A 72089-nucleotide genomic window follows, 5' to 3' on the forward strand; every position below is an offset into this window, starting at 1 on the left:
CCAAGCATGTACACTATGTTTTCTAAACACTAGTCATGCCATACACCAAGTATGCATACTATGTTTGTCTATGATCTTTACTTTGTAAAATAGATCAATTGAACATCACTCCAATGATCTTCTTTTCACAGTCCCAAATCCTTACTGCAAATGCAAGAATTCCAAATTCATGCCATTTACTGAAATCTGTTAGATTCTAAACTTATATGCATTGATCCTCTTAATGATTATGCACAAAGTCAGAAAGACTTGACAACAATCATTACAGAGCATTCCAAAGGAGATCAGCTCCTTGGAAACATCCTTCTTTCATTAAGTTTCCTAATCTTACACAGATTGAATAATTTCTAACTTTGAAACATTTCCATATTCCATTTTGACGATCACTTCTGAACAAGAGTTGCCTCCTTACAGATTATGTCAATATGGTCCTTCCAGAATTAACATTATACTTCCAACTGTCCTTGAGCAACCAATCTTTGGTAAACCTTAGATTGTCCTTGATAATTGCTTAATCATTTTAGTCATATCCAATTCTAGACCTTTTCCCTTCATAATGCCCCAGGCATTTGGAAAATTTTAGAAGGGATGAATATAGCACATGTAATCGATCCTATATCCGAAGCATATGGGACACGATTCATGATGTCTCACATAAAGACTAAACCAGTCTTTTGCTATAATATTTCCATTTCAATTTGCCAAGTTCTCAAAATTCAGATTATGAAAAGGGATGCCGTAATCATAATCGAATTTTAGAATGCAAATAATGGACCCATATATAGAATTTCCTTATGTTGAGCCATTCCAACATGAAATTCATATATATATCCTTGATTAAATACGATTAAAATCTCAATCTAAGCTTTTAGAATTGAAATAAAGTATAATTTCCTCTCCCTTAATTATAGCAAAACAACTTTTTCAACCCCTGCAACCTCACGAATTGAAACTTTTGTTTTCTATAATTAACATTGCTAACTTGCAACCTTTGTCATAATTATCATGCTCCCACTAACATGATGATTATTAGCATAACACTTATGCTCCCACTAGCTTTGACATGTACTCAGAAATCAGCTGACTTTCTTACCAAAGTTCAGATTTCTGATACTAGATTGTTTTGATAAAACTTTATCAAAATCATACACCTCTCTTAGATAGCTCACATGTGTGTCTAAATAATTTTAGAACTATGAAAAAGGATGCCGTAATCATAGTCTCAATTGTTTAGACCTTTACCACTTCTCACAAGTCCATGTTAGTGTGCCGGTAAACCACACACGCTCCAATAACGACTTTGAGAATGCAAATATCACAATTCCTATCTAGCTAAAATCTACTTACTGAAAGTGTTTCCTCACCATCATTTTCATGAATCGGAGAGAAACCTTATGACCCTTAGATTTTATGGTGTATGTGTTCTTATCCATGTGAATCGTCAAAACCATAGTCACAAGACAAGGATAATGACAAATCCAAACTCATATGGACTGAACTTATGCAATCTTAACTTCTTGCCACCTGGCAGTACATGGCCTGCCATTACTTCCAAGTTGTTATGCAACCAATTGAGAACTTTCAGAACTCCTATGCAAAGCCAACTTTAACTGGAATGGGCACAGAATATGTCAACACGATAGGTTATAAACCTCCAGTCGTGTGCTAGTGAAGGACTTTAGGTTTTATTCTTGATTAAGTCTTGAAACTTTCAAGAGCTTTAAGACTCCCACTGTCCTCTTGACATATAAGACTCCCTTGGTCAAATATTCAAGAGATTTTGCGGATTTTTTATCAAGACTAACACTTTACACAATTGGCCTAAGTTGGTCTCTGTTTTATCCAAAACATCACAACTTACCAATTTCAAATGTACAAGAGTAGATAACCTTTTACTCTTACATTTGACTAGTGTTAACAAACCCTCTTTAAGATATGTCACTCAAGTTACAATCTTGGAGTATGACTCTAAGAATTGTTTTGGAACGAAGTATGACTCATCTTTTTGATTTAACCATTTCAACGATTCATGACTCCTCTTCTTAGTCATAAGAATGCACTAAGATGACTTTAGAGGACCAATTGTGATATGGTATCTTAATCATTAAGATGATCATAAACATGATACTAAAGTACTCTCCCATCTTTTCAGATTTGAGAAACTTTTATCTTTCTGCCATACTTTGATTCTTCTTATTCGTTCTGTCTCACATTGAAACTTCTCCAATGCTACAGACTTATACTTAAACTTATAAGTATAACCATATTTACTGAACTTAAGTAAATCATGACGAATAGTCTTCTTGATCTTTTGTGGTGGACTTGACCAGTGCACAAGAATGTGTACTCGATCCCTTAGTCCTTTCCTTATTCACATAAGGAATTAGTCTTAATTTTCCAAGCTGAAAGTTCTCATTCATCATACTATACAACTTGCATGATTCCAAGTTTCGGTCCAATTGAACCTTGGGTGATGAGAATCTTTCCTTATTTGGTAATATTAGACACTACCACAACCGAAAGAATCAAATCCATTTTTCCAATATTGCTATCAATGGAATCTTATAAGCAACAACTTTTCACAAATGTCATTGTAAGGATACTTAAAATAAATAAAATCAAAACCTTTTTCTTTTATTTTAAAACTTTGCGGAAAAACTTATCCTTACAATCCATATGAAAACCTTGTTGTTATCTATTCCTAAGCAATATAACTATCATAACTCTTAAGTAATAGCCCAAAATTCTGATCACCGAACCATGCGATTGAAATCCATCTTCGCGATCAGAATCAGCATGTACTTAATAGAGTTAGACAATGGACTTTACCTGAAGTAGAGCCAAACTTATTGACTTTAACATCCTTAGGTAAATTTGGCAGCTTCGTAACCAATGCCCCTTCCTTTGGCAATAGTTACCTATGGACCCTTGATAATGGGACTATCTCAGACTTCGCCTCTCTCTTTACCATTGGGTCAATCGAGTTGACTATGGCCGATCCCTTTCCATTGGGAAGAGAGAGCTTTACTGGATATCCAATGTCATCATTGTCAATGTCCATAGCGTTTTAGGAAGTTGATTTTAGCAAATAGATAAGATCATTAAGGGTCTTGTCTTAGTCTGTTTCATAGGATTCCCAAAATAACTCACTATGTGACTTAGAAAGTATTTGAGCCACCAACTTTCTCAAGACTTTAACACCCAACTCTCCCGGCTTGTCAATATGTGACTACATCTCCAAGATGTGATCACACCTAGACCTTGCCTTGCCAATAGGGCTTGAGTGACCTTAAACTTTTTAGGAACTTGTGGGTTAGGGAGAATAATTGGAGGAGGTGAAAGAAGTATGATATCCATGGGACATCATCTTCATTTAGGAAAGCTTGTTTCAAGAGATTTGGGAAGATCATAAATGTCTAGACCAGACATCTTTTTGGGAGATATTCAAAATAGTTGATTTAAAGTCCTTAATATGACACCCAGTATGAAATATTAAGGCTAGGACCCAACAAACTATTTTATAACTTAGAAGAGGGATGCCGTAATCCAAGCTATAAAATATTTGAAGGTAGGTGAATGACGATTCACCAATTTCCACCATGAAAAACGAAATAATTTATTAGGTTTTAATTGGATTTGAAAGTCCTAGATCTTTGAGATTCATTGAACTGTTCAAAGGCATGTTTCAATCTCGAGTGTGCCCTTCAGGTTTTGTGACTGGGATGTCGAGGATCACAAAACAAGGTGTGAATAACCATGTAAATATACTTGATACCCTTAATATTTACCCCTTAATCAGTGTGTCGGTTAACCACACACGCTCCACCGATACTATGATAAATATTAAGTTACCCTTTGCCTACCTTGTTAAGTCCAGGTTAGTGTGTCGGTTAACCACACACGCTCCACTAACGACTTAAGCAAAGTGCAAAGTGTAATTTCATGGGTTAGCACCAAATTCACATTTTCCTAAGTAACTAAGATTGGGTATTAATAAGAGTTTAGTTACTTAGTATTTATCATTAATACTTTTAATGAAAGGAGAATTATAGTCCTTGTCCTACCCGTTCGGCTAACGGCCCTCCACCAGTCAAGGAAGCGGTGGGTGAGAGTGGACACCCATTAAACTGTCATTTTATAGGCAGTAACCTTATACCCCCCCTTATAGACCGGCTTCGTGAATGAGGCCTACTAACGGTAAGACTGACTTTACTCTTATATATATATATATATATATATATATATATATATATATATATATATATATATATAAATATTATTAACTTATAATATTATAAAGTATAAGGGTTAAATTTTAACTTTTTAAAATTCTAAGGGCTAACTTGGAATTAAAGTATTCATAAGTGAAAACTTTTCAAATTCCAAAACGTGAGGGCAAGTTTTGAAACTATTCAAAACTAATTAATTCCATAACTTATGAGTTTAAAGTAGTTTTAATTAAAAAAAAAAAAAAACTCTTCAAGTTCCATAACTTGAGGACAAGTTATGGAAGACTTTAAACTAATTAATAAAAAAAAATAACTTTTTTTAATTGTAACTTATGGAACTAATTAAGGTTACACTTTTTTTTAATTTAATGAAGAGACTCTTGAACCTCCATAACTTGAGGACAAGTTATGGAGTCATAAAACCATTTAATTAGAACCAGACTCTTCATTTTGTAACCTTGCCAACTTTTATGAGTTTTATGATTCTTAAATGTGACTTTTCATATAACTTGAGGACAAGTTACAAAATCACACTTTGGAATCAACTCTTAGATTAAAATGGATTGAAAACAACTATTTCACACAACTTTTCTATTAATCTAAGAACCTCATAAGAACAAGATAATTCAAATCATCAATCTTCAAGAAATTAGCATAAACATACAAACTAATACAAATCTTGAAATTATGACAATTATCTTAGAAATTGGATTAGCATGAACATTACCACATCAAAAACAAGTTTATAAGTCCAAAAACATCTTAGGGTAATGTTCCTAGTCCAATTCCAGCCAAAACAATCGAATATATGCATCCAACTCGATTTTTCAGCTACTTTTGCAAGTATAACAAGAAAACAAGCCTAGGCTCTGATACCACTGTTGGGTTATGAGCATTCTAACACTCCTAAGTGTACATGCAACCCTAAATACCTTGGATCTATGTTTTCTCTATTATACATACAATTATGAACATCCAAGGTATTATCCTAATCTAGCATACAAAATAATAAATATAACAAGATAGAATACATACCTCTTTGATGTAGAATGTCTTCATGAAGCTTGAGTGCCTAGTGCCCCAAGTGTGACACCTCAAATGGTTCACACAACACCAAATACACTTGGAATAACTTGAGAGAAACTTGAACACTCCTTGAAATCGTCTAGCCCTCACACTCACACATTAGTGCACGATTTCTTGAGCCATGGGATTCTTTTATATGGTGGCTATTAGGGTTACACCATGTAACTCATAACTTTACCTATTCCTTATGCTCCATGGATTTTAACCTCCATGGAGTATCCATGGGTCACCCCATGGACTTAGTCCAACATAAGGAATCTTGGATCACAAGCCCACATATATAAGAATGAATGATTTACACAATCAACCCATATATTTAATTAGTCTCCTTTTGATCACTTAATTAATTCCAAATTAATTCTTGATCAATACTAATTAAATAACCTTATTAATATATTAGAACTTATAATATATTAACCAACCTTAAGTGTTATTTCTCTCATTATAGTCTATCCAAATGCATGATGCCATGCAACCCAAATGGACCATGCCGGGTCGGGTCAAGTCTTACCAATTATAGTTATGGACTTAGGCATCAATCCAACATCTATCCCTTATCTTACTGATCTTATATGTTTTATGCTTATCTGTCTATACCTGTGTTTAGGTACGTTTTTAGTGAACTCCTTGCCTGCATTGGTTTTATTTGACTCGGGGGTGAGTCAGTTATTTGTATCACAGACATTTAGTAGGGAGTTCAGTGTGCCCGTAGGCGAGCTAGAGTGTCCGTTGCGAGTCTCTATCGCCAACGAACACGGGGTTTCTGCTTCTTCAGTCTACCGAGGATGTGAGTTGAAGATCTTCGGGGTATCCTTCCCGATAGACTTGATTCTGATTCCCATGGGGGATGTGTGCGTGATTGTGGGGATTGACTGGCTCAGTCGATTCGGTTCCATGATTAATTGCGAGGGTCAGCGGGTAGTAGTTCGAACCCCAAGTGGGGGAGAACTGATTGTATATGGCGAGGGCACCAGAGTGGGATCAGGGTTTTGTTCAGTTGCCAGGGCTCGACAGTATATTCGGCACGGGTGTGCGAGTTATCTAGCGTATGTGGTGGATACGCGGGTCAGGGATCAGACTCCAGTTTCAGAGGTTCCGGTGGTTAGAGAGTTTGCTGACGTGTTCCCGGAGGATTTACCAGGGATACCTCCGGAGAGGCAGGTCGAGTTCCGGATCGACCTGGTGCCGGGTGCAGTCCCTATCGCCAAGGCGTCGTACCGATTGGCGCCACCCGAGATGCAGGAGCTGTCATCACAGCTGCAGGAACTGTTGGGCAAGCAGTTCATTCGACCGAGCAGTTCTCCATGGGGAGCACCAATCCTTTTCGTCAGGAAGAAGGATAGTTCACACCGGATGTGCATTGATTACCGGGAGTTGAACAAGCTGACGGTGAAAAACCGTTATCCACTCCCGAGGATAGATGATCTATTTGACCAGTTACAGGGTGCATCTTGGTTTTCCAAGATAGACTTGAGATCTGGGTATCATCAGGTCAGGGTCAGAGAGGAGGACGTGGAGAAGACCACGTTTCGGACTCGTTATGGAAATTACGAGTTCGTGGTGATGCCATTTGGGCTCACCAACGCGCCAGCAGTGTTTATGGACCTGATGAATCGGGTCTGCAGACCGATGCTCGATCGCTCGGTCATAGTATTCATCGACGATATCTTGGTTTATTCCAAGACCCGAGAGCAGCACGAGGAGCACCTCAGGGAGTTACTGGGAGTTTTGAGACGGGAAAGGTTGTATGCCAAGTTCTCGAAGTGTGAGTTTTGGTTACGAGAGGTCCAGTTCCTCGGACATCTCGTTAACCAGGAGGGGATTGTGGTCGACCTGGCCAAAATCGAGGCAGTCATGCAGTGGGAGGTTCCGAAATCTCCCTCAGACATCAAGAGATTTTTGGGATTGACAGGGTACTACCGGAGATTCATACATGATTTCTCCAAGATTGCAATATCCCTCACTCGTCTGACGAGGAAGGGGGTGGATTTCTGGTGGGGCCCTGAGCAGCAAAGGGCGTTTGAGATCCTCAGACAGTGGTTATGCGAGGCTCCAGTCTTGACCCTCCCCGAGGGAGTGGAGGATTTTGTGGTTTACTGTGACGCATCCATCACAGGTATGGGAGCAGTCCTCATGTAGAGAGGACGAGTGATAGCCTACGCATCGTGCCAGCTGAAGTCGCATGAGACGAGATACCCTACTCATGATTTGGAGTTGTGAGCGGTGGTATTCGCTCTCAAAATTTGGAGACATTACCTCTATGGGGTCCGATGTACCATATACACGGATCACAAGAGCCTGAGACACATCATGGATCAGCCGAACCTGAACATGAGACGACGCATGTGGCTGGATGTAGTCAAGGACTACGACTGTGAGATCCTTTACCACCCCGGTAAAGCGAATGTGGTGGTGGACGCTCTGAGCAGCAAGTCAGCTGGGTCTTCCACCCCAGCGATATGTATGAGGATAACGGTGGATTCTCCACTCGTTATTTTGATTAGAGATGCTCAGGTTGAGGGCATGCGGCCAGAGAATTGGAAACTGGAGAGGATTAGTGGCGAGAACGCCCGGTTTGTGCAGGATAGTCGGGGATTATTGACCCGATGCGGTCGGGTCTGGGTTCCGTTGTGTGGTGGGGTCAGACAAACACTTATGGAGGAGGCTCACAAGTCTAACTTCTCTATTCACCTGAGGGGCCACCAAGATGTATCGGAACTTGACTTTGAGTTACTGGTGGCCGTGCATAAAGCGAGAAATCGCTTAGTACGTCGAGAGGTGCTTGAATTGTAGGATGGTCAAGGCCAAGCATCAGAGGCCGCATGACAAGCTGCAGCCCCTGGAGATTCCCATGTGGAAATGGGAACAGATCACGATGGACTTTATTACCAAGCTACCGAGGACGACGAAGGGGTTTGATGCTATATGGGTCATCGTGGATCGATTGACCAAGAGTGCCCATTTCTTGGCCATACGGGAGAGTTCATCGGCCGAGAAGTTGGCCGACGTGTATGTCCGCGAGATCGTTGCTCGCCACGTGGTTCCGGTCTCCATTGTTTTCGACCGAGATGTTAGATTTACCACTCGTTTATTACAGAAGTTCCATGAGGAACTGGGCACGCGGCTGCATTTTAGCACAACATATCATCCGCAGACCGACGGTCAGAGCGGGCGGACCATTCATACCCTCGAGGACATGTTGAGGGCGTGTGTCATTGACTTCGGTGGGAGCTGGGATTCCCACCTACCCTTTGCGGAGTTCGCCTACAACAACAACAACCATTCCAGCATTGTCGCCCCGCCTTTTTGTTGGATTAGTGTCTAAGCCCGTAACTATATTTGGTAAGTATTTGACCCGGTTGTGCATGGTCCTTTTGGGTTGCCTTCACCATAGCAACTTGACAGGGTAATTTATGGATAGAGAGAAGATATTATAATTTATTAATATATTATGAGAATAATATATTAAATGAATAATCATATTATTTAATTAATATTATTCATAAATTAATTGAGAATTAATTAGGTGACTAAAAGAGATTAATTGAATAAAGGGGCTTAAACTGTCAAATGTGTGATAGTTGCATTTTGGGCTGGGAAGCCTTTATGGTTAAGGGGTGGACGAAATTGTGGGTAGGAACCCATCTAGATTTCGTCCAAGGCCTTACTCCAGAAGGTTCCATGGGCTGCTTGGTGATTAAGTTGTCCATTAGGGTTTTGACTGAAACCCTAACTGCTCACAGTATAAATAGGACCCTTGGGATATGATTTTCGGCCACTTGTTCTCCTGGAAACCCTAGAGCCGAAAATCATAAGTCCTTACCCTCTCTTATTTTGCCCTTTTGCCAATTGGTGTTTGTAAGCCATTAGAGGAGTAACATTTGTGACTCTAAGCTCCAAGACAACAAGAATCAAGCAAGCTACAAGAGGTAATCATCTAGATCTGAGTTTCTTATGTCATATTCGAATTGTATACACTAGATCTAGGGTTTGCAAGACTTGGATAAATTGCATGTAGAATAGAGAAACCTAGATCCAAGCATTAGGGTTTTTGCATGTGTACATAGGAAAGTTCTTATGGCTCAAACCCATCAGTGGTATCAGAGCCTTGATTGGTTTCTATTGTATTTATGCCTTGTTTATTTGTTCAAGCTTTAAAAATCGATTTTTCTGCCCCCTGACTGACAGACGCGACGAGTCCCATTATGGACTCGACGAGTAGGATGAACTCGACGAGTCCATAAGGGGACTCGACGAGTCGGAGCATCTGTCAAAGAGATTTTCGGGATTTCTTGCTGTTTTGCTTAAGGATACTTACGTAAATCGTTTTGGTTTAATAAAATCCGAATTTTATCACCTGTTTGACAATATCCTTAACAACACAAAAGATAATTACCAATTATTTAAATAACAAATTCCTTATTTGATAATGTTTGGTTATTTGAATTTATTTGGTGAATTATCTTATGAATAATCTTGATTAGGTCAAATTTAGATAATCATTAAATTAATTGTTTAATTTAAAATTATTTGCTATTTGATCCTTTATGTTTTGAAAAGTTCAAAACTTTTCCTCAAGTTTTGAAATTTAAATTTTGTGATTAAAAGTTTAATTTGAACTATTTAAATTTCAAACCTTAGAATTTTACAAGTTTTAAAATTCAACTTTATACTTTATAATATTATAAGATTAATATATATATATATATATATATATATATATATATATATATATATATATATATATATATATATATATATATATATATGTATGTATAACTTAAATGCTAGTCTTACCGTTAGTAGGCCTCATTCACGAAGCCGATCTATAAGGGGGGTATAAGGTTATGGCCTATAAAATGGCTGTTTAATAGGTGTCCACTCTCACCCACCGCTTCCTTGATTGGTGGAGGGTCGTTAGCCGAACGGGTAGGATAGGGCAAACTTTCCTCATTTAAAAGTATAATGAATCTATATAAAGTAACTAAATGTTTTTACAAAATTCCCAATCTTAGTTACTTTAGGCAAAAGTGAATTTGATGCAATTCCATGAAGTTACACTTTGTACCCTTGCTAAGACGTTAATGGAGCGTGCGTGGTTAACCGACACATTAATTGGGTTCTAAGCAAAGGTGGCAAAGGGTGACTCATTGTTTGTCAAAGTTCGATGGAGCGTGTGTGGTTAACCGACACATCGAATAGGTGACTGTAACAATGAGGGCACCATGTACATTTGCATGGTTATTCACACCCGCTTTGTGATCCTCGGCATCCCAGTCACAAACTAGAAGGGCATATCGAATTTTAAACATGCCATTGAAAAGTTCAATGAATCTCAAAGGATCTAGGAGTTTTTCAATACATTTAAAACTTAATCTCTTTTTCGTTTTTCATAGTGGAGAATTAGTGAATCGACATTCACTTACCTTCAAATTATTTGCTTGTTAGATTACGACATCCCTTTTCTAATTTGTGAATAATGTTGTTGGTTCCTAGCCCTAATTTCTCATTTGAGTGTTTAATTGGGGAATTCGTTTCTAATCAAACTTTGTTCTTTTTCCTTTTCAGATGTCGAACGTCAACAACAACGCTTCTGGTTCAAACTCCTCTGGCTCATTCTCACTCATGAACTTGTGTGGGAGAGTGATCTTTGATGGGTCCAATTTCAATGATTGGATCCGCAACATTCGCATGGTCACTCGCTACGAGGACAAAGAGTATGTTCTCGATGAGAAGCTGAAGGAGATTGACATCAACACTACCTCTGCTAAAGAGATCGCGGCCTTTGAGGCCCACGAGTTTAATGCCACGAAAGTCCATTGCATCATGCTGGCGACTATGACTGCAAAACTCCAGAAGTCCTATGAGGACATGTACCCCTACGAGATGCACCAAGATCTGCTGGACCGGTACCACCAGAGCGCTAGGCAAGAAAGGTACGAGATCATCACTTCGATGATCACTACCAAAATGGGTAATGGAGAGTCCCTTACCGCTCATTTGCAAAAGATGCATAGATATGTCGATCGCCTGCTAAAGTTAAATGTGAACTTTGATGAAGAGCTGGCAATTGATATTATCCTTCACTCCTTGCCTCCCTGCTATAGCCAGTTCTGTATGACCTATCACATGAATAAGGAGGAGGTCTCCTTAAGCAATCTTCAGGGCTTGTTGAGGACTGCTGAGAGCAACCTCAAGGATAAATCTGTTGCATCAACTCCAACTCCCGCTGCTGCTCCTGTCTTGGCAATAGGACAAGGGAAGGGTAAGAAGAGGAAGGCTCCCTCAAAGAGCCACCACAAGGGAAAGTCCCAAGATGGTACCTCTTCTAGTGGAACCAAAGTTGGTTCTGCTAAACCCAACTTTAACCCTAAGGAGGCAGAGTGCCACTACTGCCACAAGATAGGGCATTGGAAGAGAAGTTGCCCATAATATCTGCAGGCCATCATGGATGGGAAGATCAAGCCATCTTTCGCAGGTATTTACACAATTAAATCTAATGGTTTATCACATGCTACTTCTTGGGTTCTTGATACTGGATGTGGTTTTCACATATGTTCTGATTTGCAGAGACTAAGAAGAAATAGGGATGTGGAGCATGGAAGGATGAATCTGATAATGGGAAATAGAAGATCGTCGCCTGTCACCAAGATTGGAGTATATTCCTTAGCGCTTAGTAATGGATTAGATTTAGATTTAAACAATTGTTGCTATTCGCTAGATATGGCAAGAAACATCATTTCATTTCATGGTTTATATAGACAAGGTTTTAGATATTCATTTGATAATGAAAAGGGTTCTATTTATGCTAATCTTAATAATGTTTTATATTTTGAAGCATTGCCTTGTAAAGGAATATATGAGACTGTGCTGGTTGTAGATAACATAGGAAATGATGTGTTGTGTGTGAATTCTTCCAATAGTATGGATAAAGCATGCTTGTGGCATTGTCGTCTTGGACATGTCAACAAGAAACGCATAGCCCAACTCCAAAAGGATGAAGTGTTGGAGTCATTCGACCTTAGGGACAATGACATGTGCGAGTCTTGTTTACTTGGAAAGATGACCAAGTCACCCTTCACTGGCACTTGTGCGAGGGGTGAGGGTTTATTGGATCTAATACATACAGATGTATGTGGACCCTTTAGATCCACCACAAGGGATGCGAACCGCTTCTATGTGACTTTCACAGACGATTATAACAGATATGGGTATATCTACTTAATCAAGCCCAAGTCAGAAACCTTTGAAAAGTTTAAAGAGTTCAAGCAAGAAGTGGAGAATCTGTTGGGCAGGAAAATCAAGATGCTTCAATCTGATCGAGGTGGAGAGTACCTAAGTCTTGAATTCCACGACTACCTCAAGGAATGCGGAATAGTTTCGCAATTGACGCCACCTAGGACACCGCAGTTGAATGGTGTAGCTGAAAGGCGTAATTGAACCTTGCTAGACATGGTTCGTTCCATGATGAGTCGTGCTTCACTACCTATCTCATTCTGGGGGTATGCCTTAGAGACTGCCGCCCATATCCTTAACTTAGTCCTTACGAAGAAGGTTGCTAAAACACCTCACGAAATGTGGACAGGGAAGGCTCCCTCGTTGGCACATGTCAAGGTTTGGGGTTGCAAGGCTTTCGTAAGACGAGAGACTCACGACAAGCTCGAACCTCGCAGTGAGCGATGTATTTTCATCGGCTACCCACATAAGTCCTTTGGATATCTCTTCTACAGACCGAGTGACAATGTTGTCTTCGTTGCGAGGATAGGGGTTTTCCGAGAGCGAGAACTCATAAGCCAAGGAGACAGTGGGAGGCAAATCGATCTTGAAGAGCTTCAAGAGTCGAGCGATGAAGGAACCTCTAACACTGGCGCTCAACCTGAGGAGGAAACTCCGGTTGAACCGATTGACGAGTCCTTACCTCTTAGACGTTCCGAAAGGGTTAGTGTTCCACCCCAGTTTTATGCTTTTCATATTACTACAGAAGGGGATACGTTCATTAGTGATAGTACACTAGTGAATCTGGACGAACCTAACAGCAATAAGGAAGCCATGGCAGGCCCGAAGTCTGCAAAATGGAAAAAGGCTATGGACAGCGAGATTCAGTCCATGTATGACAACCAAGTTTGGAATTTGGTTGAGAATGTACCAGGTCGTAAGACGGTCGGGTGCAAGTGGATCTTCAAGAAGAAGACTGACGTGGATGGAAATGTGCACACTTATAAGGCGCGGTTGGTTGCGAAGGGTTTCACTCAAACTCTTGGAGTTGACTACGATGAAACCATCTCACCAGTTGCGAAGATAAAGTCTATCAGGGTGATGCTGGCCATTGCTGCATTTCATGACTATGAAATATGGCAAATGGATGTCAAAACCGCTTTCCTTAATGGGAAGTTGGCTGAGGATGTTTACATGGCTCAGCCAGAGGGTTTTGTCAATGCGAAGCATCCCAATAGAGTGTGTAAGCTTGAGAAGTCCATTTATGAACTTAAGCAAGCGTCTCCCAGATGGAATCTTTGTTTTGATGAGAAGGTCAAAGAGTTAGGTTTTCTGCGAAGCGAGGATGAATCATGTGTATATGTCAAAGCCAGTGGGAGTATAGTAAGCTTCCTCGTATTATATGTCGACGACATACTACTCATAGGAAACGACATCCCGACACTGCAGGAGGTTAAGTCCTGGCTCGGGAAGTGCTTCGCTATGAAGGACCTCGGAGAGGCTTCCTATATTTTGGGAATAAGGATAGTGAGAAACAAAAGTAAGAGACTAATAGGACTTAGTCAGAATACTTACTTGGACAAGGTACTAAAACGTTTTAGTATGGAGAATTCAAAGAAAGGGGAGTTACCAATCCAAAGTAATGCCAAGTTGAGTAAGACTCAAAGTCTGACTACTGAAGTCGAGATAGCAGAGATGAGCCAAGTACCTTACGCTTCCGCAGTTGGCTCGATCATGTATGCTATGACTTGTACTCGCCCTGATGTGGCCTTCGCTTTGAGCATGGTCAGCAGATATCAAGGGAACCCTGGCAAAGCACATTGGACCGAAGTCAAGAATATTCTTAAGTACCTTAGGAGGACCAAGGAATGGTTTCTAGTCCTCGGTGGGAGTGACGACTTAAAGGTGCGAGGGTATAGTGACGCCAGTTTTCAGACCGACAGGGACAACTACCGTTCGCAGTCGGGATGGGTCTTTACCCTTAATGGAGGAGCACTGACTTGGAAAAGTTCCAAACAGGAGACCGTAGCCGATTCAACGTGCGAATCAGAGTATATAGCGGCGAGCGAAGCGTCAAAGGAGGCAATATGGTTGAAGAACTTCATTGGAGACCTTGGAGTTGTGCCAGCCATAAAGGAGCCCATGAAAATTTTCTGTGATAATGAAGGAGTGGTTGCCTTAACCAAGGAACCCAGGGATCATGGCAGATCTCGACATATCGACAGAAAATATCACTTTATTCGACATTGGGTGGAAGGACTCCTCGTAGTGAAGAGGGTATCGTCAGAGGATAACCCAGCAGATCCGCTTACGAAGGGACTGAGAAGGGTTAAGCACTTGCAGCACGCTAGGAGCATCGGGCTGAAGGACGACATTAGTTTAGATTAGATAGGTTAGATTAGATAGTTTAGGAACGTGTAATAGATAAATGTAATTGACATTTGATGATTAAATAAAAGGGTATTATTTATTAGTAAAGTTACTGTCTTATGTTAATTGTTTACCTATTGTTTCATTTTGCATGTTTTGACTTCCTGAATAATTGAATTATTTGATAATAATCGAATTATTCGAACGGTCCACAGTCGTTCATATGTTGGAAGTAGATATGAATGAAGACTGTCATGAATTGGTGTATAGATTGTCTAAATTGTATTAGACATAGCAAAAGTTTGCTACAACGTTCATGAGTGCTTATGAACTTGATTTGAGCATTGGAATAAACCCACGCTTGCTGGAATCGCTTCATGGAATTCATCACGAGTGATCGCAAGACGGTAATATCATATGGTCTTAAAACCTAGATATATGGTTTATTGTTTGCTAGTTGGTTGTGCATTGATAATGCGTAAATGTATCAGTAACTTGATGTTATAAAATGCATTGTTGTGTATGATTTGATTAGTGGATAGTAAATGCATATAAGTCGAAGTTTATCTGTTCCTTTTATCCTAAGAGGGTAAAAGCGATATCAGGGCCCCTAGATGATTTGATTTGACTTATGTGCCGGGCTCAGTCAGGACTCAATTGATGTGTTCAATTAAGTTCTATGTCAAATGAATCTGAGATCGAGAAACTAACCGCTGAACAATAAGTATGACTATGTTCCATGTAATTATCTGCACGATATCTAGAATAGAGGATTATACGATCCCTTATCTAAAGGACATGTTACTGATAAGATCAGAGTTCGACAGCGTCTTTGAGAGCTACGATTGCTAATCGGATAGTGCTTGCATTTGTAGTTACTAGACTTATCCAAGCGGGAGACTGTTGGATTAGGGTCTAAGCCCGTAACTATATTTGGTAAGTATTTGAACCGGTTGTGCATGGTCCTTTTGGGTTGCCTTCACCATAGCAACTTGACAGGGTAATTTATGGAGAGAGAGAAGATATTATGATTTATTAATATATTATGAGAATAATATATTAAAGGAATAATCATATTAATTAATTAATATTAGTCATAAATTAATTAAGAATTAATTTGGTGACTAAAAGAGATTAATTGAATAAAGGGGCTTAAACTGTCAAATGTGTGATAGTTGCATTTTGGGCTGGGAAGCCTTTATGGTTAAGGGGTGGACGAAATTATGGGTAGGAACCCATCTAGATTTCATCCAAGGCCTTACTCCAGAAGGTTCCATGGGCTGCTTGGTGATTAAGTTGTCCATTAGGGTTTTGACTGAAACCCTAACTGCTCACAATATAAATAGGACCCTTGGGATATGATTTTCGGCCACTTGTTCTCCTGGAAATCCTAGAGCCGAAAATCATAAGTCCTTACCCTCTCTTATTTTTCCCTTTTGCCAATTGGTGTTTGTAAGCCATTAGAGGAGTGACACTTGTGACTCTAAGCTCCAAGACAACAAGAATCAAGCAAGCTACAAGAGGTAATCATCTAGATCTGAGTTTCTTATGTCATATTCGAATTGTATACACTAGATCTAGGGTTTGCAAGACTTGGATAAATTGCATGTACAATAGAGAAACCTAGATCCAAGCATTAGGGTTTGCATGTGCACACAGGAAAGTTCTTATGGCTCAAACCCATCACTTTTGAGCTGTTGTACGGGCGGAGATGTCGCACCCCGGTCTGTTGGGGTGAGGTTGGTCACAGAGTGATGGGACAGACAGAGGTAGTCTTGCAAACTACCGAGAAGATTCAGCAGATTAGACAGCGACTGCAGACCGCTCAGAGTCGGCAGAAGAGTTACGCCGACAGACGTTGATCTGAGTTGGAGTTCCAGGTAGGTGACATGGTGTTACTGAAGGTTTTACCCTGGAAGCGTGTGATTCACTTCAGGAAGAAGGGAAAGTCGGGTCCCCGATACATTGGACCATTTCGGGTTATCGCCAGGGTTGGCAAGGTTGCATACAAACTGGATCTTACGGAGAAGTTCCGTCAGATACACAACACTTTTCACGTTTCGCAATTGCGAAAATGCATTATGGATCAGGAAGCAGTAGTATCGTTGGATTATATTCAGGTCGATGAGCGCCTGAATTATGTGGAGAGGCTCGTGGCCATTCTGGAGAGGAAGATGAAGGTTCTACGGAACAAGGATATACCTTTGGTAAAGGTACAGTGGGAGCATCGGAGAGGATCCGAGTGGACTTGGGAGCCCGAGTCCGAGATGCGTGAGCATTACCCGGATCTATTTACCGCAGCAGACTTCGAGGACGAAGTCTAGGTCAAGTAGGGGAGAATTGTAACATCCCGATATTTTGCAGGTATTTCCAAACCCTCTTCTATCATTACTTTGTAAATTGTGGTCCTTGGGGTTGGAAGTGTAGAGCCAAGCTAAGTATAAGGGCCAAGGTTGCAACCTTGGGTCAAGAAGGAGTACGTTGAGCGTACGTAAGAGTACGCTAAGCGTACTAAGGTCTGCCTTAGTACGTTGGGCGTACACTTGTGTACGATGGGCGTACTTATATCAGGATGAAACCCTAATATTTAGGGGTTGGGGGCTATATAAGCAACATTATGAGCACATTACCCTCCCTTACCTCAGCCTCCACTGCTTAGAGTCGTTTTCCCTAAACCCTAGCTATTTCCTTAAGTGTGTGAGCTTATTGAGTGTTTCTTGAGTGTTTTAAGAAGAAGGTGTTGCATCAATGAGTTGGAAAAGAAGATCAAGCTTGTAGATCTGAAGTTGGTTGTGCCCTAGAAGCTCCAAAAGGTAAAAAAAAAGCTTCAAACTTTATGCATATATGTTTAGATCTTGCCATTTTGCTTTAAAGAACCATTTCTTGTCCCAAAAAGTCCCAATATGGTGCATGATGTGATTTGGACGAAATGAACTGTCCTTCTAGACTCTTGAAAGGGTTGTGAGTGGTAAAAATGAGGTCCCAATGGCTTAAGATGTCCCATGCATGGAGTAGGAAGGTCTTAATGGATTAAGACCAAGTATTAAGAGCTTTCTGGACGTCCAAAGTGATAAAGTTCGTGACTTTATGGGTCCTAGGCACATTTGGTCACTGGATCTGAATTTTGGGCTTAAGTGCTTAAGCCATTAAGCACTTATTATGATTTTGGCAAACCACTACGTACGCCCAATGTAAATCCAGTACGCCCAGCGTACTGGGTCAACCACCCCGATGGTGGTCAACATCAGAACGAGTATGCCCAGCGTACCAGAGGAGTACGCCCCGCGTACGTCCTCTGTTGGGCTTTTGACATTTGGGCTTCGGGTTTTGGGCTGTTTATGGACTAGTTGGATTTGGGCCTTTGCTGAACTTTATGAATATGATGTTTTGGGCCAAGTTTTGATAATGGATCTTGGAATTAGGCCCAATTAGGGAGTTGGCCCCAATTTGGTAAATTGGGCAAATTATGGGCTTTGCATAAGGACTTTCAAGGTTATGGACTTGGCATTGGCCCTTGGCCCAATAAAGAGAATGGACATGATGGATTGTGTGGACCCTTAGTCAAGACTGTTATGTTGTGTATTAACTTGATATTTATTATGTGATAGTTCGGGATTTCCGGTGAGACATCGATCAGAGGTTTTCGGTACTTCAGCAGTACTTGCGAGGTGAGTTACCTCACTATACTAAGGGGTCTAAGGCACCAAGGCCGGCCCATTGGATATGATATCCTAGTAGTTGGTAGTATGTTGAGTATGAGTTAGTGTTGCATGCTAGTTCCTATGCCAGTTAGGTAGATCTATAGGATTACCTGTATTATTATGTGATTACTTGTATGCGCATTAGTTGTGTTATATGTTGACATATTATGTGGGGTGGGTTGAGGTGATGCTACTCCGTGCGGTCATCAACAAACCCAGGAGCATTCCAGATACGAGCTGAGGGCCAGGTGGGGCATGCCAGACTCGTACTGTAGGCTCGGAAGCATTCCAGATACGAGCTGAGGGTCAGGTGGGGCATACCAGACTCGTATTATGGGCTCGGTGGCAATCCAGATGTGAGTTGTGGGCCCGGAAGGCAATCCAGACTCACACTGTGGGCACGGGGGTAATCCAGTCTATTAAGCTGTGGACCCAGTACATGCTGTTATTTGTATATGTGTTATGTGCAGTGTATCGGTATTTTGGGGAACTCACTAAGCCTCAGGCTTAGAGTTTCAGTTTATTGTTTCAGGTACATCAGGTGATCGCGGGAAGGCAAAGGCGTGATCGTACAGCTCCTCATATTTATGTTTATATTTCTGGGATACTCTGATATTATACATTTTGAAAACAAGTTTTGTAATGATTAATGGTTTTGAAATGTTTTTAAAAGTTTAAATTTGGCTTTATTTTTATGGGTTTTACAACAATGGCTGTTTTCGAGCATCAAACCAACACCCAAAAGTCTTTCATTTTGCTGCCCATTTTTGAGAATCGTAGTAGCCCATATGTTGTTACTTTCAAGAACTTAAAACCCCAAAGAAAGCTACCTTTCATCTCTCAAAAAGCTTGTGTTTCAACCACCTTTTGGCAACATACTTTAGATCCAAGTAAAAACTAGGCAATTTCATGATGGAACAACTCCAAGATCTCCAATAAAATTCTTTAACTAATAGCCTCCTTTGCTACCTCACTTGCTGCGATGTACTCTGATTCACAAGTAGAATCAGCCACCGTTTGTTGCTAGGAACTTTTCCAAGTTACTGCTCCACCATTTAACAAGAAAACCCAACCCGACTGAGATTAACTATTATCTTAATCTGTTTGAAAACTGGCGTCACTATACCTACTCACCTTAAGTTCATCTTTTCCGCCAAAAACTAAGATCATATCATTTTTTCGGAAATACTTAAGAATGTTCTTCACTGCCGTCCAATGAGCTAAACCGGTATTTCCTTGATATCTGCTAACTATGCTCAAAGCATAAACCACATCAAGTCGAGTACATGTCATAACATACATGATCGATCCTATAGCCGAAGCATATGGAATCTGACTCATAGTATTTATCTCCTTATCACTACTGGGGCATTGAGTCTTGCTTAACTTAACAGTATGATGCATGGGTAAGTCTCCCTTCTTGGAATTTTCCATATTGAATTTTTTTGTATTTTATCCAAGTATGTACTCTGGCTTAGTCCTAGCAACCATTCATGCATGTTCCTGTAGATTCTTATACCAAGAATATATGTAGCTTCTCCTAGATCCTTCATAGCAAAACATTTCCCAAGCCAAGACTTGAATTCCTGCAAGTTTGAAATACCGTTTCCTATCAAGAGTATGTCATCCACATAAAAAACTAGAAAAGTTACTATACTCCCACTAGCTTTGATATACACGCAAGATTCATCTTCACTTCTAGAAAACCCAAACTCTGACTTTTTCATGGAAGCAAAGATTCCAGCTACGAGATGCTTGTTTCAGTCCATATATGGACTTTTTCAAGCTTGCACACCTTATTAGGGAATTTGGCATGTATAAAACCCTCTGGTTGAGCCATGTAAACATCCTAATCCAGTTTCTCGTTAAGAAAAGCAGTTTTGACATCCATTTTCCATACTTCATAGTCATAGTGAGTAGTTATGGCAAGAATTACCCTAATTGACTTAATCTTAGCAACTGGTGAAAATGTATCATCATAGTCAATCGATTGGTTTTGATTAAAGCCTTTTGCAACCAACCTAGCTTTGTAAGTCTGTACATTACCATCGACGTCAGTCTTCTTCTTGAAGATCCATTTACAGCCTGCTGTCTTTTAGGTGCTTGATCAAACAAGGTTCATACTTGGTTATCATACATGGATTGGATCTCGCTATCCATTGCCTCTTTCCACTTAGCAACCTCAGGGCCTGCCATCGTTTCCTTGTAGTTAGAAGGCTCATCCAAATTTACCAGTGTTTCATCACTAATAAATGTATGAAACCATAGAACGAAGGTGGCACGCTAACCCTACTAGACCGACGAAGGGGCAATGAATTCTTAATGGTCTCAACAGTTTCATTCTCAAGTTGACAGCTAGCATTTTCAAAATTTGCTTCATCGGATGACTCTTGAATCTCTTCAAGATCAATCGTGCTCCCACTGCCCTCTTTGGAAATAAGTTCTCTCTCGCGAAAGACTCCTCTTCAAGCTACAAGCACCATCTTGTCACTGGTTCTGTAAAACAAGTATCCAAATGATTTTGTGGATAACCGATGAAAAAACACTTCTCAGCTATGGGTTCAATTTCGTCTAAGGTTTCTCGCCTAATGAGAACCTCACAACCCCAGACCTTGATATGCGCGAGTAAGGGATGTTTTCATGTCCACATTTCATGAGGTGTCTTGGCAACTTTCTAATGGGTTTTACATGTAATAATGTGGAAAAATCCTTATACTCTTAAGGTTACATGCAACCTAATAGATCCATGTCATAACACTATTGAAGCAACATACTATTAAACAACAAAACTTATAAACCCTAGATGAAATCAAAATTCGCATTAAATGGAGGGTTACATACCTTTTTTAGATCCCAATCAAGTTAATCAAAGTCTTCTTGTCTCCTTGGAAAATCTAGCTCCAATAGAGTGCGAGCCTCTAATGGTTCACACCCAAAACACAAGAAACCTTAGGATTGAAGGAGAGATGGGAGAGAGGAGGAGAATTTCGTTCTCCCCCTTAAGTTATCTGTAACATTCTAGTTTGGAATTTAAATAAATAAGATAAAATAAAATAAATAAATAAATGAACCCCGGGATGAGAAGTATATTTCATATTATTTTATTGAAGCCCTAAATCCATAATAGTTATTTAGTGTGAGCCGTGGGAGTAAAATGTTATAAATTCGGGAATTTATGGACTAAATGGTATCATTTGGACTTGTGTTGAATATATTTTTGGGAAGCAGGGGCTAAAGGGTAAAATCCGGATTCAGTTTGTAATGTTTAGTGAAGGAGGGGCCGATTGTGTAAAAGGGAAGAAAATTTATTATGGAGCCAGGTTTAAGGTCATCAATTCCCGCTTCCCCCTCGTGGCATCTTCAAAACCCTAAATCTAATCACATCCGCCAGTCGCCATGTATGACTCTCCATCCGCCATCGCCATTCATTCACGTTTCTCCGATCAGTCATGCCTCCGAGCGATCACCATTATCAACCGACACCCTTGCCGTCACTTTGGGTCGTCGTTCAGCCCCTTCGTTGCTCCGTTGCCGACGACAGCAAGGACCCGAGCGGACGTTCATCAGGCTGCTGTTGTCGCTCGCAGTCTCAGCCTCTTCTCCGTTCGTTGGTGCTACGTTCTAGCCACGTTCATCGTCGTTTCCGCTCCGATTGGATACTCCTCCTGCTGCGTTCCTCGACTGCCATCTGCCACCGCTGTATATGTTACTTTCTTGAGTAAGGTGCGTTTCCAGTTTATAGTGGAAAGGAAGGACGTGTTCATTCGTTGTATGTGTGTAGATGACTGGAACGCTAGCGGACCACCATGGCAGCCAACCATGGTGGCTGCCGCCACTTCTACTTCTTTCTGCAGCCTTCTGCCATATCTTGCCGCCACAGTCACCGTGGGAGGTAGCTGTGGGTGTGTGTATGGGTGTATATTCAAGTGTATCTGCTGCTTTCGGTATCCATGAGGTTGTATGTGTGATTGTGTGGCCGGAACACCCACCACCACCACCGTGAGGTGGTGGCTGCCACCGTTTTGCCGCCACTGGCCACCAGCTCCGGTGGCTGTGTGTTTATGGGTGTGTGTGGATCGGTGCTTGGGGTACTTTTGTCTTTATATTTGGCCTAGAAACATAACCACAACCACCATGAGGTGGTGGCTGCCGCCGTGAGCCGCCGTCGACCACCACCGCCCGAGGTGGCAGTGGGTGGTGCTCGACATATTGAAACCCTAATCGGCCCAATAGCTTGATCATTGACTTCGTTAGCTTGTGATTGGGTTGAAAGCCCTAATCAGGGTTTATAAAACCCTAATTTTGGAAATGTTGGTTTGGGATTTGTCGGGACCCACGTTTGGACCGTTGGATTGGGAATTTTGATTTACGCCTGATCACATTGTATGATTGGTATAGTGGAGTGATGGACTTAATGTATTGAGTCCTTAATGGGTTAAGTCCTTAATGGGTTAAGTAAGAACACTTAACCCTAATCGTCATTTTATGTGGAAACCCTAATTATGATTGGGCTTCAAGTTGGGCCTTTCTTTTTGGCTTAGGTGTTTGGATTCATGTTGGGACATCTGAGAACAAGTATATGGACTATTATATTTGGATGGGCATTAGGGTGAGGCCCATGTAAGGGGTTTGGGCCCAATTTGGAAAATAGGGCTATAATTGGGCCTTGGTTGATTATTTGACTTTTGGGCCTTTAGAGTATGAGTTTGAGCCTTGGTATTAGACCAAGATAGGTTAGGGGTAAAATGGACTTTTTACCCCAAGTATGGACTTATGGTTATGCATTGGAACCCGATTGTTAATTGGGTTTATTTTGATGTTGATAGTTCAGGAATCTGTCAGCCAGCAGCCAGCAGCCAGGGATCGTCTGCAGTGCGAGGTGAGTTTTCTCCTGGTTGGAACGGGTCGAAGGCACCAATGCTGGCCCGTGTAGTTTGTATGTTCTTCATAGGAACACGGAGTGTGGGTGGGGCCCGTATCTCATTATTACCTGAGTATAGATATCAGTCAGATTGTTGGATTGATATACTTGTTGTCTATGTGATACCTGTATGTGTTGTTAGGAATGTGAGTGTGGGCGAGGCCCGTACCTCATCATTAGCCGAGTGTGGTCGGGGCCCGTATCTCATAGAGTGTGGGCGAGGCTCATATCTCATCATTATCAAAGTGTGGGCGGGCCCCGTATCTCATAGCATTATTTGAGTATGTATATAGGACTGATTAATAGATTTGGCTATACTTGTTGTCTGTGTGATACTTGTATGTATGTTTAGTAGCTGAGTGTGGGTGGGGCCCGTATCTCATAGTTAGCTGAGTGTGGGCGGGACCCGTATCTCGTAGTTATCCGAGTGTGGGCGGGACCGTATCTCGTAGTTAGCTGAGTGTGGGTGGGGCCCGTATCTCATAGTCAGTGGAGTGTGGGCGGGGCCCGTATCTCCTAGTTAGCGGAGTGTGGGCGGGGATCGTATCTCCTAGTTAGCAGAGTGTGGGCGGGGCCTGTATCTCCTTGAGTGTGGGCGGGGCCCGTATCTCTTAGTAGCATGATTATGTGTATGGTATGTGGCAGTTTGGGGAGACTCACTAAGCTTCGTGCTTACAGTTTTTAGTTTTGGTTTCAGGTACTTCCGGTAGCAAGGGGAAGAGCTCGGGATGACTGCAGTGCACACACCATTTGTTTAGCCTGGGAAGTTTTACTCTGATATATTGACATGTGTTTTCGATATGATGTTTTTGAGATACTATGACTCATGTTTTGATGAAATGGTTTTGATAACTATGGTTTTATTTATTAATTAAAAATGAAAATTTTGGACCGTATTTTTGGGATGTTACATTATCTGAGAGTCATGAAAATTAGGTGCCCAAGGGACTTATTTATAGTCCAAGGTAACTTAGGGACAAAGCAAGATATGAAGAATTAAATAATAGATTTAATCACAATCCCAATCCTTTCCTTATATACATTCAAGAGGCTTTTGGAAACCCAAAGAAAGGCTCCAAAACCATCCATACTAGGGACCATTATAGAATTGCATCTTTTGTTCAACTATTGAAGAATTAGAATTCACTCATTGCACCTTTAATTAATTCCAATTAATCTGGAATTAATTCCAAATTAATTCTGATTAATAATTAATCAACTATCACTTATTTCTAATTAATTTATTATTCATATAATAAATTAACAAATCATTAATTAACAATTTCTAATTAATATATTAATCACATAATATATTAACAAAACATTTATATCTCTCTTTTGATCAATCCAAGCCATTTCCTAGTTATGAGGGCAACCCAAAAAGGATTTTACTTTTATTCATCAACATTATACCAATTTAGTTAGGACCTTAGACACTTAATCCAACAGTCTCCCACTTAGATAAGCCGCTAACTACAATTTCAAGTACAACTCCGAATAACCAGTAAAGAGTGTTTTCCAAAGACACTGCCAAACTCTAAGTAAACGTTGGTCCTAAGATAAGTGATCAACTATTTCTTCATTCTATAGGATATCATATGGATACGAGACATGGATTAGAATCAATCTCATTGTCTAAGATTCTGTTTCTTGATTTCCAGATTTATGACGACTGAATTCAAACTACTAGAACACATCAATTTAGTCTGGGCTCGGCCAAGCTATTCACATGTCAGCAACAAATCATCGAGGGGACCAAAGATATCACTTTTCATGTTAAGGAAAAAGGAACGAATAAACTTCGACTATATGATCTTCAATTTCACTCACCAAATCATGCATGAAATTACACTTTATAACACCCAGTTACGAGATGCGTTGGTGTAAACCAATGCACAACATATTTGTAACCGCCCAAATTTCCAATAAAATTTTTCATTTTTAAGTAACGAAATCATTTCCATAATATATAAAATCCCAATCACAATTGTTTTCAAAATCCATAACATCAAACATTTTATTCATAATATAATAGTGTCCCCAAATAAAACGCTGGAGAGTGCATGTCGCGCCATTACGCCGGGCTCTTGCCTTTAGATCCTGAAGTACCTTAAACAATCAACAAACTGCAAGCTAATGCTTAGTGAGTTCCCTAGAGCATACCCCACACAGTCCACATAATCACATAACCATATTAGCTATATCAGCTACATAAACCACATAAGCCATGCATATAAACATATAAGGATGTCGTGGAAACCCTCCAAGGTCTTACTCCAAGATGTCGTGGGCTCCCCCAGGGTCTTATACCTACATGTCATGGGCTCCCCCATGGTCTTTACCTAGAATGCCATGGGCTTCCCCCATGGTCGGATATCCGACTGCCACGGGCTCCCCCCGGGGTCTTTACATATCTAGTCAATAAAGTAGTAGCACATTCACATATACATGCACATCAGACATATCAGTAGTGAATCCACGATAAACACTACAACTAACTGAATAGGCCGACCTTGGTGCCTTAGAACCATTGGTATGGTGAGGAGACTCACCTCAAATGCAAACTGTAGCTGAATAGGTCCAAGCTCCGTGTATCAGCTCTGTCAATTCCTTAATCATAAACAACTCCTTAGTATACAACTCAACCCTTCAAACCCTTAAAAGTCAACCCCGTTCAAAGTCAAATTTAACGCTCCGAGTTGACCTAACTCGTCGAGTTACCCATCAACTCGTCGAGTCCACCCCAAAGTCAACATCGTGATATTGCGATCCAACTCGTCGATTTCTCTTATAACTCGTCGAGTTCCTCTGTTTTCCAATAGAATTGGGGTAACCCCGACCCAACTCGCCGAGTTTCCCTGTGAACTCGTCGAGTTCTTCAGTCTGTCAACCCTCTTAATGCATTAAGCCCTTTTTCTCGAATCCAAATGTTCCAAACTTTAGATCCCTAACCATAGAGACGTCTAGAAGGGCAAAGTTTTTAACTTTACCCCCAAGGATCATCTAATAAGCTCTAAACCCAGACCCTAGTTCCTTTAAGGAAGGTCTTGACTCATTAAGCCCTTAAACTCTCATCCCATCGTCCTAAAACACAAATCTGATGTCCAAAGGTGGACAAATCACGTAAAGTTTCTAACTTTACGTCCATTCATGCTTGAAACACTCTCCAAGGTCCATTTTAGGCTTCATAGGGGACATATTGCATGAATAGGACATGGATGCTATTAAAGTTTGCAACTTTAATCCTCTAGAGGTCTTATAGAGGCCATATCTACACTCTCAACCTCTGGAAACCTCTTTTCTTTGGACATCCAAGCCAAAGTCCCAAAACCAAGCCATAAACTACAAAAGATGAGATCTAATAAGCTACATGTCAAGGTTATGAAATTATACCTCCAAGATGCATCCCTTGATGTAGAGTTTCTGGATCCAAGATCACTCCTCCAAGCTTGCTACTTCTCTCTTCAATACTTCCTTCAAGAATCACTCCAAAACTCTCAAAACTCAATGAACAAGTGGGGAAAATGATCTACGGTTTCTTCTGGGCAAGGGAGGCTGGTAAGGAGGTCAACCCTAGAAGTTAAGTCCTTTAAATAGGGTACAACGCCCGAAAAATTAGGGTTTTCATCCCCAGCGTCAACTCGTCAAGTTGGGGCCTTCCAACTTGTCGAGCAGACCCTTAATCCCATGTCCAAAAAGATCCTTACACGATGAATTGGGGCTCCCCAACTCGTCGAGTTCCAGCCCAAAACCCTAAAATGTTGAGAAATAAATGATACCTGAATCAAGCGTTACAATATTTTCAAAATATGACTTATATATCTTTGTTTGAAGAATAGAAGATGTTATCGTCTTAGAATTACTCGTGATTGAAGCCATGAAGTAATATCTAAGCACGGGTTTAACCAATACTTAAAATCCATATTTTAAAAGTACTCGTGAATATTGCAGCAATCCCTATTAATGTCCAATCCATATGGACAATCTACAATCAATTCATGACAGTCTCAAATCAGTACTTACTCCCAAAAGTATGACTGACTGTGGCATTTTGAATAAATTAATATTCAGAAAGTAACACGCAAAATGAAACACAATAATAAACTAATTGTCCTATGGATTCACACTCTTTGAATATAAATAATTCCCTATTATCTAATCACCATAACAATTACAGGTTTATCTATTGTATAAATGTTTGGAGGTAATCGACTTAATGACTAAACTTGTTAACATTTCTCATGTCAATGCTCTTAGCACGCATATCATGTTTTCCTTTGGCCATCACTATTGATAATGAATCATCTAAATGATATTCACTTCACAACTAGATCTCCATCCTCAACATTTTCTTGGATGCAATGAAATTTCCTCTTTCTATATATTGAAATTATGTGATCTCAAGAATCCTTAGTCAATATGACTGCACTTTCACATAATGTTGAAAATGGCAATTTGTTACTTAAAACAAATACAAGGTCAACAATGAAGTTTTCCAGTCCATGTACGCTCCTTGGATACTTCACTTGTACCAATGTGGTCTTACCCACATTTTCGAATCTACCACCATCACCTACATGAAGCCTTTCATGATACAGCTCAAAATGAATATCCATTTAGACTATGACTCATAGTTATCTCTAAAGTTCATGTTACTATAACTCTTCTCAATCATGTTCTCTACTATCTACAAGCAACCATTCCTTGGTATATTTTAATACTTTAGAATGTTCTTGATAGTTATTTAACGATTCGGTCAAACAATTTCTGACACAATCTCCTGATGCTCAAAACATCTAAGACATCAGTTGAATCACAATTCATAGCATTCATGATCGTTCCTAAATATGAGGCATATGCGAGTTGACTCATTTTATCAAATTCATGACTAGAACATAATACTTTGAGATTCACTCAAGTCCTTGCTATGAAGCATATGAACAATCTCTTTCTTAGAATTTTCTTTTTTAAAACTTTTCAACACATTGTGCTTTGACTAGATACCTATTAAACATTTCGATCTATACTTTTAGATCCAAATACCAGTATCAATGTCGCTTTCCCTTGTCCATCATAGCGAAACAATTCCAAGCCTTTGCACTTTGAAACTTAGGACAATGTTTCCTATGAGGGGTATTGTCATCTACATGAAATACCAGGTAGACAACGACACTCCCACTAGCTTTGAAATGTACTCAAGACTTATCTGGACTTCTAGAAGTACAACACTCTTTACTTTCTCATGGAAGAACAGATTCCTGCTACGCGATGCTTGTCTAAATCCACAAATAGATTTCTCAAGCCTACACACCTTATTTGGATACTTTGTATGTTTAAATCCTTTCATAGTATGTCATATATCCTTTGGAGGTTTCTTATTCATGAAAGTCATTTAAACGTCCACTTTACGATACATTTAATCAAAGAAGGCAACAATGGTAACAAATAACCAAATAGACCTTTCTCAGCTACTGGTAATAATGTTTCCTCATAATCAATTTCTTGAGTTCTGAGCGAAACCTATTTCCTACCATACTAGGTTCGATTATGTGTATATTCCCATCCATGTTAGTATTCACATTGAAGATCTAATCGCAACCCACTGTCATAAGACGAGGTTTAGGATCAACCAATTTCAAATTTTAGTTATCTTTCATGGGCAAAATTTTGCTATCCTTAGACTCTTCTAATGGCAGCCATATGGCCCACCATTGCTTCCTAGTAGCTATTACACTTATCCAAATTGATCAATGTTTTATCACTAATCAACGAATATCCTTCCACAGTTAGATGAAACTCATAAAACTTGGGAGGTGCTCTAACTCTACAATATTTTGCGAAGAGGTTAGGTAATGTCATTTGACTCAACTGGTTTATCAACCTCAGGCTGAGAGCTAGTTCCAACTATAGGTTCATTGTCGGTCATATCTCAAATTTCTTCAAGTTCAATATGACTCCCACTGACTTTTTGATATCTATATGTTCTTTCTCTCAAGGAACATTCCTTTTGAGCTATAAGCACAAATATCAAAAGTCTTTAGTGAATACATGACAACGTAACACTTCATAAATCTTGATTCAATTTGGTTATTGGTTTCTCGTTTAACGAAAGATCTCACAACACCAGATCTAAATGTGATGGAACTTTCCAACTCTACATTTCATGAGGTGTCATTAAAATCTACTTAGTTGGATACAAGGTTTAAGAATGCTCTACTAATTCAAGTGTATATTGCCAAAAATATATGAATGGTAGCGAAGCACAAATCATCATAGATCGAACTACATAGCGTTCGATTATCCTTTTAGTAGCAACATTACATTATGATGTCCTTGGAGAATTCAATTATGAAAACCCTTCCATAATCTCCAAGATGATCGTAGAACTCAATAATAAGGAATTATGATGGGTTTTACATGTAATAACGTGGAAAAATCCTTATACTCTTAAGGGTACATGCAACTTAATAGATCTATGTTATAACACTATTGAAGCAACATACTATTGAACAACAAAACTTATAAACCCTAGATGAAATCGAAATTCACATTAAATGGAGGGTTACATACCTTTTGTAGATCCCAATCAATTTAATCAAAGTCTTCTTATCTCATTGGAAAACCTAGCTCCAATAGTGTGCGAGTCTCTAATGGTTCGCACCCAGAACACAAGAAACCCTAAGTTTTAAGGAAAGAGGGGAGAGAGGAGGAGAATTTCGTTCTCCCCCTTAAGGTATCTGAGAGTCACGAAAATTAGGTGCCCAAGGGTCCTATCTATAGTCCAAGGTAACTTAGGGACAAAGCAAGATTTGAAGAATTAAATAATAGATTTAATCCCAATCCAAATCCTTTCCTTATATACATTCATGAGGCTTTTTAAAACCCTAAGAAAGGCTCCAAAATCGTCCATACTATGGACCATTCTAAAATTGCATCTTTTGTTCAACTATTAAACAATTACAATTTAACCCTTGAACCTTTAGTTAATTCCAATTAATCCTGAATTAATTCTACATTAATTATGATTATTAATTAATCAACTATCACTTATATATAATTAATTTATTATTCATATAATAAATTAACAAATCATTAATTAACAATTTCTAATTAATATATTAATCACATAATATATTAACAAAACATTTATCTCTCTCCTCTGATCAATCCAAGTTATTTCTTGGTTATGAGGGCAACCCAAAAAGGACTTTACTTTTCATCAACATTATACCAGTTTAATTAGGACCTTAGACACTTAATCCAACACTTTCTTAGTTGGAACAATATTGAGGATGTGTGCGACTGTTTCTAAGGCTTACCCCCAAAATGATATTGGGAGAAAAGCACGACTCATCATGGAACGAACCATATCAAGTAAGGTCCGATTACGCCTTTCAGCTACACCATTTAGTTGTGGTGTCCTAAACAATTCCACATTCCTTCAGATAATCGTTAAACTCGATACTAAGATACTCACCACCTCTATCAGATCGTAACATCTTTATCTTTTTACTGAATTGGTTCTATACTTCGTTCTTAAACTCTTTGAATCTTTCAAAAGTTTCCGATTTATGTTTGATCAAGTAAATATAACCATACCTATTGTAATCATCAATAAATGTAACGCAGTAGCGATTTGCATCCTTTGTGGCAGATCTGAATGTTCCACACACATCCGTATGGATTAGGGCCAACAAATCTTCACCTCTTTAACATGTACCAGTGTAAGGTGATTTAGTCATCTTGCCTAACAAACAAGACTCACATTCATCGTCCGATTTTAGGTCAAACGATGCCATAGGCATGACTTGTCTAAAATTTTAGGGCCAACACTCCATCCTTTTGGAGTTGGGCGATGTGTTTCTTGTTGATGTGCCCAAGACGACAATTCCATAGGCATGACTTGTCTAAACTTTTAGAAGAACCAACATTATACACATTTTTGCCTAATTCATTCACACAAACAATAGTTTCATACACACCATCACAGGGATAAACTTTGAAAATAAATACACCATTAAATTAAACTAAAATAGCACCATCATTATTATCAAAACCATAACGATATCCTTGTCTAAATAAAGCATGAAAATAAATAATGTTTTGAGTCATTTATGGCGAATAGCAACAATTATCCAACTCAACCCTAATACTATCAAACATAAGCTCATAAGTCCCAATCCTGGTAATAGCTGAGCTTCACCTGTTCCCTATGATTAGGTTCAACTTCCCATGGTCGACCTCTTCACTTTCCTTTAGTCCATGCATATCATAACAAATGTGTAAACCATATCCCGTATCAAGAACCCAGGAATTTGAAATATAATTATTATTGACTTGAATAGAATACATACCATAAGAAGAGCCAACTGCTTTGGCCTTGGCATCTTTCACTTCCTGTAAGTACTTGTGGCAGCTTCTTCTCCAATGGCCCTTTTGGCCACAATGAAAGCACACGGCCTCCTTTAGATCAGCAATAGGAGGAGTATTGAAGTTGGGCTTTGCTTTTGATCCACTGGACTCTTCATGATGGAAGGGGCCTTTCTATTCTTTCCTCTGCTTTGTTGGACAACCATGATAGGGGGACTTGCAGAACTGTTGAGATGAGACTTCTTCATTCCTGCCTCAGCCGTTTACAACAGATTATGAAGCTCAATCAACGTGGTCTTTGTATTGTTCAAATGATAGGTCAGTATGAACTAATCATAATACTAGGCAGAGAGTTGAGGACCATGTCAATGGCAAGGTCCTTATCAAAGCTCACATTGATCTTTTCCAATCTTTTCACATGCCTCTGCATTTTCTACACATGAGCGCACACAAATTCCCCTTCGTTCGGTTTGCATGCCATAAGGGACTTGACCACTTCATAGAGCTCTTGTCTTGCCTTCTTGTGGAACATTTAAGATAAGGTCGTGTTAAGTTCATATGGCCAGTAATCCTCATATGTCTTTTGGAGCTCAGGTGCCATAGTTGCAATCATAATGTAAGAGCCCTTTGTGGCATCATCCACGTGTTAATAATAATCAGCAATCTCCTCAGGAGTGAAAGTTTATTTGTTGATTTATAGAATTGGAGTAGTGAGAACATACTCTTTGTTCTCGTAGTGAAGTATCATCTTCAGATTTCTCATCCAATCCATGTAGTTTGGACCGACAAGCTTCTCCTTAGCAAGGAACGATAGTAGAGTGAAGTTGTGGTTTGATGGAGGAGGAGGAAGTTCACCACTTGGACATTTATCTGAAAATAAAAACAAGATTTTAGTTACTTGATTTAATCATTGATATTTTAACCCAAATTAATATTCAAGGCTAGGATCCAATAATGCAATTCGAAATTAAGAAAATGGATGTCGTAATCTAATCACAAATTCATTTAAGGTAGGTAATGCACTTTACCAATTTCAGTCTATATGAAATTCCTATATCATTGAGATTCATTGAATCTTATCAATGACATGTTTAATTTCGATTATGCTCTTCAATTTTGTGACTAGGATACCGAGTATCAAAAATAAGATGTGAATAACCATGCAAACCCGCTTGACAACCTAAATGTGTAACACCCAAAAATTCAAGCCAATTTAAAACTTTTTAAAACATTTCCAAAACCATTAACCATTACAAAACTTGTTTTCAAAATGTATCATATCAGAGTATCCCAAAAACAAAGTCATAAAAAGTGAGGAGCTGTACGATCACAACTTCGCCTTGACGCGATCCCCTGATGTACCTGAAACAATAAACTAAAATTGTAAGCCCGAAAGCTTAGTGAGTTCCCCCAAAATACCGATACACATACAATCCACATAACCATGTCAACAATATCATAACATAACCAAATGAACAACATGTAATGGGTCCACAGCTCACAGACTAGATTACCCCATGGGCCCACAGTGTGAGTCTAAAAATGCCTTCAAGGCCCATAGCTCACATCTGGATTGCCACCGAGTCCACTGTATGAGTCTCCCTTAGCCCGTATCTGGAATGCTCCCAGGTTTGTTGGTTACCGCACAGAGCAGTATCACCTCAACCCATCCCCCATAACATATCAACGTAACATGACTACTGAGCATGCAGATAATCATATAACAACACAGGTAGTCCTACAGATCTACCTAACTGGCATAACCACTAGCATGCAACACTAACTCATACTTAACATCTAACACTGCTAGGATAACATATCCAATGGGCCGGCCTTGGTGCCTTAGACCCCTTAGTATAGTGAGGATAACTCACCTCGCAACTGTCGACTCGAAAGACAAGCTCAACCTCTCAGATCACCGACACAAACTCCACCACCTATATTTATCATCAAACCATATTCATAAATCTCCAATTTCCCAAAATGCCCCCAGAAGTCCACTGGTCAACCCTTGGTCAAAGTCAAAGTCAACGGTAAAGGTCAACAATCCATGTTGACCTCAACTCGTCGAGTACCCTTAGATACTCACCGAGTTCCTAGCATAACTAGTCAACTCGCCGAGTCATTAGAGTGACTCGTCGAGTTCCTATGATTTGCGGCCGTAACCTCTTTGGCCAGCTCGACGAGTTCCTCTTGCAACTCGCCAAGTCCATACGTGTCCAAAGGTTGGGAAACCCTAGCCGACTCGCCGAGTCACTCATCTGACTCGCCGAGCCCATGACAATCTTCATCGGACTCGCCGAGTCTTCCATGAGACTCGCCGAGTCTCTTGAGTCCTTTATCCATACAGAGTCTTTTTAAGCCACGCAAGGGCTCCAAATTATAGATCCAGCTTCCCAAGGCATGTTTATCACGTAAAGTTGCAAACTTTACGTGCATGCAAAGCTCTAAAGTCTTAAAATGACAACACCAAGCTTGTAAAGAAGTCCCACACTTGAGGGAAGGTTCATACTTGCCAAAGCTGATAACTTAATGGATCTAGAGGCCAAAGGGAGTCCAGATCTGAAGTTTCAACTTCAGATCTTGGCTCAAACACAAGAACCCTTTTTCCTAAAACCCACCCAAAGAGATTAAAGATGAAATGAGCCAAGGAAACAGCCTAATACCTTCAAGAGAGAGCCAACTGAAGTAGATCTTTGCTTCCCACTAGTTCCTTGCTTCAATTTACTTGTTTTCCCCAAGAGTTTCCTCACCAGGATCCCTCTTTCAAGCTTTAACACACCAAAGAAACACACACACACGATTTAGGGTTTAAGGATGTCAAGAAGCTGTAAAGGGGAGGCTGGGGGAGGCCAATGATCCTTTAAATAGGGTACATAACCCCGGAATTTAGGGTTTTATATGCCCGCTCCTACTCGTCGAGTCCTTTCTTGGACTTGGTGAGTAGGTCACTAAAATACGTGGACCAACCCGCTGCTACTCGACGAGTAGGGAAACCAACTCGTCGAGTAGACCTTGAAATCAAGAAAATCATATACATAAATCAATACATGAGAATCGGGGCGTTCCAAAATGTCTTTTATCATGTCAAATTAATGTGCTGGTAAACCACACATGCTCCATCAATTAATGATAATTTTTTAGTTCTGCCATCATTTCAACTTTATAGTCCCAAATTAGTGTGCTGGTTAACGACACACGCTCCACGAATGACTCATAAAGATTGATTGTAATGCTTGGTTCCTGGTATGCATTTAACTTATTTATTTATTCATTTTAAGAGAGGGACTCGACGAGTTGGTGGCCCTAACTCGTCGAGTAGAAGGAAGTTTATGAGCGGGGTTTAAGCTATCTACTCGACGAGTCAAGAGCCCTCGACTCGGCGAGTAGATCGGCCAGAATGAAACCCTAATTTCGGGGTTTTGCACCCTATTTAAGCATCTTAATCCCCACCCCTTAGCCTCATTTACAGCCTCCTTGTCCCAAATCCTAATCCACGAAACCCTAGAGCATCTTGTGAGTGTGTGAGCCATTTGTGAGCAATCTTTTGTGTTTTGAAGCTTCAAGAAGAAGAAGGAGTTATAAGGCTCAAGAGGAAGAGAGTAGATCTAGAAACTACACTTCTTTGGCTACATTTTCTGGTAATCAAGTTTCTATCTTGACGTCTAGTTCATTAGATCTCTTCTTTCCCCTTTTATGAAGGTTTTGGCCCACGAAGGATAACCTTTGGAGAATGGACGACCCAAGTGGATAATCTTCCAGATCTAGGATCTAGAAGGACTTTTATGACATAAAAGTACAAACTTTATGCCATTGGAGCCCCATGCAATCTTTAGAGTATCATATTGGCCTTTTTAGCCTAAAAGGCCATGCATGTGGGCAAAAGGTGGGAACTTTACGTGTCTAAGTAGTTTTAGGGGTTTAGATCTAAAGTTGTAAGCTTTAGTTTGGTGTATGGAGGGCTTAAGGACCAAGCTCTAGGTCCCAAGGAATTAGGGTTTGAGCTAAACCCTTTAAGAAGTGGTATTAAGAGGTAAAGTCAGAAACTTTACCCTTAAAAGGACATTTTCAGGGTTATTGTGAAGTATGAAGCTTGGATCTGAAGTGTAGAGGATTAATTCATTAAGATAGCCCAAACAGACAGGGGAACTCGGCGAGTCCGGTAAGGGACTCGACGAGTTGAAGCTGGGTTATCCCGATTATATGTCAAGCATAACTCGACGAGTTGACTCAGTTGATCACGAGTCTGAGTAGTACATGAACTCACCGAGTTGGAGATAACTCGAGAAGTTGGGTTGACTGGGAGTTGACCTCGACTTTGACTTTGACCAGGACGTTGACTTTGACCAGGGGTAAAATGGTCATTTTACCCTAAGAAGAAGTTATCAGTTTTTTGATTTAGTATGTTGTGAAATTGATAGCCGGGGAGTCGTTGGAGCAGCCGTCGGAGATTCCCACATGAGATTTCACAGCTAGCATTCGAAGTGAGTTTCCTCCAGTAGGAACGGGTCTAAGGCACCAAGGTCGGCTCGTTTAGTTAGTAGTAGTTTCGGACTATGGTCCGATGCCGGGCGGGGCCCGATGTAGGATTATATGCTTTTCCGGATTTCGATCCGATGTCGAGGCGGTCCGGAGGAATGCTTGTATGCTTCATGTCTTTGTGATTCTTGCATGTGTTTGTATTATATGTTTCCGGACTTCGGTCCGATGTCGGGGCGGTCCCGAGGAACGATAGTATGTTACCGGATTACGGTCCGATGTCGGGCGGGGCCCGAGGAATGTTTAAGTGTTAAAGATATATGCTTAGGGTTATGTGTATTATTTGATTATGTTTACATATATTCCGAGATCTGCTCGATGCCGGCTGGGGCCCGATGTCGAATAGGGTTCGATGCCGGGAAAGCCGATGTCGATCCCGACTCGATGTAGCAGGGCCGGGGCCCAAGATATGTTATGTGATATGTGTATGGTATGTGGTAGTTGGGGAGACTCACTAAGCTTCATGCTTACAGTTTTCAGATTTGGTTTCAGGTACTTCTGGTAGCAAGGAGAAGAGCTCGGGATGACTGCAGTGTACGCACCATCATGTTTATAGCCTGGGATATTTACTCTGATATTTGATACATGATTTTGACACATTGACATATATTATGTTATTTTTAAGACACATGGTTTATGGTTTTATATGATGGTTGAGATTCATGGTTTTATTAATGATTTTAATACAAAATATTTGGTTTGTATTTTTAGGATGTTTCAAGTTGGTATCAGAGCCATGGTTTGAGGGATTCGGGCACACTCTCGGGTGTGTCTGAACTCAAACTAAGGACTTGGTATGAAAATTTTCAAAAGAAAATCATTTTTTGAAAAATAATTTTGAAAAGAGAAAAGAACTTTGAAAGAGAAAAAGGGTGTGGTGCATGCAATCAGCCGAGCTCAAGTAAGTACTCCCAAATTACCCATACAAGTTTATGTTATGATATGTTTATGAGAATTGCCTGCTAGATTAGGACTAAGGATCTAGGAAGGATGCCTTATGTGCCTATTACATGCGTATCAGCTTTATGAGAATTGCATGCTAGTTTAGGACTAAGGATCTTGGAAGGATGCCTTATGTGCTTGTTATGTGTATCTCATCTTTATGAACCGCATGCCAGTACAAATTAGTCAGTGATGGTCTGAATGTGATATGCTTGATGATGTTTACTCGATGCTCGAATGATGTTTGCTTTGTGCTTTTAGGAGTTCTACTTATCTTTTACTAACTAGTAAATGGATACGTTAAGTTACATATTGCGAGGACTAAATAATTTCCGAAGGTTAGGTTTAGCCTTATTTCGCAGCTCTCGTTTGAGTCTAACCGTTGTAGGGTAGAACCTCTCATTCGAAGAATTATCTAGTCTTAGTGATATGTAATGGTATTTGTGAGCTAGTTAGGTGGAGATAGCATGGACTTCTTATGCAGTTGATGGCGGAGAGTGGGTTGGTGGTTACCCTAGGGCAAGACTAGGATGAGTTTAGCATGATATCAGCAGTAGTAGTAGAAGGGACTTGGTGGAGTCGAGGCAGTTCTCGAGGAGAGTACTGATAGATGTTGAAGGTAGTATGGGCCCGTACTACTGAAAGCAGAGGATTCGTACTCGAATCAAGGAAGGTTGAGATGAACCCATGAAACTTGTAGAATGTGAGATCCCTCGAGTTATGATGAGTATACTGATGTTTGTTATGGTGTATTTTCAGTATGGTGACGCTACGCACTAGGCCAGTTGGCACTTCAGGCACTGGTGAGGGATCAGGCTCGGGCTCTGGAGCCGGGCAGATGGATGAGCAGACGAGAGAGTTTATTTCTTCTAAGATCACGCGAAACATTTTAGATCAGACTCCTGTGATCTTTGGTTCGATCAATGAGGGTATTTTGGAGCTTCTGGATGAGAAGTTGAGCGCTTTCCGCACTGAGGTGGCGACCATGATGGGGTCGCGTACACTAACTTTTCGGGAGTTCAGGGCTTGTGGAGCTCCCGACTATCATGGGGCTCGGGACCCTATTTCTAGCAGTAGATGGTTGGCTGATGTCGCCAATGAATTCCGTACGAGCAGATGTCCTAAGGGGGACAAGGTCCTACTTGCATCCTGTCTTCTGAAGGACAGGGCACAAGATTGGTGGGAGGAGGTCGGACGAGCCATTGGGGATGATACAGTTCTAGATGCTATGACCTAGAGTGATTTTTCGGCCAGGTTCAGGGCCGAGTTTGCACCAGAGATTGAGGTGCAACAACTAGCGAGGGAGTTCCAAAATCTTGAGCAGATGAATGAGACTGTGGCGGAGATCACCGCCAAGTTTAGGGAGAGGGCCCTTCTCGTTCCATAGTACACAGTGAACGAGGAGATGAAGAAGGCCCGATACCATGAGATGTTGCAGAGTGATAATCGCCAATTTGTGAGCCGCTCCAGCTGCAAGACGCTGGAGGACATGATTGCTAGGGCTCTATAGAGGGAGTTAGATTTGGAGATGGAGAGGAAGAGGAACCCAGACGGGGTTCAGGTAGGCAGTGCGGGCAAGAAGCCCAAGCTATCAGATCACAGATCGAGGAGCCAGCAGGGCCACAGCCGGTGTGGCAAGATGCACGAGGGGGCGTGCAGGGAGGGGAGTTCGGGCTGCTTCAAGTGCGTCCGAACTGGTCATATGAGTAGGGATTGTATAGCCACCACCTCCACCACAACAGTTTCAGATCTGATTTGATTCCAGTGCAATTAGAGGGGCCACAAGAAGGCCCAGTGTCTGAGTATAGCAGCAGCAGGACAGGTGGCGACACCCGCTCCTGCCATGTTGAGGATTACAAATGGCCGTCAGGGCTGGACAGAGGCGCCTACGGCGAGGAGCAGGCCTTTCCAGCTTACTGCAGAGGAGGCACGTGCGGCTCCTGATGTTGTGACAGGTATGTATTCTCTCCTTATCTCCTTATTTTATATTGATTATTGCTTATGTTTATGTGTTTGTTATAGGATCGTTCTTAGTGAACAATATATCAGCCTTGGTACTGTTTGATTCGGGTACAACCTGATCTTTTGTGTCGCTCGCACTCAGCAAGCGATTTGTAGGAGCTCTGGGGGAGCTAGATTGCCCACTGGATGTGGAGATAGCAGATGACAGGACCGTTAGGGTTGCGAGGGTTCACAGAGGTTGTACACTATAGTTATTCGATGAGCAGTTTTCAGTGGATCTGGTTCCTATTCCCCTGCGAGGGAATAAGGTTATAGTAGGTATGGATTGGTTGATTCCCAATAGGGAAGTGATCGACTACGAGCAGCAACTAGTGAGGATTCGGACTCCTAGTGGGGGAGGGTTAGTGATTCAGGGCAAGAGGCCACAACACGGACCGGTTTTATGTTCAGCAGCGAGGGCGAGGCGTTACCTTCAGTAGGGTTGCGCATGTTATGTCGCTTATGTGATGGATACCCGAGATAAGGGTAAAGCGACAGTGGATGATGTACCGGTAGTGCGAGAGTACTCGGATGTATTCCCGGAGGATTTGCCTGGGATACCTCCGGAGAGGCAGGTTGAGTTCAGGAATGACTTAGTCCCTGGTGCGGCTCTGATAGCCAAGGCACCATATCGGTTGGCTCCTCCCGAGATGCAGGAGTTATCTACGCAGCTGCAAGAGCTGCTAGACATGGGATTTATCACGTCGAGTAGTTCACCATGGGGAGCCCCGATCCGATTTGTGAAGAAGAAGGATGGGTCGCATCGGATGTGCATAGACTACCGGGAGGTGAATAAGGTAACGGTGAAGAACCGTTATCCCCTCCCGAGGATCGATGATTTGTTTGACTAGCTACAGGGTGCATCTTGGTTCTCCAAGATTGATCTGTGATCGGGTTATCACCAGTTGCGAGTCAGGGACGAGGATGTCCAGAATACAGCTTTTAGGACTCGCTATGGGCACTATGAATTCGTGGTGATGCCGTTTGGGCTCACCAATGCTCCAGCCGCGTTCATGGACCTCATGAACTGAGTGTGCAGACCGATGTTGTGTCGGTCTATGATTGTTTTCATTGATGATATCTTGGTCTATTCCAAGACTCAGGAGCAGCATGAGGAACACCTGAGGGAGGTGCTGGAGACACTGAGGAGGGAGAGACTTTTTTGCAAAGTTCTCTAAGTGTGAGTTTTGGTTGCGCGAGGTGCAGTTTTTGGGGCATCTTGTCAACCAAAAGGGTATTCTGGTCGATTCGGCAAAGATAGAGGCCATGATGCAGTGGGAGGTTCCGAGGTCTCAAACTGAGATTCAGAGTTTTCTTGGTCTAGCGGGTTATTACAGGAGATTCATCCAGGATTTCTCCAAGATTGATGTTCCTTTGAACCGACTGACCAAGAAGTCGGTGACATTCCGTTGGGGGCCTGAGCAGCAGGCAGCCTTCGAGACACTGAGACAGCGGTTATGCAAGGCACCGATTTTGAATCTGCCCGAGGGAGTCGATGACTTCTTGGTTTATTGTGACGTGCCGATTACGGGCATGGGTGCAGTTTTAATGCAGAGGGGTCATGTGATAGCGTACGCGTCGAGGCAGCTGAAGCCTCACGAGGCTAACTATCCGACGCATGATTTAGAGCTGGGGGCTATAGTTTTTGCCCTCAAGATTTGGCAGCATTACCTCTATGGAGTCCGTTGTACCATCTATACGGACCACAAGAGTTTGAGGTACCTCATGGATCAGCCGAATCTGAACATGAGGCAGCGTCGGTGGTTAGATGTGGTAAATGATTATGACTGTGAGATCCTTTACCACTCGGGCAAGGCCAATGTGGTGGTTGACGCCCTGAGCCGCAAGGCGATGGCGGCTCCGATTAGAGATATATGTTTTAGGATGACAGTGATTACTCCACTGCTGGAGAAGATTAGAGAGGGGCAAATTGAGGGCCTGAAGGAGGAGCGCCAGAAGTGCGAGCGGATTGTAGGCCGGGTTGCCTCGTTTGATTATAACAGTCGAGGGTTGTTGACCCTGCATGAGAGGGTCCGGGTTCCGTACTGGGGTGGAGTACGACAGGTTCTGATAGATGAGACCCACAAGTCGAGGTTCTCCATCCATCCCGGGGCGACGAAGATGTATCGGGAACTTCGCCCTGACTACTGGTGGCCCTGGATGACGCAGGACGTTGCTTGGTACGTGGAGCGGTGCTTGACCTGTAGGAAGGCTAGGCTGAGCACCAGAGACCAAATGACAAGATGCAGCCGTTGGATATTACCGTGTGGAAATGGGAAGATATCACCATGGATTTCATTACCAAACTTCCCAGGACCGCACGCGGGGTAGATTCAATATGGGTCATCGTGGATCGGTTAACCAAGAGCATTCATTTTATCCCGATCCAGGAGAGCATATCGGCCGAGAAGCTGGCCGAGATATATGTGCGTGAGATAGTGGCACGACATGGAGTGCCTGTCTCGGTGGTGTCAGACTGAGATTTCCGTTTCACTTCCATATTTTGGAAGCGGTTTCACGAGGAGATGGCTACTCGTCTCCATTTCAGCACTACTTTCCACCCTCAGACAGACGGACAGATCGAGAGGACGATACAGACTCTCGAGGACATGCTACGCACATGTGTTTTGGATTTCGGTGGCATTTGGGATACGTATCTTCCGTTAGCAGAATTTTCGTATAACAACATTTACCACGCTAGCATAGACCGACCTCCCTTCGAGATGCTCTACGGGAGGAAGTATAGGACCCAAATCTGTTGGGGCGAGGTCGGTCAGAGAGTTATGGGGAGTACTGAGGTAGTACTCAAGACTACAGAGCAGATCCAACAGGTCCGGAGCAGGCTCCATACTGCTCAGAGTCGGCAGAAGAGCTACGCTGACAAGTGACGTTCAGATTTAGAGTTTCAGGTGGGCGACATGGTCCTCCTGAAGGTGTCACCTTGGAAAGGTGTCATCCGGTTCCAGAAACGGGGCAAGCTAGGCCCCAGGTATATTGGTCCTTTCAGGATTATAGCCCGAGTGGGTAGGGTGGCTTATCGGTTAGATCTACCGGCAGAGCTTAGTCAGATCCATAACATTTCCATGTTTCCCAGTTGCGGAAGTACTTAGTGGATGATTCAGCGATTGTGCCCCTGGAGGATATTCAGGTTGACGACAGCCTGAACTACATCGAGAGACTGGTGACGATTCTGGATCGCAAGACGAAAACCTTGACGAACAAGGTTGTTCAGTTAGTGAAGGTGCAGTGGCAGCACCGCAAGGGTTCGGAGTGCACATGGGAGCCCGAGGAGGAGATGAGGGATCACTACCCAGAGTTGTTTCCAGATGCAGCAGACTTCAAGGACGAAGTCTAAGACAAGTGGGGGAGAATTGTAATGCCTGGTTCCTGGTATGCATTTAACTTATTTATTTATTCATTTTAAGAGAAGGAATCGACGAGTTGGTGGCCCTAACTCGTCGAGTAGAAGTCAGTTTATGCGCGAGGTTTAAGCTATCTACTCGATGATTCAAGAGCCCTCGACTCGGCGAGTAGATCGGCCAGAATGAAACCCTAATTTCGGGGTTTTGCACCCTATTTAAGTATCTTAATCCCCACCCCTTAGCCTCATTTACAGCCTCCTTGTCCCAAACCCTAATCCACGAAACCCTAGAGCATCTTGTGAGTGTGTGAGCCATTTGTGAGCAATCTTTTGTGTTTTGAAGCTTGAAGAAGAATAAGGAGTTATAAGGCTCAAGAGGAAGAGAGTAGATCCAGAAACTACACTTCTTTGGCTACATTTTCTGGTAATCAAGTTTCTATCTTGACCTCTAGTTCATTAGATCTCTTCCTTCCCCTTTTATGAAGATTTTGGCCCAAGAATGATAACCTTTGGAGAATGGACGACCCAAGTGGATAATCTTCCAGATCTAGGATCTAGAGGGGCTGTTATGACATAAAAGTGCAAACTTTATGCCATTGGAGACCCATGCAAGCTTTAGAGTATCATATTGGCCTTTTTAGCCTAAAAGGCCATGCATATGGGGAAAATGTGGGAACTTTACGTCTCTAAGTAGTGTTAGGGGTTTAGATCTAAAGTTGTAAGCTTTAGTTTGGTGTATGGAGGGCTTAAGGACCAAGCTCTAGGTCCCAAGGAATTAGGGTTTGAGCTAAACCCTTTAAGAAGTGGTATTAAGGGGTAAAGTCAGAAACTTTCCCCTTAAAAGGACATTTTCAGGGTTATTGTGAAGTATGAAGCTTGGATATGAAGTGTAGGGGCTTAATTCATTAAGATAGCCCAAACAGACAGGGGAACTCGACGGGTCCGGTAAGGGACTCGACGAGTTGAAGCCGGGTTGTCCCGATTGTATGCCAGGCAGAACTCGACGAGTCTGTGAAGGGACTCGACGAGTTGACTCAGTGGATCACGAGTCTGAGTAGTACATGAACTCGCCGAGTTGGGAGATAACTCGAGAAGTTGGGTTGACTGGGAGTTGACCTCGACTTTGACTTGACCAGGACGTTGACTTTGACCAGGGGTAAAATGGTCATTTTACCCTAAGAAGAAGTTATCAGTTTTTTGATTTAGTATGTTGTGAAATTGATAGTCGGGGAGTCGTTGGAGCAGCCGTCGAAGATTCCCACACGAGATTTCACAGCTAGTATTCGAGGTGAGTTTCCTCCAGTAGGAACGGGTCTAAGGCACCAAGGCCAACCCATTTAGTTAGTAGTAGTTCCGGACTATGGTCCGATGCCGGGCGGGGCCCGATGTAGGATTATATGCTTTTCCGGATTTAGATCCGATGTCGGGGCGGTCCCGAGGAATGCTTGTATGCTTGATGTCTTTGTGATTCTTACATGTGTTTGTATTGTATGTTTCCGGACTTCGGTCCGATGTCGGGACGGTCCCGAGGAACGATAGTATGTTACCGGATTAGGGTCCGATGCCGGGCGTGGCCCGAGGAATGTTTAAGTGTTAAAGATATATGCTTAGGGTTATGTGTATTATTTGATTATGCTAACATGTATTCCGAGATCTGATCGATGTCGGGCGGGGTCCGATGCCAAATAGGGTTCGATGCCGGGAAAGCCGATGTCGAGCCCGACTCGATGTAGCAGGGGCGGGGCCCAAGATATGTTATGTGATATGTGTATGGTATGTGGTAGTTGGGGAGACTCACTAAGCTTCGTGCTTACAGTTTTCAGTTTTGGTTTCAGGTACTTCCGGTAGCAAGGGGAAGAGCTCGGGATGACTGCAGTGCACACACCATCATGTTTATAGCCTGGGATATTTACTCTGATATTTGATACATGATTTTGACACATTGACAGATATTATGTTATTTTTGAGACACATGGTTTATGGTTTTATATGATGGTTGAGATTCATGGTTTTATTAATGATTTTAAAACAAAATTTTTGGTCTGTATTTTTGGGATGTTTCATTGATGTGCGTTTTCATGGATTAGCATACACTTTCACATTTTTTTCTTAATGTAAATAGAGTAGGATATTTATAAAAGGTTCTATTACTTTATAGCGTTATACTTTTAATGAGATTATGTCCTATTGAACCCGTTCTTCTAACGACCCTTGACCATGCAGGAGAGCGGTGGATGAAAAGGACACCCATTCAACGGTCATTTTATAGGTCGTTTCTTTATACCCTCTTTATAGCATGACATCATGAATGAGGCATACTAACGATTCAGCTGACTCATGTTATACATATAGTATTAAACTTTTAATATATAAGTATAAGGGTGTATTTTAAACGTTTAAAATAATGTTCAGAAATTACATTAATGATTTCAAAATTAATCTTTTTAGTTAATCAAATAATTTAATTTAATTAAATCATGAGGATAATTCAAAGATTCAAGATATTAGGAGATCATATTACCAAGTTAAACATTCAGATTTTATCCAACTAAAACAATATTTATTAATGTAATTATCCTAATAAAAAATCTTAATTATCCATAAAATTTCGTTGAACAGGAGGTCCCCACGACGTGGCAGATAATCTCCACGACGTGGCAGGAGAAAAAAATATGGATCATATATTTGCCACGACGTGGCAGAAGAGCCCCACGTCGTGGCGATGCGACAAAATGACGATTTTTCAATCCTTCAATTGTTCAAGTTCAACTCATGCACATTCAGTTATCAGACAACCTAATGCTCTGATACCACTGATGGTTTTTACATGTAATAATGCGGAAAATACCTTATACTCTTAAGGGTACATGCAACCTAACTTGATCTATGTCATAACACTATTGAAGCAACATACTATTGAACAATAAAACTTCTAAACCCTAATGGAAATCAAAATTCACAAAAGAATATGTTACCTTTGATTTGTTATTGCAAACAAACCCTTTGATCCAACTAGATCAATCCAATAGTCTCTTGAAAACTAGCTTCAATTGTGTGCAAGCCTCTAATGGTTCACACTCATAACACAAGAACCCTAGAAAGATTAGGAGAAAGGGGAGAGGGGGCATATTTTCGGATCTGGTATGAGGAATAGCATGGCCGAAAATTCCCAAGTATAAGACCGTAGTTATAGCTGATTAGGAAACACCTACAAACACTAATTTGAACATAAAATAATATTATTTTAAATAAGGCACTTATCTAGTTCCTTGATTATCTGCATGAAGGCTTCCAGAAGGCTCCAAGAGGAGCCTCCAAACCGTCCAACAGAGGAAAGTTCTGGAACATATCCTCTGCTCAACTTTTGAACAATTATAGCTATAGTCCTTCAACTTTTCATTAATTATAATTAACCCAGAATTAATTCCAAATTAATTCTAATTAATTCTAAATTAATTATAACTATGTCTAATTAATATATTAGTCATATAATATATTAATAAATCATTTATCTCTCTCCTATAATCAAACTAAATAATTTCTTGGTTATGAGGGCAACCCAAAAAGGACTTTACTTTTATTCATCAACATTATACCAATTTAGTTAGGACCTTAGACACCTTAATCCAACAAGATGTTCATGGGACTAATGTTATGTGATGAGTCACACAACAAGGATAGAGAAAGAGGTAGAAGGTTCCTTCAGGGACAAGAGTAAGGTTCCTTCAGGGACAAGAGATAGAGATTCCTTCGGTAATAGAGTAGAGGTTCCTACGGGAACAAGAGTATAGTTCCTTCGGGAACGAGGGATAGAAGGTTCCTACGAGAACAAAGAGTATGATTCATTAGGGAATAAGAGTATGGTTCCTACAGAGACAAGACTATGGTTCCTGTGGGAATAAGATGATGGTTCCTTAAGGAACATAAATAGAGGATCCCTTTTGGGATGTAGATAGATGATTCTTGCGAGAATCCAGATTGGTATGGTTAAAGAAGATAAAGAAAAGGTTCCTTGATAGGAACAAGATAAGAGAGTTCTTGGTAAGAACTTAGATGTAACCCATGAGGGGTGAAGAGAAGGAATTTGTGAAGGATTCAAGAGTAAAAGGAAAGATTAAGGATCCATAAGGGATCATAAGAGATAATAGTAAGTCCAGATGAGTTCACCCGACAATGAAAGTGGGATGTTGATTCCCTTATATTATAGATGAGACTAGAGTATGAGATGTGACCGTTGGGTCTAGATGATAAAAGAATGATGAGGAATTAGAGTTGAGAATGGATAGAGACGAAGAGTAAGCAGAGCATGTGAAGGCATGATAATAGATGGAGCATAGAGTATAGAAGATACAAAGATAGAGTATGAACAGAGTATGAGAAGAGCCCGAGAAGAGGCTAAGAAAGCGTAAGAGAAAGATAAGAGAAGAGTATGATAACCATAGTAGATGACAGAGAAAAAGATATATGAGATGAGAAAAAGAATAAGAGATATAGAAGAATGAATAGCAGTGTATGCTATTAGAGAAAAAGTTAGATGTCAAAGTATGAGAAAGATTAAAAAAGATGAAAGATAAGAAAGGACAAAAGAATAACTCACCAGATACATTGTGTTTGATACTGCGTAGATTTTATGTTTTGCAGGTTCAGGTTGTAGCAGCCATGGTACCAAAACAGAAGAGAGGATCACAAGGACGACTTAGATAGTAAAATGCTATTATGTATTTTCCTTGTTGTTCTAATTTGTACGTAGTTTTTTTATTGTAAACTCGTGATTTATCCTGGGAAGTAAAGGTTTTAATTTGTTTAGAATTCCGCATTGTAGATAAAACTCTAACAATTCCCATAGATTAGATGTATAGAAATTTGGGTCGTTACACATGGGGTATTTGTTAATCACAAAATCAATATTTCTTAATGACCGTGTAGTTTACTTCCATATTAATATATCTACATTATGCATAAGTTTCTTGAAATTCAATGTGGGATAATCCTTTAGGACACTTTGAGTTTTAGGCACAAATCATAAACATGTCACCTGAGAGTACATGATTGTTCAAAATCTTAAAAGATTACCAAAATTAGGTTAATATGACTACATGTACTTATCAATCCAAATTTCGGATAAGATCAAAGAAAGTTGTGGTTTCAGCAGTTGAAAATAGTTTCTAAAAAAGCATTCATACTTAAGTTGACTAGTTGAATTGACCAACTGGCATCTTGGGTTGTCGGGATAACTTAGGTTGTCAGTTAGAGCTACCTGCGAGTAAACCTAAAATTTACATGTGTCTTTGTCAAAACAATAGTGTGATCATGTTTTTCCACTACATTCTAGGTCCAAAATTCTTTAGAGGCTTCGGGGAGATGCCCTTCGACCATGTGTCGGTTAGAAGGGCCACCGCTAAATATGTGTCCCCTTAGAACCAACAAAGGACGTTGCCTTTTTGTCCATGCAATGGGTCGCGACCCTTTACCCAACATTTTGTCATGTTCACGACCAAATCCGCCTTATATATAAGTGTGCACTCCACAACACCTAACTTGTATTTTGTTATAGTTTAAATTAACACCTAACTTGTATTTTGTTGTATTTTAAATCCTCACCGACACTTGTGTTAATTCCAATTACACTAAATGATTGTGTGACACTAAAATCACCAACATGGTGCACATTATGGTATAAATAATAGTCGATGTACACACTGTAAAACTATTTGGACTTGTGATGGGTGTCTAGTTTTGAAGATTTTTTCTATTTGGTTGATTGTTAATACAAGTGTATGGTGGGTTTGATTGGTTTGAGGTATTTTGATAATGGATTTGAGATAAATTTTGAGATGGAGGAAATGACTAAGTTATTTTTTTTAGATATGATGCATGGCTACTATACCAAGTAATTTAATCCGTTGACTGAACTATTTCAGATAACCCTTTGAAAGACTTGGACAAAAAAAATGCACCAATTGTAAGTCATTAGGAATTTAAGAACTTTTGTGTAATCGAATTCTTTATGTAATCGAATTCTTTAAGCCGCATATTTAATACTGTACACAGAACATGGAACATTGGGATATATGTTATGTTTGAAGGCAAATTTGGTATTACAATCTTCAAGTTTTGCTTGGATGGCCACAACACACAATTAAATTCGCATGGTGACTCAAGGTTAGTGACGAGCATCAGAATTGGGTACTTGCTTTCGGAACCGGAACTGCTTCGGAACTGACGGTTCTGGAACTGGAACCGCCTTAAGCGGTTCCGGTTCCGGTTCTTATATTAGTATTTTGTATGAATATATGTGTATTATTTAGACCTTTTTAGAATATATTGGTTCGATTTTGTCCGTCTTTAATCTGAATTGATTCGATTTGGACCGAACTAAATTGCGGTTTTATTGACAAAAGTTAATAAAATTGATGTAACCAGGTTACCCGCTCTTGGAACCGAAACCACCGGTTCTGAGACTGGTTCCAAAAATTTAAGAACTGTCGGTTTCGCTTTTGGTTCCGATTCTCGCCAAATGAGGCGGGTACCCGCCTATGCTCATCCCTACTTAGGGTGTGTTTGGGAGTGCTTTTTAATCTCAAAAATGCTTTTGATAAAAGTGTTTATTAGCTTATGACTTTTTGAAAAAAAAATGTTTTTAAAAAATGTTTGGTTTAACTTTTGTAGTGGGAAAAGCGAAAAAGTCAATAATTTGGTTTTAAAAAGTGTTTGACTTAGTTTTTTAGAGGTAAAAAGTGGTAGGAAAAACTAAAAAGCCATCAAAAAGCTAAGATTTTGTTTGCCTATCCAAAAAACCGATTGAAAAGCGCTTTTGAACATCCCAAACATTTTTTTTAGCTTATTAGCTTTCTGAAAAGCCAATAAGCTAATAAACTAATTTGAGAAGCACTCCCAAACACCCACTCAATCTTGTTGCATGAACACACATTTAACCCAAATTGCATCTAGACAAATATACCATATATTACCCCCTCGAAAAATCGTGTTCCATAGAGAAAAGACATTACCATTACTTGTACTATTATATATTAGATCATATCAACTTTAGATACACGAAAACATTTTTCACAAAACATAAACAAGAAAACATAAAGCATTAGTAATTTTCACATTCCACTTTATTTTCCAGCTTCTATAACTCTTCTGAAGATTATGCTTACGCACCCCCATTAGCATTTTCCCAAGTAAATAACCTCAAAAATCAAAACACTTTGGAGTCTTTCACCAGCTGAACCACTTCAGTTCATCTTCAATGTTCATACCCTTCATAACTATTATTTCCTGCAAAAAAATATAAAATTAAAAGCGTATTATTAGTACAATATGGTGATATTTGGAGAGAAAGAGAAAGATAAGAGAAAAAAACTTTTAGAATATATTATTATGAAAAAATGTTCTTAGGGTGATGTTTATTTTCGACTTAATGGGTAATGATGTCTGTATGGAATAACGTTGTATACATAAAGCCTGTTGTTTCTTTCTAGACTCTAAATGACCCTTTTACCCTTGAATTCTGAATTTTTTTTAAATATTCATCAATTTTAACGTGAAAAAGTTAGGAAGACGAAAAAGAAGGGAAAATAGGTAAAAGACAATTTTGCCCTTGTTGCGTTCATTTCCAAGATTTTTATTTTTATCCAACTATGTTTCAGTTTAAAGCTTGTGTCCAAACTTAACTTAATTTATAACATTGTGATTAAGTAGGTGAATCTTTTTTTGCAATTCTCTCCAAAAACTCTACACAGAGGGGTAAAATGGTCATTAAGCATACCATGGGAGCTTAAACGCGTCTTTCCACCATCCATGTTTTGAACAGTTGCCAACAATTTTGTCAAGTCTGATTATTATCTCTGAAAATTTTGGCCTTATAGGCAATTCTGGATACCAACACTCCTCAATCAATCTACAAAAAATAAAAAAAATTAAAATAGTGAGAAGGTTTTTTTATACAATTAAATTATGTTTCTATACTGGACACAATAAACAGTCTGAATGAGACCAAATGACCATTTTACCCTTACATTCCAAATAACAAATTTCACAATGCATTAATCAAGAAAAGTTTGGAGGTAAAAAAGAAGGGCAGAAGGGTAAAATGGTCCAGATCAAGTGCTTAACAAGAAAGAGGGTCTTACTCTTTTAAATCTGGAGGGTAATATTTTGATTTTATTTTAAATGGAGGTCTCTTGAGATCTTCACACATCAACTTAACAGCTTCCTCAGGAGGCTTGGGGTGAAATGGTTGGGCACCTTCCATCATCTGACACCATTTTAAACAAAAAATAAAATTCTAAGTTTAAGATAGATGCTATATAAGAATATTATTTATACAAAATATGCAATAAAGTTTTCAACTTTTTGACCTAAAGATGCAATATTTATCTTGTTACGTGTTTAACTAGTTGAAACATCGTTGTGTAATTCATGTTCAGTTTGCATAAATTGGTAAAAAGGTGAAACATTGTAGTTTAAATCGGTAAAAAGGTAAAACATTGTAGCTTAAATTGGTAAAAAGGTGAAACATTGTAGCTTAAATTGGTAAAAAGGTGAAACATTGTACCTTAAATTGGTAAAAAGGTGAAACATTGTAGCTTAAATTGGTAAAAAGGTAAAACATTGTAGCTTAAATTGGTAAAAAGGTGAAACATTGTAGCTTAAATTGGTAAAAAGGTGAAACATTGTAGCTTAAATTGGTAAAAAGGTGAAACATTGTAGTTTAAATCGGTAAAAAAGCGAAACATTGTAGCTTAAATTGGTAAAAAGTGAAACATTGTTGCATAAACAGATAAAGAAGATAAATATTGTAGCATAAGTTGGTAAAAAAATGTAAGATAATCACATACATTGGTAAAAACTAAAAAATTTAAACATTGACACATAAAATGGTGAAAGAGTGACACATTGTTGCATAAATTGGTAAAAATATTATAACATTGTTGCATCAATAAGTAAAAAGATGAAATCTTGTTGCATAAATTGGTAAAAACTAAAAAGAGAAACATGGTCACATAGATTTGTAAGTAAACAATTAATCATTGTGGCTTAAAATGGTAAAAAAAAGTGAAACATGGTCACATAAACTGGTAAAAAAATTACCTCAAATAGAATAATTCCAAAAGAATACACATCTGCACCTCGATCAAATAGTTCATCTTTATAAATCTCTGGTGCAATATATAAATCTACAATACACAAAAGATAAAATTTACACTACCAAAAATTTAAACTTTTTTGAATACCCATTTGGGGACACGTGTCAAAATCTTACTTGTTCTATCAATGGTGACAGGGCGAGATAATCTTGCTTTATCAGGTGAAATTTTGGATAACCGAATTAATCCAAATCCTGCAACTTTCAACTGGCCCCCACTATCCAGCAAAATATTTCTGGCACCTTACCAATATTTTAATTATTAAAAAAATCTCAAGATATGAATTTATATAAGTAAATTTATATAATTAATCAACTTATATTAGTTGCCTTACTTTGGCCTTAAATCACAGTGGATAATTGGATCTGGCTTACATTCATGAAGATAATTCATACCCCTGTCAATCAAATAACAAGTTATATGATTTCATAATATTTAATATTTTTTTAATATGATTACAATTTACAAATACTATTATTATAATAAAGATCCAATTTTTTCTTGTAATAAAGCAATTTAGGACTTTGTGAACATTTAAATATTCTCTCATCTCCTTTTGAGCTATTGTTTCTAAAAGTTTACAATTGGACATGTTATTGATTAATATAATATAATCCCAGATTCCCAATTTACCCTTTTTCTCCTAATTAACATAAATTGAACTTAAAAATAAAATAAACAAAATCTTGCCTTGCAATATCAAGAGCAAATCTAAGAGCTTTTGATGGGGACAATTTTCCTTTCTTTTGAAGATAGCTTCTAAGATCACCCTGAAAATTCATCCAAATTCAATCATTTCTATATTATTATCAATTTATCAATATCAATATGAATGTTTCAAAATCAGATACTTTGACTAATTTATTAATTTTGTTTTCTTTGACTTACTCTAGGGTGATATTCTGAAACAATCATCATGGGTATATTTTGGGTAACAGCTCCAACAAATTGAACCACATTAGGATGTCTGACTTTCTCCAACAAAGTCAACTCATGTTTAAAAGCATTTCTGCATTTATAAAAACCAAAAGGGTACAAAAGTCAAATCACAATGAAGTTATCTTGTTAAAATTATAAAAAAAGAATGTGTAAATAGTAGTAAATAGTAATTACATACATGCTTTCAGGGTCAGAATAGCTATCTTTGTCTAATATCTTCACTGAAACTTTTGTCCCATTCCATTTAGCAACTTGATATGTTCCCTGTCAAAATGACCAAAATGTCCATATAGTATTATTAATATAATCAAAAGATATAAACTTTGAGACTTTATATGAAGCATGAATCACAATCTTGCCTTTGAGATGCCATCACTTTTGCGAATTTGAAGCTCTAGGGGATTGAGTTCATACTCTGGAACTTCTCTAGGGTTTGCAACAGTCATTGGGGTCTTTCTAGTTTTCTAGCAGAATTTTAATGTATTCATTATATGATCTCACATTAGAAATTTTCAATATATAAAAGAATTTTAATGGAAAATACCGGAACTTTGGCTCCTCTGGCCTTCAATATATTGTAAGTTTCAACGTTTCCATAGTACTTTGCATCAGCACATGCCTGTGATTATGGAAAGTTCTTGAACAAATAAGTAAATAATCATGAAAAAAAGTTATGGTTTTAGGGTAGAAAGTAGAAGGAAGAGACATATCATATGTCTGGAAAGAGAGGAACATGATTTGTCTAGCAATTAACCTAAGAGATTTCGAATTTCAAACTTCGACCAAACTAATTGGACAAAATTGATGATCGAAAACAAAAATGGAGAGGGAAAATGGTGATTGTTTTGATCAGATTGTTATTATTTGAAATGATTTGAACATGATAATATGATTTGAGTGATGAAATCATGGATATACCGTGCTTCCCCACCGATCACGGGCATCAATGTTGGCCTTGCGACTCAACAGAAGCTGAACAACCTCAACATGCCCTTCACAAGCAGCAATATGCAAAGCAGTGCGACCATCGAGATCAATACTATTAACATCAACGCCATCGTCGAGCAATTCTTTGACACCCTGAACGTCGTTTTTGCAGGCTAGAAACAACAATTGCATGGTGGAGTCAAGGTTTCCAGGGAGGGTAAAGTCATCATTCGCGGATGTACGTCGAACTGGGTCAAGAGAAGATTGCCGACCCAAGCTGAAACGGGAATTGGTTCGTGGATCGAAAGAGCTTTGACGCTTGAAGCTGAATTTACCGCTGAGTTTCAATGAACCCGTTGAGAATTGACGGGATATCCCGCGTTTCAATTGCTGAGCTGCCCTCTCCATGATATGGGTTTGAATGTTTGATTGTTTCTTCAACGATTTCATATGATTCAACAGAATAAGAAAGAGGGAAACGCCATTGAAACAGGTGGGACAAAAAGGGGTGAGCTCGATCGAGAGCTAAAGATGAAGCTCCCGATTGTGAGCAAAGAAGGGAGTAGGAGAGAAGATGGGTGGAATGGAATCCAGAAAAGGGTATTTGATTAAGAAGAAATCCGAGTGAAATGCAATTATTTGGATGAACAAACAAAACACACAAAAGTGTGGAAAAGGAATCGTCGTTGAAAGCCTCTCTGTATTTCTGCCACTCGGTTTATCCGGGAAAGTCGTTGAAGTCTTCCGATTATTTTCAAATTACACCCCTCTACGTTGTCAATGTTGTCACAATCACCTTTTTTTGTTTTTTTTTTGTTTTGTCGTTAATCATAGTCACCTTTACTTTACTTAAAGAAAAGGAATGATGCATGATTGCGTGTGAACTTATAGTGTAACCACTAACCACCACTTAATGTATTCAAAACAAATTTTATATAATCAACTTTAATCTAAAACTTAAAGTGATTATTAATTTTGGTTAGATTTTGGATCATAGCTTTGAATGAAAAGATCAGAATGAATTAAAGAAAAAAGGGTATTTTTTTTAACAAAATAAAAGACAGAGATCTTATCATGTGTTTAATGTTAATCATCTTTTTGCGACTTAGTGATGGAATGATTTGGAATAAAACATTTCAAAGAAGTCATCATAGTTTCTATTTTCACAAGCTTTAACTCTTGTGTGGCCACTTGCTTATCTTTGGATAGAAATACAAACAAAATCAGCTAGTTGTACGAGGGAAAAGTGGATTTTAGAAACCGTATAAAAGACTAATTTTTTTCTAAAACATTGATACAAAAAGGTTATAATTGAATCAAATTTGAAACTGTAGTTTTTTCTAAAACATGATAAGAAAAAATTGATTCAATTTAACCGGTTTATATTTTTTATACTGTAAAATGGTTAAATCCGATCTGATTTGGAAGCAACCGGTTTAAACAATTCAAAAAAACAGTTCGGTACAAAACCGATTTTGGTCCACATAGTTTGCAGAGTATTGTATGTGTGAGTTTTTTTTTTTTTTTTTTTTTTTTTTTTTTTTTTAATTTTCTCTATTAACAAAGTTGATCGCCCTTGTTATCAAACAAATAATAATAAACATGTGTATCCATTCTTGTATAAGACAAAAAAAAAAAAAAAAAAAAAAAAACTAAATTACATAGAAAAAGTAAATTTCTTTTATAAAGGTCTCCTTTTGGGCAACAAAGAAAAGTAATAATAATAAAAAGAAGAAACAACAGCGATGAGCTTTTGTTATTTCTTCAACTTAGCAGTTCAGATTCATTATTGTAAACATTAAAATATATTGACCGAAAAGAAAAAAAAATATATAATAACTGGCTATTTTTCCCACTAAAAAGAAATAAATAAAATATACTATTTTATACCTATTTGGCCTTGACCAAACCCATAAAAACATGTTGCTATACTGCTACGACTTTTTTATTTTATTTCTGCTTACAAGACATTTGATACACTAACATTTAATAATTACGTGTAACTATTCCTTAAGAGATATATCAGTTTCCAAACTAACGTCAATTGAATAAAAACTTCAAATATAGTTAAAACATTAACAGCGTAAGAGACTAAATGGGTGTTCCTATAATGTATAATTTCATTTACTATTTTCCCAAAAATAATAAAAAAATTAGTAAAATATCTAAAATAGTCATTCATTAGAATCTGAGAAATCAATAAATATGCCAAGAAGAATCGTCAACGAGTTAAGAAAAATTTGTTTTTGAGCCTGCGAAATGGATCACAAAAGATTTCTCCGTATACAAACAATATTTTTCTCATATTTTCAAATTTTTACAGTTTTGTTGGGTATAAAAATAGCTTAAAAAACTCAATTTTTACATTAGTAAAACTCTTTTTTGGAAATGTAGTTGAAGATTTTTACCATAAAAAGAATTCAAAAAAGTAAATAAAAGTTTTGGCAGGAGATTAAGAAATTAAGAATTTCACAGTTCAAATCATTTTTTTCTTTTTTTTTTTTTTTTTTTTTTTGCTTTTTACATCTTAAAACAACAATATAAAACTCTTTTTATTGTGAAAAATGGTTTTTAAAGATTTTACCATGAAAATGTGATTTTTTTTGCTAGTAAAATCTTTATTTTCGTACATCTTCAATTTTCTTTTTCAAAAAAGACAGCCTTTAGCAATTTCTTCGCCTATTTCTTGATTCTGTAGATGTCTTCTACAAAATCCAAGATTATTTTAGACATTTGACTATTTTTGAACTATTTTTTAAAAACAGTAAATAGAATTAACTTTTTCATCTACAAAAATTTAAAATTTAAAAATATCATATTAAACACCCATAGTCCCATACCATCATTTAATGTAGAGCAACTTAAGCAAGTCATACATGAGTAAAAATACTATAAAATAGAAGCTACCAATTGATCCAACTTTGGGTTCTAAACTAAGCTACCGACATAAATAAAGGCCCATACCTCTACCCCTTAATTACGTTCACTATATTATTTATAGTCTACTTGCACACATTTATTGCTTCCAATCCCATCCTCATTGACCAAGTAAACACATAATACTTAAAAACCGATAGTTCACCACGCTACCTCTAGACATCCTAATCGTGGGGTCCCATGATATATATTTTCACTTGTGGGTGCCAAACAAACAGAGTGATGCCTAGACTTGAATTATGACATCTAACTTGTAAATAATAAAATGGTAAATCTTTTTTTAGGCTATTCATGTCGAACTTATTTCAAAACCCATTATGATGAATAGTTTGCAAAACATAGTAACACATTGAGTGTGTTATGAATCATATGGACCAAGGTGGTGTTTGTTTTTATGATTTTTTTTTAGCATTTATGTTTGTGGGCATGTTTGTACGTTCTTGTAGACTGTTTTTTTAGGAAACCACGAACGTTAAAACATCTGCGTGTTCTCTTTTCTAAAAGACATGGACCAATTTTTATGGGTGGAAAAACATTTCTCGCAGACATTTTCTAGACAATTAATAATGATTAAATTCTTTTATATATATATAATTAAGGATGCTTCACTTTTATTTCTTTTTATATTTTTTGAACGACTATATTTTAATTGATATATATATATATATATATATATATATATATATATATATATATTTATTTATTGTTTTATGATCCAAATATAAAATATAAAACCAAATCTATTATCTAATGACATTGCACGAATTAAACATCTATCTGTTTATCCTATAATGTATGTAAGTATCACAAAACCATAATATATTATATGTCAATTTACCGCAAAAATAACTATATTAATTGTGTGCAAATTAAAACCATCTTTTTTCTGAAACTGTTTTCTGACACTGTTGAATTATTTTTTTAAGATTTTTTTCAATATGATTTCTATATTAGATTGTGCTTTTTGTTTGTCTAGTATATGATGTTATGCATATGTAAAAAATTATATGATGATTATAATAGACACAAATTAATGTGGTGGTTTTTTTTTAATTATCAAATGTTGTGTTTTTTTTTTCCTGAAATTCAATCATATTCATATATTGAAGAAGATGATATCATTTCCGCTAGTTATACAAATAAACATTACCATTAAACGTTTCAGGCGTTATAATTTTATAAGGAAAGAGAGATTAAATAATGAGTTATTTACTTAATAAGAGCAATCAAATGTATCGTTTCGAATTATATGTGTTATTGTGGTTGTCTACTTATATATCAGTGTTGTAAAACTATAATTATTTAAATTTTAGTGTTGAAAAACCCTTTTAAATTAAAAGCCCCACTTTATTTATATTCCAGTCTACATCTACAGATGTTAAAGATACAAACAATATTCTTCTTATAGACTGCAGACGTTTGGTCTAACTCTTCTCCTGCAGATGTGGTCTGCAGACTGCATGTGTCTACAGATGTGATTCATAGACTGCATATATTTTACCTGTTAAAAAACAAACAATACCTACACATTTTAATGATAAAAATTGACTTTGTAAATAGAGAAATTAAATATCCTTCTATCTTTTATTCCTACTTATCTTCCTATCCATATGAAATAATGACATGTGTTATATTTGGATAATATTTAAAAATACTTTAATACACTTGTTATCATTTTAAATTGGTAGAAAGATATGTAGGAAGGAAAGTAAGAGGATATTCATTTTCTCTTGTAAATAATACATATTTTCACTTATGGATGTTAAAGGATCAGCCTAGGTTTGAACATTAAATATCAATTATAGATTTTCACCTCAAACTGTTAGGACAAGCATGCACAGTTTCTTATTATTCATCAGTTTTCACCTCTTTCCCGTTAGAACAAGCATATATATATATATATATATATATATATATATATATATATATATATATATATATATATATATATATATATATATATATATATAGATAGAGAGAGAGAGAGAGCTAGGTTCAAGTATTCTAACTAAGTATTGTATGGGTATAGGAATGATTATGGGCCAATCATTTCAAAAACCTAGATAGGGGTAAAATTGTAATCTTACCTATTAATTAATTTTGGTAATTAAATAATTAAGTTACTAGTTCCTTTAATTTAGGAAAATTAATTTAAAACCCTACCCAGACGTCGACCTCTACCCAACTTCTTCCTCCTCCATTTTAATCGGGGCCCTGCACCGTGCATCTATATTCCTCCTTAACTACCGTCTTCCATTCCTTTGCACATCGTTGTTCCCCCATACCGTTGTTCCCCCGCCGTCGCTAATCCTCCAACTACATAAATCGAGTTACCAACATAAGTTTCAGGTAAAGGCGAAGATAATATGTGTCTGTTGTTGAAGGCCAAGCTGCAACCAGCTTCCTGGTCAGCCTATAACCACCGTACACGCGTCACGCACCTCCAACCGACGGATGAGAGGGCCTGTAAAGATGAAATCTTGGTTGTGTTTCACTCTGAGTTAGCTTTCGCTTTTAGCGTAGAGAGAGAAGGCATTCTCTACTCATTTTTCTTCTCCCCTAAATTGGACAAGATTCAAATACGTTAATGGCGAATTTCACATCAAACAGATCTCCTTCCCCACTTTCAGCAAGGGTTTCAGAATTTCGGAGACAAATACGACCACTAGAAGGAGCTTCAGTGGCAACCCTTTTACCAGACCCAATACTGTGGTAAACCCTAGATGCGTAAATCCACCTACCCCTACAAACACCCCTGCTACAACAGGTATAAACAATCTTTGATTTCATGATTTTGAGTTTTTGTTCTGTAAAGTGGGTTTTTGATTTTTAGTTTTTTTACGTTGTTAGATCATACGAAAAGAGGTTCAGTACTTCGCAAAAGCACTGGTAGCTCGATGTTTCAGGATGGAAAAGAGAATCACAAAGATATAGTTCGTTCACCTGCTAGATCATATGAAAAGAGTTTCATGGCACCAACGATCTCAGCTGCTTCAAAGTTCACTCCATCACCAAGAAAGAAAGTTCTTGGTGTAAAGAATGAGGTAACTTCGATCCAGTTCTTGGACAAAGATTTCGTAATGAAATCTGAAGCAACACTGTTGGATCAACCTGTCATGACGGAAGAGGATTCAAATGAATCGATAACCCTTGAACAAAAAAAGTTGTTCTTGAAACTCCTCTTGTTCGTAAGGTAACCATCGTTTCGATTGATAATGCAACTGATGTTACTGAAGATTTTGATTTGGTAAAGACTAGACCTTTCAGTTGTTCTCCACAAACTTCACTTATCATTGCCCCTTTTTATGCTGACCCTCTTCCTCCATATGATCCAAACAAGAAATTTCTTTCCCCTAGACCTCAATTTCTTCGTTACAACCAAACCCAAGAATTGAACTTTTACTAAACAACGTCGATGGAAATGATGGTTATGGAGAAGATGATGTTATTGGTCTTGAAGACGGCTTTAATCTTTCTGATACGGTAACTGAATCTTGAATTCCAATTCTATCGGAATGGATTCACGAATTCCAGTTCTGTTGAAATGGAATATCGATATTTTCTCGATGATTTATGCATGTTCTACAATTATTGGTTATTGGTTTTGGTGCAATTCACAAGTCGGCATATTTTTCCAAAGGAATTTAGTTTTTTATTTTTCATTTGCTAATGCATTATTGGATTCTAAACTACAATTGGATTTGTTTTCACAAAATTTGATGCTTGAAGAACGGACCACAAAATTGAAAGTGATTCTTAGCAACATTATTTTTTTAGAATGTATTATTCTTTTAGAATGTATTAGTATCTTTGTTAGATTTTGATGTTTTTTTCCCGATTTGAAAGTTTTTTTAGTTTTATTCTTTAACAATAAATGTAATTTTTAGCAATTGTTACCCATATTCTATAAGAATTAATGTAATTTTTGTTTTTATTCTTCAATTAATGATGCAAGAATTTGTAATTCTACAAGAAGTTTTTAAAGTCATGATCAAGAAATAGGTTCAAGAATATTTTTATTATTTTATGGTCCAAGAATATTTTTATTTTTCAAATAAACTCATACACATATTCTGTCAGAATGTCCAAATTAAAAGAATTATAATTCGTAAAATCATATTTTTTTTTAAATTAATAGAATCTATGATCCCTTAAAATATGCAATTTTTCTTTATTAAATCTATATTAGTTGACTAAAATACCCTTGTAATTAAATTAGATGGTATTTTACAATTATATTTAATTCAACAATATGTATTAATCTTTTTCTTAAAATAAGTAAAATGATTGGCCCACAATCATTCCTACATCCATACAATAATTAGTTAGAATACAATAACCTAAACCTCTCTCTCTCTCTCTCTCTATATATATATATATATATATATATATATATATATATATATATATATAATTCATACCATTTTCACTTTTTGATTATTTTAAAAGGTATAAAAGATGGTGTGTTATACACTCCAATAGTGAGGAGGAACACGGGAAATCATTTTAGGGAAGTACAATAAACTTTATGCAAAATACGCGTGTGACGTGTGACTTTTGGATGCATAAAATCCACTTTTTAGGTTACGTTTGTAACACCGTGATGAGTTGAAAAACTCTTAGATCGATTAGATCTTCAACATGCTAAAAAATAAAAGCAAACAAACACAATAAACACGATATAGAATCAAGTAATGCTTAATGATTCAAATGTAGTCACGCCTCAGCAGAGCTCGATTAAGAACTTCCACTGTAGAGGCGAGCTAGGGTTTCTAGTACAATGATCAGAATAATAATTAAAGCGCTTTTCATAAAGGATGCATGCATGCACCTTAAATACTAAACCCTAATAAAACAAATACGGTTGGACAGGCCCAAACCGGATAACAAAACTGGGCTAAGGACCGAGCCCAAGGACGCAACACTACTAGACCCAACAATCTCCCCCTTTGCGTCAAATGGGGCGAGACTTCACTTCGGTGGAGGTTGAGGAGTTCGCTTCACAACCTTGAACAATTTTGGAATGATGGCAAGAAGGGTTTGTCTGAAAGCCATATACCACCGAAGCATATCTGAGAACAGCTTCTTGTCTGCTTCACTATTTTGATCACACCCATGGATAAGCTCAAGAATATGCTCCAAACAGGAATTGGAGAATAAATGTTTGTCAGCCAGAGCAAATAAGCATCTTTGACCTTCGCCTCTAAAAAACATGACGGTGTGAGACTGTGGATCAATTTTTCCCTTCACCATCAACTTAGTGTCATCAGCCTTCCCAACAGGCTTGATTAAGGGCCTCTTGCGTATAACAGTGGCAATCTCCTGATCCATCTTCGCCACTTCATGAATGTAACACACTAGCATACGCTTGATGTGATCAATGATGGGCTCATATTCTTTCTGATTTGAGAAAAGGATGTTGTGCAGAAGAATCCAATCGTCTGGATTCAGATTTGGCAGATCAGCAAGGGAAATCATATGGACCGAACCATCTGATCCTCGGGTCACATTGAACTTGATGTTTATGAGCTTCCCTGCTGCAGTAGGTTTCAGCACCTTAATTGTTGTGATCTTCTTGTTACTCCAGGTAAGGTACTGAGGTTGAGAGAATACATGATAATATTCAAGCAAGTCTTGATCAACCTTCGGGTCAGGAGAAGGAACCGCCACTACAGACTCGAAGCAGTGAAAGATGAAGGCTCTACGAGTGATTGGCATGTCAAATTGAGAATCTTTAGAATTCTCGACATTAAATGAAAGAACGGGCTCCAACCAATGTGAACTTGGATTTTCAATAACCTCCTTTCTTAGCCTTTCCAACGTCCACAGAGGAAACATCGATTTCCTCTGGTTAAGCAGATTCACTTCTCTCTTCTCATTCTCCTTATTAATGGCATCAGTGACTTTTTCCTTAATCTCCTAAGCAGTAGGCTTAGCTTTGAGAGAACTTGGCTTAGGAACCGTTTCTTCAATATCAACATCATCCTCATCATCAATATCATCAACAACTCCTTTTCCCCTATCCTGCATACCCGAACCTGAAGCTTCTTTCCCCTTCGGTTCAGTAACTACCTTTGGTTGTTGTGGTTTCGGTGGTTGAGATGAAGACTTCGTCCCTTCTCCCCCTTGTTGCGGAGAGACAACGGACTCCGGAACACCCTCTATCCGGCTTAGAATATCCAGAGCAGGCCGTAACTTCTCAGCCAAATGACGTCGAACCGTGATGGTAAGAACGAAATCATAGGCTTCAAGAAGATGAAGGAGAATAGAGTGAACATTACCAACAAAGCTTTTAACCACAGACCGCTCCGAACGTAGTGCTTCAAGTTCCTTGTTCGCTTGATTAAGCTTGACAGTCTGGGTTTTGAGTTGAGTGGTCCTCAGAGCAAGTTCATCCATCACTCTGTTTTCCAAGGCAAGATCTGCCTGAAGTTGATTTAAACGTTCATTGACAGAAGCTTGATGTTTGATGTGATCAGAGGTGAGGTTCTTGCAAAGCACCTCAAATAGCTCTTTCTCCTGTTGAAGAGATTGAGTGAGGGTCTGAACCGAGGCATTGACCTTGTTAGCATTCTGCTCTGCAGTTCCCTGCAAAGATTCAAGGAAAATGTTTGCGTTAGAAATTAGTTTATCGACTTTTTCGGTCGCCTCCGTGCAGACTTTTGTTGAAGCATCAATAGCGGAAGTGGCTTTGGAGATGGAAGATTCGTGTTCCTTGACCCAGGTGGCCATCAAGCCTTTTATAGCAGACTCAGAAGAGGAATCCTGAGTAGAGGAGGAGGCCATCAGCTTATCTAGCTTCTCATTCAGCTCCTTGAGATGACGCTTGGTGACATGGGCATCATCATCATCGTCGCTTTGCACCCTGTAGGGACTGTAGTAGAAGCTTGATGGGTTTTGAGCATTCTAACACTTCCTAAGTGTACATGCAACCCTAATAACCTTGAATCTATGTTTTCTCTATATACATGCAAATTTCTTTTTCAAGGTTATTTCCTAACTAGCATGGCATGAGGATTACATAAAACATAAAACTAGTAGAAATACATACCTTGTTGTTGCTTGGATTCCTTCAAGACTTTGTGAGCCTAGCACCCCAAATGTTGTGCCTCAAATGCTTCACACAACACCACAAGACTTGGAATAACTTGAGAGAATACCTCTAGCACTCAAAATCGGTTATGCCCTCTCTAGTAACACTAGGTCTACTAGCTCACCATTTTGCTAGCCATAGGGTTCCTTTTATAGTGTTGTCACAATTAGGGTTTACTCATGAAGACCCTTAATTGCCATGACTCTTGATTTCCCATGACCCATGGGTTTGTAACTCCCATAGACTATCCATGGAGCTCCATATGGTTATAACCAAACCCATAAACCATGGATCATTAATCCACCATAAAAGAATTGATGATTGTCATAATCAACCCTATATATTTAATTAGTCTCACTTTGATCACTAGATTAATACTAGATTAATACTTGATCAATACTAATTAAATAATACTATTATTAATATATTAGAACTTATAATATATTAATAATCATAAGTGCCTTATTCTCTCATTTAGTCTATCCAAGTATTGCAATGCCATGCAACCCAAATGGACCATGCCGGGTCGGGTCAAGTACATACCAAATAAAGTTATGGACTTAGACACTATATCCAACAGTCTCCCACTTGGATAAGTCTAATAACTATATTTGCAAATATGACTTCAAAATCCGACTAGCAATCGTAGCTCTTTCAAAGTCTCTCGGAACTGAGATGATGATGATACGCCATTTAAGATAAGTGATCATATAATCCTCTGTTCTCATGATATCAGCCGGACAAACACATGGAACATGGTCTTACTTATTGTCCAGCATTTGTTTCTCGATCTCTGATTTGTTTCGACATAGAACTAAATTGAACACATCAATTAGGTTCTGACCGGGCCCGGTACATAGGTCAAAACCAAATCATCGAGGGGCCCAGATATCGCTTCTATTTCTAGAAGGAACAGATAAACTTCGACTGATATGCTTGTACTAACTACTTGTTGAATTATTCACAAAGGCACGTTTTATAACATCGAGTTACCAATGCGTTTTCGTACAATCAATGAATAACCAACTCATAGTCAACAACTCATATCTCTAGGTTTGAAGATTTATATGATATTACCGTCTCACGATCACTCGAGATAAATTCCATGAAGTGATGCAAGTGAGCGTGGGTTGGATCCAATACTCAGCCCTTATGAGTACTCATGAATGTTGTAGCAACCATTGCATTGTCTAAAGCACTTTAGACAAATCATACAAGCCAAATTCATGACAGTCTTGATTCATATCTACTTCCAACATATGACTGACTGTGGATGGTTTGAATAATATGATATATACCATAACATAATTATTCTGGAAGTCAAAACATGCAAAGTGAAACATAAGAATAATACTAATCTTATATGGCCCCAACACTTTGAGTGTAAATAAAAACACCTTTTATTTAAGCACCATATTGATTACTCATTATTTATGTTTCGATTAATCAACTTTATGCTTGAATTAAAACACTAGTTGTCCCATGCTCCAAGCATGTACACTATGTTTTTCCAAACAACAATTATGCCATACTCCAAGTATGCATACTATGTTTACATATGGTCCTCTCTTTGTGAAATAGATCAATTGACAATATTCCAATGATGCTAATTTCACAATTCCAATCCTCGTTATAAATGAAAGAATACCAAACTCTTGCCATCTACTGTAATCTGTTAGATTCTAAACTTATATGCAATGATCCCCTTGTAATGACTATGCACAGAAGTCACAAAGACTTGGCAACAGAAATTACAAAGTATTCCAATGGAAAACAATTCCATGGAAATGAAGTCTCAAATTCAAAGTACATTCCTTTGAACATCCTTCTTAGCATTAAGTTCTTTAATCTTACACAAATTCAAAGAATAACTTCCACCTATGGAGACAATTCCATATTACCATTTTGACCATCACTTCTGAACAAGAGTTGTCTCTTTTCAAAATATGTCAATATGGTCCTTACTCTATACTTCTAATTGTCCATGAGCAACCAATCTTTGGTAAACCTCAGATTGTCCTCGACAACTTTGCTTAATCATTTTAGTCATTTCCAGTTCTATTCCTTTTTCCATCTTAATGCCCTAGGCATTTGGAAAATTTAGAATGGATGAATATTATAGCACATGTAATCAAACCTATACCCAAAGCATATGGGACATGATTTATGCTATAAAATTTTTTATTTGCCATGTTTTCATAATTCGAACTATGAAGAGGGATGCCGTAATCATAATCGAATTTTGAGAACGCAACATATATAGAATTTCCTTATGTTAAACCATTCCAACATAACATTCATATATATTCTTGACTAAAGTAGATTAAATTCTCAATCTAAGCTTGTAGAATTGGAGTGAAGTATAAAATCCTCTCCCTTAATTATAGCAAAACAACTTTTTCAAGGCGAATTGAAACTTTTGTTTTCTATAATTAACATTGCTAACCTGCAATATTTAACATAATCATCATGCTCCCACTAGCATAATGATTACCAGCATAACACTTTATGCTCCCACTAGCTTTGACATTTACTCAGAAATCTATTGGACTTCTAGAAATCAATACTTTATTGACTTTCTTACCAAAGTTCATATTTCTGATACTAGATTGCTTTGATAAGACTTTATCAAAAACATACACCTTTCCTTAGATAGCTCACATGTTTGTCTAGACCTTTTGCAATTCTCACTAGTTAGTGTGCCGGTTAACCACACACGCTCCACTAACTATATGAGAATGCAAATATCACAACCGCTATCTACTTAAAATCTTCTTAGTGGAAGCGTTTCCTCACCATCATTTTCATGAATCGAAGAGAAACCTTATGACACTTAGATTTTATGGTGTATATGTTCCTATCCATGTGAATTTGTCATAACCATAATCACAGGACTAGGTTAGTGACACTTCCAAATTCATAGGGACTGAACTTGTGCAATCTTAATTTCTTGCCACCTGGTAGCACAATGCCCACCATTGCTTCCGGGTTGTTATGCAAACAATTGAGAACTCATAGAACTCACAAGCATAATCAACTTTCAACTGGAACAGACACAGAAACAAGAATATGTCAACACGATAGGTTACAAACCTCAAGTCGTGGGCTAGTGATTAACAAAACTCTTGATTTAGTTCTTGAAACTATTTCAGAATCATTTAGACTCCCACTATCCTCTTGACATATAAGACTTCTCTTTGTCAAGAACCATTCCTTGACAAAACAAATATTCAAGATCTAGTGCGGATTCTTATCAAGTTAAACACTTCTCACTATTGGTCTTAGCTGGTCTTTGTTTTATCCAAAACATCACAACTTACCAATCTCAAATGTACAAGAATAGGAAACATCTTACCCTACATTTGACAAGTGTTATGAACTTTCTAAAGACTATGTCACTCAAGTTACAATCTTGGAGTATAACTCAGGATTTGTTTTTGGCACGAAGTATGAATTATCTTTTGATTTAACCATTTCAACAATTCACGATTCCTCTCCTCAGGCAACAAACACACTAAGGTGTCCTTAGAGGATCAATTGTGATATGGTTCCATAATCACTAAGATAATCATAAAACAAAATACACAAGTACTCTCCCATCTCTTCAGATTGGAGAAAATTTTATCTTTCTGCCTTATTTGATTCTTCTTATTCATTCTGCCATACATTGAAACTTTTCCAATGTTTCAGAATTACACTTAAACTTGTAAGCATAACCATATTTACTAAACTTTAGTAAATCATAACGAATAATCTTATCTATCTTTGTGGTGGACCTGACCGGCACACAACCAAGTGTACCCAATCTTTTAGTCCTTCACTTGACTCACATGTACATGTGAACAAGGAATTAGTCTTAATTTCCCAAGGACGAAAACTTCTCATTCATCATACAATACAAGTTGCATGATTCCAAGTTTCTATCTAACTGAAACTTGGGCGATGAGAATTTTTCCTTATTTGGTAAATTATGATACTACCACAAATGAAAGAATCAAATCCATTTTCAAATATTGCTATTAATGGAAACATATAATCAACAATTTTTCACAAATGCCATTGTAAGGATACTTAAAATAAATAAAATCAAAACTTTTCTTTATTTTAAAACTTTGCGGAAAACTTATCCTTACAACCCATATGAAAACCTTGTTGTTATCTATTCCTAAGCAATATGTCTCAACTCTTAAGTAATAGCTCAAAATTCTGGTCACCGAACCATGCGATCAAAATCCCTCTTCGCGATCAGAATCAGCATATACTTCCTTTAAGTTTCTTCACTTTTCTTTGATTCTTAAAACATCAACATGTGACCCAGTCACATCATGCAATAAGAATCTCAGAATAGAAACTTAATAGAGTTAGACAATGGACTTTACCTGAAGTAGAGTCAAACATTTGACTTTACTATCCTTATGGACTTTTAGGTAAATTTGGCAGCTTCGCAACCAATGCCCTTCCTTTGGCAACAGAAACATATGGACTCTTTGGAAACGGTACACGGGACTATCACAGACTTAGCCTTTCTCTTTACCATTTGGTCAACCGAGTTGACTATGGCCAATCCCTTTCAATTGGGAAGAGAAAGTTTTTCTGGACTTCCAATGTTACCATTGTCAATGTCCATGGAAGTTTGGGAAGTTGATCTTCCAATCAAATTTTGCTTTACCAATGCTCCAAATCATTGCTGATTCAGCATCATCAAGCAAATAGGTAAGATCATTAAGGGTCATGTCGTGATCTGTTATCAGGGAGTGACCAAGTCAACAGCCAGCTACCTTGAGACTTCGACACCCTACTCTCCCGGCTTGTCAATATGTGACTTAATCTCCAAGACCTAAGCACATATAGACTTTGTTTGCCAATAGGGATTGAGTGACTTAGAACTTATCATGTCTTGAAACTTGTGGGATAAGGAGATTTATTGGAGGAGGTGGAGGAAGTGAAGTATGATTTCCAGTCCCACTAATGCACAACAAAGGGATTGATCTTTCACCTTGGTTGCCATTTGGGATATCATCTTCATTAGGAAGCTTGTTCCTAAAGATTTGGGAAGACCATAGCTGTCTAAACTAGACATCTATAATGGGAGAAATTCAAGTTAGTTGATTTAAAGTCCTTAATATAACACCCAATATGAAATATTAAGGCTAGGACCCAACAACCTATTTATAACTGGAAGAGGGATGCCGTAATCCAAATTATAAAATAGTTGAAGGTAGGTAAATGACGATTTACCAATTTCCTACCATAAAAACGAAATATAATTAAGTTTTTAATTGGATTTGAAACTCCTAGATCTTTTGAGATACATTGAACTTTTAATGGCATGTTTGAATCTCGATTGTGCCCTCTCAAGTTTGTGACTGGGATGCCGAGGATCACAAACAAGGTGTGAATAACCATACAAATTGACTTGGTACCCTCAACAATATTACCTAATCGATGTGCCGGTTAACCACACACGCTCCACCGATCTATAATAAAGTCAAGTTACCCTTTGCCACTCTTACTAGTCCATGTTAGTGTGCCGGTTAAGCACACACGCTCCACTAACGACTTGGTAAGGTACAAAGTGTAATTTTATGGGCTAGCACCAATTTCACATTTTCCTAAAGTAACTAAGATTGGGAATTTATAATGTATAGTTACTTTATAATTCATTATACTTTTAACGAGTATTTAAAGTCGTATCCTACCCGTTCGGCTAACGACCCTCCACCGATCAAGGAAGCGGTGGGTGAGAGTGGACACCCATTAAGTCACCATTTTATAGGCAACAACCTTATACCCCCCTTATAGACCGGCTTCGTGAATGAGGCCTACTAACGGTAAGAATGACATATTCTTATACATATCTATATAATTAAAATTATAATAATAGTATAAGGGTGTATTTTAAACATTTAAAATACTTGGTGGTTTAATCTATTAATTAAACTATACTTAATTTAATTAAACTTAAACCATGTCTTTATGGAATTATTAACTCTTTCAATTAAACACTTTAATTAATTTAATGAAGTCCATAAAGCTTGAATTTTACCTTTAAAAATTCTAAGAGTTCAATTTGGAATTAAAGTGTAAGGCTTTTCAAATTCCAAAACTTGAGGGCAAGAATTGAAACTATTCCAAGTCTTTTCAATTTGTAACTTATGAGTTTTAATGGTTCATAAAATGAAGACTCTTCATTTTATGAAAGCTCTTTAGTTCTTTAATTACAATTTAAAGAAGTGACTTTTGGTTATCCATAACTTGAGGACAAGTTATGGACACCATCATTGCCATTAAGATCATGAATTAAACACACATGGAGGTTACACATAATTTCTATGATCTTCTAAAAACTCATAAGAACAAATATTCATATCAAACAATTTCAAGAAAATCATATAAACATATACAATACTTGAAAATTGATATAAGTCATGTAAAATGGGTTAACATAATCATTATCATTTTGAAAAACAGATTTTACAAGTCCAAAACAGATTGGGATAATGATCTTAATCCATTTCCAGCAACAAAACTCGAAATGTTGTGCCTCAAATGCTTCACACAACACCACAAGACTTGGAATAACTTGAGAGAATACCTCTAGCACTCAAAATCGGTTATGCCCTCTCTAGTAACACTAGGTCCACTAGCTCACCATTTTGCTAGCCATAGGGTTCCTTTTATAGTGTTGTCACAATTAGGGTTTACTCATGAAGACCCTTAATTGCCATGACTCTTGATTTCCCATGACCCATGGGTTTGTAACTCCCATAGACTATCCATGGAGCTCCATATGGTTATAACCAAACCCATAAACCATGGATCATTAATCCACCATAAAAGAATTGATGATTGTCATAATCAACCCTATATATTTAATTAGTCTCACTTTGATCACTAGATTAATACTAGATTAATACTTGATCAATACTAATTAAATAATACTATTATTAATATATTAGAACTTATAATATATTAATAATCATAAGTGCCTTATTCTCTCATTTAGTCTATCCAAGTATTGCAATGCCATGCAACCCAAATGGACCATGCCGGGTCGGGTCAAGTACATACCAAATAAAGTTATGGACTTAGACACTATATCCAACAAAGGTGTCATAATAAACATTTTCACCACCAAGAACGGTATTGGTTTCTGTCGATTGGGTAGGTGATGGAGGTTTGGTAGTAACAAGGGTTTCGGGTGCTGAAGTACGAACCCCGTATCAGATACGTTGGTCTGAACTCCAGTGGTGGTTGTTGTTGTAGCATCAGAAAAAATAGGTGGAGGAATGGGAATGGTAGAGGAAGGTTGAGAGGTGATTATTGGGAAAGTGTGAGGTAAGGAAATAGGAATGGAAATAGGTAGAGGAGAAGGTGCTTGGGAGCGAACATGTACCTCTGGTGTAGGCGAACGAGGTGGTGTACCACCACGAGCCGAACCTTCATCATATGATCTTTCGCTCTCAGATTCGCTAGGAATGATGGGTTGATGACCAGTAGACACGTACTCGGAGTCGGAATCGCTTGATGATTGAAGAATAAACTTCCGAGCAGGTTTCTTGACCTTCTTCTGCTTGGGCTGGGAAGGTGCTTCCTTCTCAGACTGTCGCTTCCTTGGAGTCTGAACCTTTGATACTTGACCTCCTTTATCCCCCTTTTTCGCTTCTTGCTTCTTGCCCCGCTTAGCAGGTTTGTCTGCTTCCTCAATAGATTTTATCATTTCAGGAGAAAGTTCCCTTGGACCAGAAGAGGGGAGCTTCTTGTACTCCTGAATAATCTTGCTCGCAGGGGACACACAAGCATACATTGACTCAGGAATTGAGCCAACGAAGGGAAACTTCGACGGATGAGTGACAATGATGTTAGTGGTATGAAATGTAGCAATGGAGGATAGCAGTGAGTCTGCCATGATAGGAACATGATAACGCTCCATAATCCATTGAGTGATAATGGTCCAAAACCGTGCACATGAAATTTTTGTGTGGCGAGAAGCATATGACAAACTTTGGACAAGTTGAAGCCACAAAACCAAACCATAATCAAGGTTGACACCATGGTACAACCCATAAAGCAGAGTCATGAAAGACTTGCTAGCACCATCAGATCCTGTACTTCGTTCTGAAAGTCCTTTGAAAAGAAGGGTGAAGAGGCCATTCCATTGAGGAGGAAGGCATGATTTCTTGAACTTGGTCACAATAGTTAGGGTTTCAATGTACCCCATGTTGTAGAACATCGAGAAAAGCTTACCTGTGGAGATGGAATCAGGATTCACCATGGATTCGTCATAAGTGAGCCCTAGCAAC

At 38.5% G+C, this 72089-nt stretch overlaps 1 protein-coding gene across 1 annotated transcript; it reads right to left on the minus strand.

The window, feature by feature from the left end:
• Positions 1–49683: 49683 nt before the first annotated feature.
• Positions 49684–54458, minus strand: LOC145159297 (integrin-linked protein kinase 1-like). Its single transcript, XM_079078241.1, has 12 exons — positions 53748–54458; positions 53374–53448; positions 53189–53293; positions 53008–53093; positions 52779–52899; positions 52581–52660; positions 52225–52287; positions 52007–52125; positions 51835–51920; positions 50874–50998; positions 50510–50641; positions 49684–50019 (listed from the first exon to the last, which is right to left on the minus strand). The coding sequence occupies exons 1-12, from the start codon at positions 54204–54206 to the stop codon at positions 50013–50015; spliced, it is 1458 nt and encodes a 485-aa protein (XP_078934367.1). The 5' UTR covers positions 54207–54458; the 3' UTR covers positions 49684–50012.
• Between the last annotated feature and the right edge of the window lie 17631 nt (positions 54459–72089).

This window comes from Lactuca virosa, chromosome 1 (genome assembly GCF_052849685.1).
Source record: "Lactuca virosa cultivar CGN04683 chromosome 1, Lactuca_virosa_CGN04683_v6, whole genome shotgun sequence".
In the NCBI taxonomy this organism is placed as follows: Eukaryota; Viridiplantae; Streptophyta; class Magnoliopsida; order Asterales; family Asteraceae; genus Lactuca; species Lactuca virosa.

Bases quoted from the DNA above. Each gene is read 5' to 3' on its own strand.
- LOC145159297 (XM_079078241.1), bottom strand. From the start codon at position 54,206: ATGAAATCGTTGAAGAAACAATCAAACATTCAAACCCATATCATGGAG. The intron at 53,294-53,373 runs GTATTTTCCATT...AAATTCTGCTAG, and splicing joins CCAGAGGAGCCAAAGTTCCG to AAAACTAGAAAGACCCCAAT. The intron at 52,288-52,580 runs GCAAGATTTTGT...TTTGATTGACAG, and splicing joins TTTGCTCTTGATATTGCAAG to GGGTATGAATTATCTTCATG.